This window comes from Colletes latitarsis, chromosome 6 (assembly GCF_051014445.1).
Source record: "Colletes latitarsis isolate SP2378_abdomen chromosome 6, iyColLati1, whole genome shotgun sequence".
In the NCBI taxonomy this organism is placed as follows: domain Eukaryota; kingdom Metazoa; phylum Arthropoda; class Insecta; order Hymenoptera; family Colletidae; genus Colletes; species Colletes latitarsis.
The window spans coordinates 19,786,311-19,846,753 of NC_135139.1; the positions used below are offsets into that span (position 1 = coordinate 19,786,311).

At 41.0% G+C, this 60,443-nt stretch overlaps 1 protein-coding gene and 1 pseudogene across 2 annotated transcripts; one reads left to right on the forward strand and one right to left on the reverse strand.

Annotated features, from left to right (window-relative positions):
* Positions 1-357: 357 nt before the first annotated feature.
* On the forward strand, positions 358-58,658 carry Twz (BTB/POZ domain-containing protein twz). 2 transcript variants are annotated; one of them, XM_076766688.1, is made up of 5 exons: positions 358-476; positions 33,800-33,883; positions 35,183-35,386; positions 52,981-53,186; positions 55,542-58,658. In XM_076766688.1, exons 2-5 carry the CDS (start codon positions 33,855-33,857, stop codon positions 56,039-56,041), a joined length of 939 nt encoding a protein of 312 aa, XP_076622803.1. In that variant the 5' UTR covers positions 358-476; positions 33,800-33,854; the 3' UTR covers positions 56,042-58,658. The 2 variants fall into 2 exon arrangements, with proteins under 2 accessions (XP_076622803.1, XP_076622804.1); XM_076766689.1 differs by lacking the exon at positions 358-476 and adding an exon at positions 11,621-11,664.
* Positions 46,513-46,632, reverse strand: LOC143343100 (5S ribosomal RNA; annotated as a pseudogene).
* Positions 58,659-60,443: the final 1,785 nt, after the last annotated feature.

Below are 60,443 nucleotides of genomic sequence, written 5' to 3' on the forward strand. Positions count from 1 at the left end.
ATTGACCGCGGGGCATCAAAAGGGGGTGGAAGAAGGGAGGTCGAAGCCAATTGACACAGAGCAGAGGGGTGACCTCTAGGCTGGGCGAAGAGGATTGCAAGCTCAGGGCGCTTACCGAAACGCCGCGAGCTGTCGGAGCGGACTGGAGGCGCTCACGGACGGGGAGAAGGACGACGTCGAGGTAACCTGACCTGTGGTGGGGGTAGACGGTCGGAGGGTGGGGGGTGGTGGAAGTAGCGCGAACGCTCTGACACCGGAGAAGACGCTTCAGTCCCATTAAGGCTGCGGAGGCGCGCGGCTCGCGCTCCTTTCACCCCTCGGAAGAAGACACGTGAACCGTGACCACGTGGATCTGTGCGCGATACACGGTGGCTCCAACAGTAGTGCGTTCTGGTTTTTCGACGAACGGGGGATTGTTAATCGACCACCGTGGACGCGAGAACAACCGTCAACCTGGAGCCCACGTGTCAAAAACGGTGAGCGCGTCGACGTACATTCTCGTTTATTTTTTTTATTTACCCGTTTGCCAACGACGCGGAGAGATCGTCGTCACGAAACTTAAAAGGTACTCGAATGCCCCGAATTACGTTATTAAAAGACGAAGAGCAGCAATATCTTCACGATAATGTGCACGAATTGGATCTGAATGTTGTGTTGTTAATTAACGTCAGAACGTATAAAAAAAAGTCTCATCGTTGGTCCTCGATCCGTTTGTAAAAGCAATCGTGTAACAGTATAATTAGAAGCAAAGTATCTAATGGCTGCGTTTTTTCCCCCTGGCGTATATTGTCGTATGCATATCTCCGGCGTGCGTCAGTGTGCCGTAAAAAACAGTGTCCTCCGTTCAACCTATAATTTCGAAATCATAAACTCGAATTAACCGGAGGAGACATAAAAAAACAGAGAATCTATAAATATCGGAGCGTAGGAAAGCGATTAGAGAAACCAGGGGAGCGTACGTTCGGTCACGATTTATCTAATCAGTCGTTTTACTTTCGCGCCGATTGCACGGTAATTAACTGGCTGGCGAACAATTTATCGTGGCTAGACATAGTTAGCAGATAACGTGCGGCATGCCTCTCTCCTAGCCAGCTTAATACCCGTTTTAACGAGGCTAAACGCGTCTTTAACTAAATTTTATGCAACGTTTGCTTTCACGGGGTCGCAAAATTCCACGGTTTCTACGCGATCCCGACGATCATGGTCAAAACTACTTCCGGATCGAACGAACCGCGGCGAACGTGGCTCCAAGCATCGATGTGAGGGGGGGAGTAAGAAAACTAAAAACATCGAGATCGTGTTGTTTCCCTTGAGCTCGCTGTCGAAACATCGCGTGACGGATCGATGCCCGTGCAATGGAAATGGAAACGAAATACTTTCTAATTTAGCTGCTGGGAAGCTGTCGAGATATAAAATGTCCAACATAATGACAGCCCCGGAATCGATCGCGATTTTTAAAGAGTTTTTTTAAATTTTGCATATTTGCTTACACGTATCTCAAGACACATGTATTTTTTTCAAGGGTTTCTTCTAAACATTTTAGGAGAACATCGATGGATCGACTGTGATTTTTTTTATATAAAACCTCGAACAAACATGAAATGTTTTTTGGTAAAAGAACAACAGTTTATTGTGGAAATGTATTTTTGAAAATACCCAGGTAGAAAAAAAAACCCCTACCGAACCGAAACAAGCAAATGGCTTAGTTCCGTGTTTACTGAGCCTATAACTACGACCGGGGCCACAAAGGGAACAAAAATTGAAAAACGACGCGGTATAGCTGTAACGAAAACTAGCAAAATTTCGCAGGGGAAGAAGCGAAACGTTTAAACAGAAATTTAACAATTTCAGATACGATACCGGTTACGAGGCAATAAAACCCATTTTATCTCTGCCAAGTCCTGGCACATTGTCAACTTTGAGGTTTTGCCATTCCTTCTACTTTGTACGAAAGCTACGATTTCTATTTTTGCTGAGCAATAAATATTTTTCTTGATAAAGAAGCTTAAATGTTCGGATTTTACGAAAACTATAAACGCGAGGGAATAGATTTTCACTGAAACTCGATGTACCATTCCAGGATTACGACTGCCGGACATTGAGTACACATCGAACAGTATGATCAAATACAGCCAATCGGTTCATTGAATTATATCTATGTACGCAATGTCCAGAAAATCATCGACCGGTGAAATGTGCACACGAATTTAGGGTTACAGTCGACGCGTTAACGTTTTAACCGCAGGCTGAAAATCGCATATGCGCCAGGCTTAATGCGTGACAAAGCATACGCGTCGATTAAACTATTAAATAAATCTACAGCACCGAAGTGTTCGATATACGTGGATCATTACAAAAATAATGGAATCTAATTTTTCTTTTGTTTAATATTGTGTATCCTGTATTAAGGGTTACTTTGGTCCTCTGTTTTTCATGCGGAGTTTCGTTCTCAAGAAAATCGAGTTCGAAGTGGACATCGATATAAGTAGAAACAGTGAGCAATGGACAGACACGCCAGGCAAATCGTGCTCGATCGCACGCGTATCCAAACGTTCAAACGCTACCATAATTTACACTAAAATAGTACTATCTCATAAATGAAGCATTATACATAAAAAGTCGATTCCACTTTTAAATCGTGCATTCTGTACACTTCAGGAAACGTGGCTTATACAGGGTGTTCGGCCACCCCTGGGAAAAATTTTAATGGGGGATTCTAGAGGCCAAAATAAGACGAAAATCAAGAATACCAATTTGTTGATAGAGGCTTCGTTAAAAAGTTATTGACGTTTAAAGTTCCGCCAGTACTGAATTTTTTTCTCGAAAATGCGCAGGATTTCGGGGGTATGTCTATTCACCAAAAATGATTGCAATTGACCCCCGCAACCGTAAATAATTTTTCCAAAACGATTTGAAATTTTTTTTCTCGTCGAAAAATTTCACACCTCGAATTTTTTTCTAGACAGTGGATAGGAATTCGGGGGTACGTGTAATGACCAATAATGATTGTAATTGCCCCCTGCAATCGTAAATAATTTTTCCAAAACAATTTGAAATTTTTTTTTCTCGTCGAAAAATTTCACATATTTCGAATTTTTTTCTAGAAAGTGGATAGAAATTCGGGGGTACGTGTAATGACCAATAATGATTGTAATTGACCTCCGCAAACGAAAATAATTTTTCCAGAACAATTTGAAATTTTTGAATTTAATTGTTAACATTTTGGCCTCTAAAATCCCCCATTAAAATTTTTCCCAGGAATGACTGAACTCCCTATATTTTGCAAATCTTAAATTTCCCCGATAAAACTCATGAGTTGTATTGAAATTGTATTGAAATTTTTTTCAATCGTTTTCACACACGCGTATTAATAAAAAAAGAAACATATACGAGATCGCTACGTACAGGTACGTTCTCGAGAAAGGACTGTCTGTCTTCGTAGATTACGAGCAATGAAGTCAGTGGATGCGCCATCGCTGACTTTTTTTCGAGGAAAGAATGCGTGGAAAACGCAGGAGCGTAAGAAACGCGTTTGTTCAGGCCGGATGACGTCCTCGCGATCCCCGCGCGAGAAAAAGCGTAATCGACTGGCAATATTTGCGCCCGCCTACCGAGACCTCGTAGAAATCCTGAAGACACAATGATATTGCTCAATCCCGGGCTGCATTCCGGCGTCATCGAACAATGCTTACGATCAATTATGCATCTCCTGTTGCACGCGGTGACATATAATGCCGCGCGGAATCCGCTTTCGAGAGCTAATGGAGTTCGAGTAACGCGATACGACGGACACTCGACGTGCATACGTCTACGAGGCTCGATGATTTTTAAACAATAATCGAAACGACAGCTCTCGAAGACACGCTTCGAAATATTCGCAGCCACCGCGAGCGTTTTACATAACGATTTTACTAACTATATTTACTTCTTCGTTCTTAAAATTCCTTTTGCCTAAAACCGCACGCGGTTGGCCTGATTCCTGATCTCTCCCGACGCGATAACGAGAATATTCGAATCTCGGGAAAGTTGCGTTCGAACGAGTTTCCGGAAAGAAAGAAAAAAAAACGACGTTTTCTTCTTTTCACCAACGCGTAGATCGGAACGCGATTACTCCGGGTGCGATCAATTTATGAAACGATGGAAAATCTGAATACCGGTCTTTGAAATGCCTTTGGAACTGGTTGGAAACGAAACAGGTGGCAGAAACACCGATCCCTCGGTGGGATGGTTTATGGACAGTAAATGTCACCAGCCAGTGCTTAATAATTCCATTTCTCCATTTGAGCGCGTCTTCGTCGTAACAAATATCGCGCGTCAATTTTCCGAGGAGACATCGTAATTCTTGAATCCTTCGACAGCGTTTCTGCCGACGCGTTACTCGTCGAATGTGACGAATAAATTACGCGATTCCGTCTGCTTTACTGCGAAAGCTCGATGGAAGATTTATAAATATGCGCCATAGTTAATCTTCTTCGTAATATCGTAGCAATGTCTGCTCTGATAGTCTGGGTATTCGAATATTTTATTCCTACAGTCTCGTAATAATTCTCAGACATCTGGTAGAGTTCTTGAATCTTCCAAACATTCCAGATATTTTCCAGATTCTTGAAGCTTTGTCACATACCGAGTATTCCAACTGGGAACTATATTCATAATGGACGTTCGATAAGCAAATGGTTTCGAGTGGCCCCAGAAATAAAAATCCAGAGGGATTCAGACGCGAGGAACGAGCTATTCATCCGTTCGAAAACTGTTTGCTCAAGAATCGCATAGTTGCTCGAAGAAGCGCATCGTCATGCATAAACCACACGTCTTCCAGTATTTCACACAATCGACTACCCAGGAAATTAACATAAGATTGACTTGTTAATCTGCCATTAAGGAAAACAAGAAGTTAACGAACACCGTGCAAAAACAGTTATGGCGAAGAAAACGCGAGAAAAGCAGCCAGAAATATCCCTACGATAATTATTTATTCGTTCCGTCGACCTGTTTTGGACGATATTTACAAGCTTAATTTCATAATTTTAGTTGAAATCAAATTAAAATAAAATTTTAGAGACTTAAATTTTCTCGCGCGAAGGGTTTCGAGAGTTTCGAGTTTCGAGGATCGAAGGATCGACTCTCGACACGCTTCTCGAACGGTGAACGGTTCCACTTGGTCTGTTAGACGTTTGAAAGAATTATTGTAATAAACGGGATATCTGAAATAATTATCGTCCTGTCGTCTCCGGGGCCCGCGTGACAAACCGAAGTAACGGTTCTCCAGTTCGCGATTTATCGTCTAAATAAACCGGGGATTCGTCAATAAAATTGCAATCTTTTCTCCAAACGGAACAAGGTGTCTCCTTCGTCCAAAGGGAAAAGATAATCGAACAAAAATCGAATTTTTTAGGCTTCTCGACGACGTCCACGCAGCGTCGCGTTCGCGTGCTCGTTTTTGACACCGCGATCTCTCAATCTCTAATTAGCAGAGCCAGGAACTGACGCGACAGAAAGGCATGCCCCGGCGCGTTCCGCTTTTCGTTTCTTATTTACGCGTTGCTGTATCCCGCGTCGATCCCCGTGATCGATGCGCCCGCGGATCCGTGGCACCGTTCGACGGGAGAATCGGAAAACACGTCGAGGGGCAAAAGAAAAAAAAAAGAAGGCGCGTGACGAACGACGGGAGCGCAGGTTTCTCATTGGGATATCCGGTCCATTTGAAATAACATCTGGAATTTCGCGACAGCCACGGCGGGCTCTCGAAATCGGGAAAACACCGGGTAGAGACGGGTGGAAACTTTTCAAACCGGTTACCGATGGCGACGGAGGAGGCGGTGGGCGGTCGACGTACACCGATAGCGAAGAAGGTAGGACGGAGGTGCGGGGGAGGCAGGGGGCGCGTACCACTGCTAGCATTTCAGAACGGATGTGGAAGGGATGTGGACTCTGTGGAAATTGTGCTGGGGCAGGAAAACGGGGGTTGGAAACTGACCCGGGGGATCGCCGCGGGCGCAGACGAGCTCTGCAGTTGCCGTAATTAGAACCGAGCGCCGGGGGCGTCTAGCCGACGGCTGACGAGTCTCCTGCGGACCGAAATTATTCATGAAGCCGCGCCACCCGCGGCGAAATTTTCCCGTAAATATTTTGCCTTGTCCGAGATATCGGGCCCCGCGATTCACGCGTGCATAGACGCTCGAACCCGCTTCCGCCCCGTAGCGTTCCTTTGAAATTCTCCAGCTAAGTGCAATCTGGAATTCCTCCGTTTCGTAGAACAGTCGGATTAATGCCTGCAAACGGGACTTTGACACATCGACGATGGAGGGATTAATAAATATTGCGAATTAAAAAATGTGTATCAAAGTTCAGTTTCATTTAAACATGTATTTTAAAAGCTGGGGTACTTTTAAAATAATTATTGGAATACTGTAGATTTATGTTTTGGGGGTAGTACACGATATGCTCGATTTTCAAGCCAGGTCATTAAAATAAATGTAATCTGTTGTTTGCAAATTATTTTCAATCTGGAATTCTTGAGTTTCGTAGAACAGTTGGATTAATGCCTGCAAACGGGACTTTGACACATCGACGATGGAGGGATTAATAAATATTGCGAATTAAAAAATGTGTATCAAAGTTCAGTTTCATTTAAACATGTATTTTAAAAGCTGGGGTACTTTTAAAATAATTATTGGAATACTGTAGATTTATGTTTTGGGGGTAGTACACGATATGCTCGATTTTCAAGCCAGGTCATTAAAATAAATGTAATCTGTTGTTTGCAAATTATTTTCAATCTGGAATTCTTGAGTTTCGTAGAACAGTTGGATTAATGCCTGCAAACGGGACTTTGACACATCGACGATGGAGGGATTAATAAATATTGCGAATTAAAAAATGTGTATCAAAGTTCAGTTTCATTTAAACATGTATTTTAAAAGCTGGGGTACTTTTAAAATAATTATTGGAATACTGTAGATTTATGTTTTGGGGGTAGTACACGATATGCTCGATTTTCAAGCCAGACCCCTTTACTGTATTAAATGTAATCTGTTGTTTGCAAATTATTTTCAATCTGAAATTCTTGCATTTCGTAGAACAGACGGATTAATGCCTGCAAACGGGACTTTGACACGTCAACGATGGAACGATTAATAAATATTACGAAGTAAAAAATATGTATCAAAGTTCAGTTTCATTTAAACATGTATTTTAAAAGCTGGGGTACTTTTAAAATAATCATTGGAATACTGTAGATTTATGTTTTGGGGGTAGTACACGATATGCTCGATTTTCAAGCCAGACCCCTTTACTGTATTAAATGTAATCTGTTGTTTGCAAATTATTTTCAATCTGAAATTCTTGCATTTCGTAGAACAGACGGATTAATGCCTGCAAACGGGACTTTGACACGTCAACGATGGAACGATTAATAAATATTACGAAGTAAAAAATATGTATCAAAGTTCAGTTTCATTTAAACATGTATTTTAAAAGCTGGGGTACTTTTAAAATAATCATTGGAATACTGTAGATTTATGTTTTGGGGGTAGTACACGATATGCTCCATTATCAAGCCAGGTCATTAAATGTAATCTGCTATTTAGAACTTGTTTTCAATCAGGAATTCCTGCGTTTCGAAGAACAGTCGGATTAATGCCTGCAAACGGGACTTTGACACATCAATGATGGAACGATTAATAAATATTGCGAATTAAAAAATATGTATCAAAGTTCAGTTTCACTTAAAAATATTTTTTAAAAGCTTGGATACTTTTAAAATAATCATTGGAATATTGTAGATTTATGTTTGATGGTAGTACACGATATGCTCCATTTTCAAGCCAGACCCCTTTACTGTATTAAATGTAATCTGTTGTTTGGAAATTATTTTCAATCTGGAATTCTTGCGTTTCGAAGAACAGTCGCATTAATGGTTGCAAACAGGACTATGACACATCAACGATGAATCGATTAATAAATATTGCGAATTAAGAAATATGTATCAAAGTTCAATTTCACTCAAGAATATACTTTAAAAACTTGGATACTTTTAAAATAATCATTGGAATACTGTAGATTTATGTTTGATGGTGGTACACGATATGCTCCATTTTCAAGCCAGGCTCCTTTACTGTATTAAATGTAATCTGTTGTTTGAAAATTATTTTCTTTCAACAGAGGCATAGAAATTTTCGAGAGAATCGTTTGTTTAAAAATGAATAAGCTTTGAGTGAATATCTTTGTGCAATATGCTTTGATAATTGTAAACGAAATCGATTACATTCGTTTAAAAATCTTGCAAATACAAGTTATTTCACTTTCTCTAAACATTATAAATCGTTTATGTTCCCAACTTCCAACGATTTAATAGTCATCCTTAACGAAGGAATTGGATAGAAATCAAAATGTTATTTTTCTTCTTCGCAAAGTATTTCTTCTCCGGATTCGTTTCTTGTCGCTTCTGCAAAAATTTGATCGCCAATTATGATTTCAAAACCGCGATCGTCTTCGTTGCTTCTGCGTCGTTTATCCGCGATATCATTATTTATACAACGTGAAATTGATGTTGCAACGTCACGTATTTCTGCAATTTCAACTTCTTCGCTCGCGGTATTTATACTACGTCACCTTCCTAAGTAATCCTTCATTTTCTTTTTATTTAAGGCCATTAAATCTGGCGAACGTATCAGACGCGAGTAGAATCTTTATTATGCATCATGAAATTTTTTATTTATTTTATATCTTAAGCAAATACATTTGCTTATTGTTCGATGATGAAATTGAAACGAAAGAAATCGTATTTCTTATTGACTCGAAAGATACTGTAATGGCCGATGACGACAATAATCGTGCATTTAATGATCATGACGAAATAGAAATTTTAATCAACGACAACGCGATAAACGGATTTCTTCTTGTACCTGCCAGTTTTTACTGCTGATGAAAATTGAATTGCAACGCACCATGACGTTAGTATGCTCCGTTTCAATATCGTTCGATGGAAATGCGACCGTTAAATCGATCAAAATGATGCAATTAATAATTTAATTACCGGTCCAACAACGATAACTGTACTTTCCGTTGAAAAATTGCAACGCATGAACGCGGACTGTGGCGCCCACGACACCTTTCCTCACCTAAGCGATCAAATAACGTCTAGCAACAAAACGACATCCTACACGCCTTATCTAAACGATTAATTATCGCGATTACAGACACTGCCCCTTAATATATTGCAAAATCTACCTCCCACCGTTGCAAAACTTCACTAGCACCACGAAGAAAGGAACTCCTACAATTTGTTCGAGACGAATCACCAGATTCGTTAGATTTTCTTTCTTTGAAAAGTGAAATATATCATTTAACGAAATTTTAAATCTCAAAGAAGCCTATAATATCAACCCTCAACGAGATCCAATGTCGCCATATACACGACACTTTCACTTATCAAGTCGAACGATTATTATTATATATTAGTTATCTTATTAGTCTGAAAATATACACGCAGAGAATTTTCTATTAAAAATTACCCCCGTTACATGAAAATCTGTTATTGGAATTTTTAGATTTCACTGCTGTACAAATTCTACCAAATAAAATTAGATTTTACAGTGTGCACGTGCTAATGAGTCCTCCACTGTGACGTGGTCCAAGTTTTCACCCCATTTTCCACTGAAATATTTACTTTGCTAAAAATTAAATATCTTTTATTCTCATCCTTGATACAAAAATATCTAATACATAAATTCTGTTCACTTTGAACATGCTAATAAGCACTCGACTGTGGGGTGGTCCCAGACTTGCTCGACTCGAGGCTAATTTCACCCCATTTTCCTTTAGAATATTTACTTCGTAACGTACCAACGAATCTTCACTAAAAATTAAATATTCTCTATTCTTATGCTCGACCCAAAAATATCTAATATCTAATTTCTGTTCACTTTGAATATGCTAATAAGCACTCGACTAAGAAGTGGTCCCAGACTTGCTCGACTCGAGACTAATTTCACCCCATTTTCTTCTAGAATATTTACTTCGTAACGTACCAACGAATCTTCGCTAAAAATTAACCCCTTAACGTTCATACCCGAGTCTGACTTCTTTAAAAAACGATATTTGTTTAATCCAACGGTTTAAGGGATGATAATATTTGTTTTCCTTCAAATTATACACTAGATACAACATTGTAATTAACAAAAACTGCATTTTTAGAAACAAATCCAATAAAGAAAACTGATCATTCTTGACTAACCCGAAAAATATGAGCGTTAAGGGGTTAACCCGAGTCTAACCGCTTTGAAAAACGATATTTGTTTAATCTAATTGTTTAAGGGATGATAATATTTGTTTTTCTTCAAATTATACATTAGATACAACATTGTAATTAACAAAGACTGCATTTTTAGAAACAAATCCAATAAAGAAAACTGATCATTCTTGATAAACCCAAAAAATATGAGCGTTAAGGGGTTAAATATCTTCTATTCTCATTCTTGACACAAAAATATCTAATACATAATTTCTGTCCAGTCTGAACATGCTAATGAGTCCTCCATTGTGACGTGGTCCAAGTTTTCACCCCATTTTCCACTGGAATATTTACTTCGCTAAAAATTAAGTATCTTCTATTCTCATCCTTGATACAAAAATATCTAATACATAATTTCTGTTCACTTTGAACATGCTAATAAGCACTCGACTGTGGGGTGGTCCCAGACTTGCTCGACTCGAGGCTAATTTCACCCCATTTTCCTCTAGAACACTTACTTCGTAACGTACCAACGAATCTTCGCTAAAAATTAACCCCTTAACGTTCATGCCCGAGTCTGACTGCTTTAAAAAACGATATTTGTTTAATCCAACGGTTTAAGGGATGATAATATTTGTTTTCCTTCAAATTATACACTAGATACAACATTGTAATTAACAAAAACTGCATTTTTAGAAACAAATCCAATAAAGAAAACTGATCATTCTTGACTAACCCGAAAAATATGAGCGTTAAGGGGTTAACCCGAGTCTAACCGCTTTGAAAAACGATATTTGTTTAATCTAATTGTTTAAGGGATGATAATATTCGTTTTCTTTCAAATTATACATTAGATGCAACATTGTAATTAACAAAAACTACATTTCTAGAAACAAATCCAATAAAGAAAACTGATCATTCTTGGTCAACCCAAAAAATATGACCATTAAGGGGTTAAATATCTTCTATTCTCCTCCTCAACACAAAAATATCTAATACCTAATTTCTGTCCAGTCTAAACATGCTAATAAGCACTCGACTATGCAATGATCCCAGATTTGCCCGACTCGAGGCTAATTTCACCCCCATTTTTCACCGCAATATTTGCTCGATAATGTTCTCGATGGGTCCTCGCTAAAACCCAAATACCGTGGTTGGCGTAAAACTATTTAGTTCGGTTTTCGTTCGTACGAAAAAAATAACTCGAACCCAAAAGGGGAGGGGGAAAAAAAAAGCGCGCGGTTATCCGCGCGAACGCATCGCGTCGGATCGATCGCGGCAGCGCGTAAAACGCGCACACCTGGTCGCGGCGGGGCCAGGATCGTTGGAAGTTTGTGTCGCAACGGAGCGTGTTTTGCGCCGCATGAAATTCCTATCGCGGCTGGGTCCGCTAACGCGCCACGTCTCGGTCAGAGTTTCCGTCTCGTAGGGTAAGTAGGTGAGAGTAAGTGGTGGGAATGGGCGAGGATGAAATGGAGCAAGACATGCATTGGCGCGTGTCGGGAGTGCCTCCTCGGTTCTCCGCGAGGCTGTTGCAGGCCAGGCCTCGCGTTACGTGGGCAGCCTGCGTACCTGAATACTTCACATCGGGTACGATGTAAGTAACGACGCGTGCAACCTCGTAGGTAGGTAGGTACACACAGCCCGGGCTCGCAGCGAGGACGTATTGCCACCAGGCACGACGGGCCCGAACGGAGATTTACAGAACGGACACTATCGCGACAACGAAAGAGAGAGAAAGACCGGTCACGTGCAACCATTCCGGGTTCCTGCGTGTATCGTGCGTGTCCTGGCCGCGGCCTTAAACGATCAGACGCGGAAAAATCGAACCGCCGGGATTTATTCGACGATAAAAGCGTCCCGCGTCTCCCACTGGACGCGACAAGCGTTTAGGAGGGCAAGCTTTTGTGGGAACCGTCCGTGAACGCACGCGAGGAACTCGACGGAATTATAACCGACGGGGACGATAAAGTTCAGCGGCGCTGGTAGCGATTCGTAAAATGAACCACAAATGTACGGTGATAACAGTTAAGAAACGAACCGCGATTTTTGGGAATTTTCGTATGATCTTGTGAGATGCGTAGGTTGGAACTTACCGGCAATGATTCTTAAAATGAACGCGTGATTCGTATATTGAACGTTTATATATCTGTATTGGGGAGCAGGATTGGAGTCAGCGAAGTGTGAAAGGTTGGTGTCGAATTTCGCCTCCGTTGTACGAAAGATGAATTTACCAATTCTGGAACGATGTTCATTTTACGAATCATTACTGTATAGCCTGTCTAAGAGGCGCAAAGTATCCCTTGGAACGTGGAGAGTACTCTAACTGTGCTACTTTGAACAATAGAATATATTTGTGATTGCAATCAACCTCCCATTGTAACATTATTCGGAAAGGTGAAAAGAACCACGAGGCTGAATTTATCGCTTGGCTTCCAATTTATTTTGTGTGTGTACCTACATATGAAGTGACAGAAATGAGAAGTTGGACCATTATTATGGGGTTGCTCTCACTTTACGAGGTTAAAGAACAACTTTTCGAGCATTCTTGGAATTTCTAAATATTCTTCATCAAAATACGCGTTGTTTACATTTTGAAACATTAAAATCCTCCACTCCGTTCAGAAACTATGTGAAATTTCAGGGAAACATTCCTGCCCTTGTCAGACATTAGATTTTCGGTAAGAAATTTTTTTTCTCGAAAGTGCGTAGGATTTCGGGGGTACATGTATTGACCAACAATGATTATAATTAACCCCCCTAGCTAAAAATATTTTTTTTAGAACGATTTAAAATGTTTTAATTTTGTCGAAATATTTATTCACTTCTCGAATTTTTTTCTCGAAACTGGTTAGGAATTCGAGGGTATATCTATTCACCAAAAATAATTATAATTAACCCCCCTAGCTAAAAATATTTTTTTTAGAACGATTTAAAATGTTTTAATTTTGTCGAAATATTTATTCACTTATCGAATTTTTTTCTCGAAACTGGTTAGGAATTCGAGGGTATATCTATTCACCAAAAATGATTATAATTAACCCCCCTAGCTAAAAATAATTTTTTTAGAACGATTTAAAATGTTTTAATTTTGTCGAAATATTTATTTACTTCTCGAATTTTTTTCTCGAAACTGGTTAGGAATTCGAGGGTATATCTATTCACCAAATATGATTATAATTAACCCCCCTAGATAAAAATATTTTTTTTAGAACGATTTAAAATGTTTTAATTTTGTCGAAATATTTATTCACTTCTCGAATTTTTTTCTCGAAACTGGTTAGGAATTCGAGGGTATATCTATTCACCAAAAATGATTATAATTAACCCCCCTAGCTAAAAATATTTTTTTTAGAACGATTTAAAATGTTTTAATTTTGTCGAAATATTTATTCACTTCTCGAATTTTTTTCTCGAAACTGGTTAGGAATTCGAGGGTATGTCTATTCTCCAAAAATGATTATAATTAACCCCCCTAGCTAAAAATAATTTTTTCAGAACGATTTAAAATGTTTTAATTTTGCCAAAAAAATTTCTGCACCCCCCGGTAGATTTTTCTTAAAAAATTGCTTTTGATTTTTAATAAACACAATCATGGGTAATATAGTAATACAAGCTATTAAAAAAAAGTAAAATACAAAAATTCCTACGCTTTATTCGTCAACTGACTGAACTTCTTTATGTGAAATATAATCCATAACATTTACCGAAGAATAGTAGGTGTAAATATGCCGGATAATCGGAACTCTACTGTACTAAGATTCTTTAAGAACAAAAAAAAACAATAACCTGCCAAATGAAAACTTCCTGACTGTAATTTAGGGATTCGACGATATCAATTTCAATGACCACGCGACCAGGAAATCTATAATCGAGTCTCCCAGATAGACAGTCGATTTGACGATAGTCTTTTAAACAAATACACGCGAGTTCAGGATCTCGGATAAGATTTCTTAGACCAGGGAACACCGGAGCCGCGGAAAGATTTACATCGCGGCTGGTTTACATGAGACGTCGCGGCGACTGCGTGGTCGATGAAAAATATGGAAGACCGGGAAGAATTTATTCGACGATAAAACGCATTTCCCGTAGGCGAAGCGGACAGTTAGGATCCTGGATTTCGAGTAAAAATGCCCCCGCCGCGACGGGAATAAATTTTCACTGACAAACCCGTTTGATTAACTAGACGCGATTAAATGTATCCGCGGAAACTCTCGTCGTTTCCAGCGAATCTGATAAACGTTCGGAACTTTCGTACTGAATTTGTACGTTTTAAAGTAATCGAGGAAAATCTCTAACACTTGTCTGTTATGGAATGCAAGCATCGAGAAAAAATCGTATTATCAAGAAGTAGTCGTCCCGGTTGTTATCTCGTGTAATGAGAACGTGGCACGCCGAGATTATCGAGCATAAGTAGAATCGATGGTGTTATGGAAACAAATCAAACGTTGAGTGTTCACCGTTAGTTAATCAGGCTATAAGGTATTATAAATCAGGATTGACGTACAAGAAAAACATTAGAGAGTAGTATGCGATAAAGTTAATTTACAAGACACGTAGATTTTCCGTGCATCGTACAAAATTAATAAAATATATCATTAATTATTGCTGAGGAAAATTCCGATTAATGCAGACATAAATTTTAAGTGAAATTTATTTACATAACACGTAAAAGATTTATAGAAAATAGTAGTTGGAGAATAGTCCTTATAGTTAGGTAAGAATAACTATATTCGTTAACGATAGAGATTCCAAACCCTTTGAAAACATTTCTTTTTTTATCCATTTATCCGGCAACGTGTTACTGGCAGATTCGAGCACTGTATTATCGATAGAATGTAATATTTCAGTACAGAATACAGGAGGAAAACTGAGAGCAAGTAAGTAATGGATTCTCTTCTATTAACGTAACTAAATATCCGTCCGCGAGCGCAGAACGATGGAAGCTCTCGTGCATGTAAAAAGTTTAATGAAATTCAAAAACGATGTTTCGGTGCAACGGTAGCCTTTAGAAAAGTAACGTTGAACTCGAGAGCGGCCATTTGCATTGTAAAGTCTGTTTTTACACGCGATATACATACCCTCAACCTGTAATAATTCGTCGGTGGCTCGTCCATTCGACTGTTGTAAATTACTTTATCGTGCTCAGCTATGCAAAACCATCGACCAACAGCTTCGCGGATAATTATCGTTAAGCCTTTTCGTGTACTTTGGCTGCTATCCTCGATCTTCGGACGAGAACCGATGCTTCGCGCGGAACATAGTTCCCGTACCACGAAAGAAACGTGTTCCCGGCGTTAATGGACGCCCAGAGCCACGGGCACAGAGGAACTTACGAGTCACCGGGGCTGGTTAATGATAAAGAAACAACAAGCGAAAACTTGGGGAACTTCTAACGACAAAAAATTAATAAAAGAAATTTAACTCCTGATTTAAGTAATTCGACCGGCCGAGCCAAGGAATTAAATTCCCGCTCGTCCTCTGTCGGCTCTCGTTAACCAGCTTCAAACAAAATTAGAATATTTTACATCCGCGTAATTAGCGGAGTGCGTAATTATTCGAATCGTTGGATTTTCGTAGGACACTGGTCGATTCTAATTAACGTGTTTGTGATCTTTTCTGTTCTAATGCTTTCTGCTCCTAGAAGCTAGTAGATACTTTTTTTGTCTGTAGTATTATTTATTTAAAGGCCTCTGGATCTATGACTTCTTTCGTAGCATAAAAAAACACTTGGTGACAATAAGGAGTAATAGCTCCTTTGCATATGCTCGATAAAGTGATTATGAATGATCGATTAAGAATGATCTGCTTCTTTCGTAGCACAAAAAGAACCACGTATCTAAGAAGAGATCGCACCTGTCGGGATCGTCGATTTTACTCTGCCAATTAGTGGGAGATTCTAGAGGCCAAAATAAGACGAAAATCAAGAATATCAATTTCTTGATTGAGGCCTCGTTAAAAAGTTATTAACAATTAAATTAAAAAATTTTAAATCGTTCTGGAAAAATTATTTTCGGTTGCGGGGGTCAATTACAATCATTTTTGGTGAATACACATACCTCCGAAATCCTACCCAATTTCTAGAAAAAAATTCAAGGTGTGAAATTTTTCGACGAAATTAAAATATTTCAAATCGTTCTGAAAAAAATATTGATAGCTGTGGAGGTCAATTGCAATCATTTTTGGTGAATAAACATACCCCCAAAATCCTATCCAATTTCTAGAAAAAAATTCGAGAAGGTGTGAAATTTTTCGACGAAATTAAAATATTTCAAATCGTTCTGAAAAAAATATTGATAGCTGTGGAGGTCAATTGCAATCATTTTTGGTGAATAGACATACCCCCGAAATCCTACCCGATTTCTAGAAAAAAATTCGAGAAGGTGTGAAATTTTTCGACGAAATTAAAATATTTCAAATCGTTCTGAAAAAAATATTGTTAGCTGTGAAGGTCAATTGCAATCATTTTTGGTGAATAAACATACCCCCGAAATCCTACCCGATTTCTAGAAAAAAATTTGAGGTGTGAAATTTTTCGACGAAATTAAAATGTTTCAAATCGTTCTGAAAAAAATATTGATAGCTGTGGAGGTCAATTGCAATCATTTTTGGTGAATAAACGTACCCCCGAAATCCTACCCAATTTCTAGAAAAAAATTCAAGAAGGTGTGAAATTTTTCGATGAAATTAAAATATTTTAAATGGTTCTAAAAAAAATATTGTTAGCTGTGGAGGTCAATTGCAATTATTTTTGGTGAATAGACATACCTCCGAAATCCTACCCAATTTCTAGAAAAAAATTCGAGGTGTGAAATTTTTCGACGAAATTAAAATATTTCAAATCGTTCTGAAAAAAATATTGATAGCTGTGGAGGTCAATTGCAATCATTTTTGGTGAATAGACATACCCCCGAAATCCTGTGCATTTTCGAGAAAAAAATTCAGTACGGGTGAAACTTTAAACGTTAATAACTTTTTAACGAAGCTTCAACCAAGAAATTGATATTCTTCATTTTCGTCTTATTTTGTCCTCTAGAATCCCCCATTAAAATTTTTCCCAGGTATGGCCGACATCCTGTATAAGATCGATTAAGAATGATCTACTTCTTTCGTGGCACAAAAAGAACCACGTGGGGTCGCCAATTTTCCCCTAATTTTGGTCATTCTGAAGCAAAACTAGGCAGACACGGCCCTTTCACAAACGCTCGATGTATATTTCTACGTAGCAATTAGAAAATGACAGGACAGAGATGGAGGTGTAATCATATTGCGTGCGTTTCTTTATAACAGAACGAACCGGTTGGGTAATCCGTTAAGTCCTGCAACAGGACTAACAGCCAGGTTCGTTTCACTTTGTGCGTGAAGGCTCGAAGCGACCAGTGTAAGAGGGAATTTTTCCATTTAATAGACGAACGTATTGCCCAACGAGGCGAAGTATCCGGACGTGATGGATCGTTGGTTAATTGAAGCTTCTCTAAACGAGAATTAAGCGACAAGCACTCTCCGGGTGCTCTGAAAGGATAAGCGGGACTACGTGCCAGGCCACGGCATCGATAAATTTCAGACTACCTACGTAAGCGTTCGTGGTAACTGCGAGCGCAAGCCAAACCGGTCGGCACGCGCTTCGGCCATCCACTATCGAAGCTCGTGCATGCACCAAAGAAAAGGAGCCCGCTTCTCCTCTGTCGCGTCCTCCGCTTCTCGTCCTCTTTTACTCTCGTGCCCCTTCTTCCTCCCCCCTGCCCCCCGCCGCCATCGGGCAACACGGACCTTTTTTTATTTGCGCAACCGTACAGGTAATCGCGCCGGGACAATGAACACGCGATCGTCTCTTGCTCCCTGACGTTCTTTGCCTCGTACCCGTACGGTGACATCGCGTTCCTCCGTCGTGTTACACCTCCTCGAAGCTTCTTCTTTCGCCCAGCGGGGCCGCCGTTCGCGTTTCGAACGTTTAATGAAGTCGCGCGTTGGAAATAGTCGTGAAGACTCTTTTACTCTTCGATGCTTCGCATAGTCCTGCGAAGACCCTCCCTTAGACGCTGGGGGCATTGGATAGTCGAGCGCTTGCGAGAGACGCAAGAGCGTGGCCCTCTGGCGGCGACTGTGGGAGGCGACGGACCCCCACAGTCCAAAGCCTTAATTCCATATTGGGTATCTTTGTAACTCGAAATTAGCGTTTCGAAACGCTATTTTTATCCTTCTGTGCGAGACACGAGCCCTCAAAGTTGAGTCTGCACGGACTTTCCGCACCGCGGTGACGCTAAAAAGACCGAATCGAGTACGCGTGCGTGCGCGTCGCATTTCTAAGGACCTTGCATCGGGAAACGCTGATGCCCGGCGGCGTGTCAACTCCGAGGGTTCGTGTCTCGAGATTCAAAGCAGATAGCGTTTCATAACGTTGGAATATGAATTTTAAAAAAATAGCTCGTTGCTTTCTTTAAGGATAAGTTAAATCCCGACCGTGTTAGCCGACGCGGCGACAACCGTACCCCGGTTTCTCTCCTCTCCTTTCCGCTTCTTCTTCTTCCTCCTCCTCATTACGCCGCGTCCTTCTGGCGTGCACGTCGCGCTAAGGTGAGCCAAGAAGGCTTCATCTATCTCTCGAAAGCACCGACGCTTATTAAACCTGGTAATAGCTACTGTGCCGTTCCTCGTCCGATCCTCAATCAGCGGATCTAACGAGTTACTCGCGGAGTGGCGGATGTGGGTCAGCGTGAAAGCTCGCCAGCGAAGGAAGTCCTCCAGCAGCCAAGGACGTTACACGTCGAACGTCCTCGGCGGATCCGGTCGCGAAAATTGCCGGGGATGGCCAGAAACGAAATTATGGTCGACCAGAGGGGTCGTGACCCGCGACTCTGCCTCGATCGCTGACCCAGTTCGCGTATCACCGCAACGTAAACGCGTCGGTTTATATCGCGTTTCGGCGCCGCGTATTTTACGTTGCAACGATTAATTATCGAACTGGATTGGCCAAACAACGGGAAACTTTTCGGTAATTAATCTTCTATCGTTCGATGAAATTAAATTGTTTTATCGTGGATGCTTTCTGGTTGTTTCGTTAACCCCTTAATGCTCGTTTTAACGTTTTTATCGTTCGCGTTGACGGGGGAAAAAATTGTAAAGTTTTGTGGCGTTACACTCTGAAATCCTTGTATAAAGGATCTTTTTATTAGTGGAGTAAGAAATAAATAATAAACGGATTTTAAGTCGTGCAACAGACTTTTACTATTGTAATTCCCTCGAAAATTATTGTAATAGCTAAATGTCGTCGGATACTAGAGCGGTCGCCGTTTCTAATCGCGTAAATCATAAGGAGAAATCCAGCCACGGTGAACGGAAATACTCGTTCCCTCCACGATCGTTTTAGTAGCCAAAGGTTGTCGATTATCATTGGCGGGAGAGTCTATTTAATCGACGATAAATCCGATCGATCGGTCGCGCGCATTCCAGAGACGACTACGAGACGGAGACGGAGAAGAAAGCCAGTTGAAAACGTTAGATCGCGGTCATTTTCACGCCTCGGTGAATACAAGCGGACGCATACGAAACACAAACAGTCCGATCGCGTTCCAGTTTCTACGACGGTTAGTCAGCAAACGACAAACGCGTGCAACTGTCGCCTAGACGGAAATGTTAGGTTGCCCCAAATGGTCGTTCCCTTTCGTTCTCGAAAGGAAATCTACGATCATCGATGTTTAATATAATATTATTAAAGTTTCTCTGGATCGCTAACGAAATGTTACACGAGGATCCTTTCATTTCAAGCGATGATGCTTGTTTCATATAATTTTTTATAAAAGTCTAAGTCTAATCTGGCATTGGTATATTTAAAATTGTTCTAAAAATTATTCCTCTCGGCTTCTAGAGGCCAAAATAAGGCGGAAATCAAGAATACTAATTTGTTGATGGAGGCTTCCTTAAACAGTTAACAAAATTAAATTTAAAAATTTCAAATCATTCTGAAAAAATTATTTTTGGTTGCGGGGCTCAATTACAATCATTTTTGGTGGATACACATACCCCTGAAATCCTACCCACTTTCGAGATAAAAATTCGAGTAGGTACTGAAATTTTTAGACGAAATTAAAAAATTTCAAATCATACTAAAAAAATTATATTTAGTTACAGGGGTCAATTATAATCATTTTTGGTTATTAGACATACCCGCGAAATCCTACGCATTTCCGAGAAAAAAATCGTTTACCGAAAATGTAATTTCAGGCCAGAAATGCTTCTTCGAAACTTCATGCAAATCTTTAAAACACCATAACTTCTGAACGAATTGAAGGATTTTAATGTTTAAAAAAGCAATCAACGCGTATTTTAGTAGAGAATATGTAGAAATTCTAAAAATATTGGAAAAGTTGCTCGTTGATCCCGTAAAATGTGAAAACCCCCATAAAAGTGGTCCAATTTTTAAACGGCCATAACTCCTACAATAGTAAAGATATCTCATTGAAATTTTTTTCTGAAACAGAGCCCATGTGCACCTATAAAAAAGTATTAGACAATTTTTCTGTAGGGTGTCAAACAAAATTATTAAAAACTAAAAACGAGTATTTAAGAAAAATCGACAGGGCGTAGGTACCTAAATTTTTCAGCGGAAAAAAAGATTTCAAATCATTCTGGAAAAATTATTTTCGGTTTAAAATTTAAAATTTAAGTTGAAAATTATATTGTATAATTTAGTGCAAGCCTACAGTGCTTCATAAAAATCATAGAACGACTACTAGCATAGTGGATGTACGCGCAAGATGTAAATCATAAAAATCTGCAAAACTGTAAGAGGCAATTTTAAAATGTTACATACCAATGGATTTGGAATAAAATGCTCGTCATTTTTTGTCATTATGAAAATTTCGATAAAATGAAAAATTAAGTTAATAAATTTTTTTTTATTATAAACAAATTGTATTTTGTTAAATTTATTAACACCATGTTATTGTTCATAAGAAACCATTAAAAGCTCGCCCATTAACAATTTTTTCGTATGTCTTTTTGTTTTCGAGATAACCGTTTCGAGCCAAAACTTCAAGGGGTGGTTTCACCCCTCAAACTCGAGTCACCGCAGCTAAAAAAAAATACGTGTCGATTATTTTTGGCTGCTTTATAAGTGTACGAAGTTTCATCAAAATCGAAACCGGACCGTTCGCGAAGGTTCCTTGTAAGTCTAATTTGGTGTTGGTATATTTGAAATTGTTAAAATGTTACCAGAAAGTTATTTTATCAACGAATCTAAAAATTATTCCTCATCGGGGAATAAAGTGTGCCGAATTTTTAGCGAACAGAGCTTTCGAACCGTCGACGAGGATTAAAGTCGCCGAAGTGGGTGGGAAGAAAGGGGGAAAACAAAGGGACAATTACAATAACTAGATTCCGATCGCAATCAGTAGAGTCGAACGTTTACCGCGTCGAAACGGCAAAATCATGCACAGCTGCGTATCGAGAGCAGACAGTCGGAACTGAAAATCAATGCAAACGTAATGCAAAGAGGAAGTTAACGAGCCACGAGTGTTTCGAACACCGTTCTCGCGTCCGCCACTAAGTGCGCGTTTATAGCCTCCTCATGATCGTCGAGCGCTAATGAAACGCGCTAATGATCGACATATGTACCTGTAATAAGGGGTGTTTCTTTTTGCAAGTATCCTCGAAACGAAACGAGGCACAAGCTGGCGTCGTAATTGCCCAGCCAACCGCGGACGTTTGTTTGTAACTCGACATCGAATTTGATTTTTATCAATTTTTGATCATTTGAAAATTCTGTAATTTTTCGATGGAACGATTTTACGACGCAAGTGTTTTAAGAATAAATAGAAAATATTGATATTTTTTTTAAGAAGAAATCGTTTTGAGAGATCGAAACAAGCTGAATTTGGTCGAACGAATCAAATATTGCGGAGCAATATTTGTTTCTCGATAAGAGATATTCCGTTACACGAATGCATTTCAATGGACAAGTATGATACCATCGAACGTCAAATATTCTCGGCGAATGGGATATCGGATTTGTTGGGAACGACGCGGATTAACAAAAAGGGACAACTCAAAGGAAACTCGAGTAAGAAAGAAATGAGATGACAGAACGTAAAATGTAAGGTCGGGGAGAATATCAAGGAGACAACAGAAAAATAACGTTAAGAGGCACAAATTCTATGAATGCAGAATGAAAAAATATCATCGTTGTAAAACTTAATTGACGATATATTGTTACAACAGGACCAGAACTCTTTGCGTAACAAATTCGAATTATTTCTTGAAGAAGCAAGGAAAACAAACGTGCAAATATCCATAAATTTTCAAACCCAAAAAGAGAAGACTATAATAATAAAATAAAATGACAGTCAAAGGCAAAACGTATACTTAACACTTTGACTGCCACGTCACCCATATATGGATGACAGAAATTTTAACAGTGGAACTAAAATAATTAATTCTCAAGTTGAAATGTTAAAAAAATTTAGAGAAGTTACGAAAGTAAGTACTACGACAAGTTTTAAGTTATACAAGGTGTTCAGCCATCCCTGGGAAAAATTTTAATGGGAGATTCTAGAGGCCAAAATAAGACGAAAATCAAGAATACCAATTTGTTGGTTGAAGCTTCGTTAAAAAGTTATTAACGTTTAAAGTTCCGCCAGTATGTCTATTGTATAATTTACAATTGCCTAAAATCAAAATTTTGATCTCGTAAACAATTTTACGGTTTCAGACTGGCAGTCATCGTGTTAATCAAAGTAGATAACGATACACGTCTAAAAGATAACATTCAGATCCGAGTATCAAAGAACAAGAAAGATTTTCAAGTCGAAAATAACAGACTCCCTTGATCGTAGCCGCGTGGAATGCAACGTGCAGCAATAAATTAAAATTACAGACAAAACGTACATTTAATCAAAGTACAGTAGATAACGATCTACGTCTTTTCCGTCGATCCAATTATCGAAGGCAAAGAACGATGTAAATATCCTTTAATTTTGCATGCCGAAAATACCGGAGACTGGTTCCTTAATTGCGTGGAATACGACATAGCCGTGGCGATAAACTAAAATTAGAGGCGAGGAGGAAACGAGGGAAGACGGGATAAGTATCCGTGGGTCTTCGTGTTCCTCGAGCACGACCTCTCGATCATCGTGATTTCCTCGTAGCGAAAGAAAAAAAAAAGAAACTTCGGTGGTCCCGGTAGCGAGGAGAGAAGTCTCGGACTCGTGGCATTAACGCGACCCCCGGCGTTCAAATAATACTACCCGCGGAGGGAAATGAGGCATTTTCGAATTTGCATTCGCTGAGGCCGCGGGCCACCGTTGTCCTCAGCCACGTAGCTCTCTCGACTCGGTTTCTTGTACAATTCCGACGCAACGAGTTCAGGTGGGCTGCACGTACCGCGTACCAGGCGAGCCTGGTTTCGAGTTTCCTGAATTTATAAGCTTGTGTATGCTCAGCGTGTGCGTGTGACGTTGACCCTGAAGCGTTGGCCAAGTCCTCGGGTAGGGTGGACCTGCAACTCCTCGAGGGCTCGGAAACCGCACAACGCGCGCGTACGAATGCCTTTGTTCGTACGAATATTATCGTCTGAATATTTTAACGGTTCCTGCAACCGCCATTTCGAATCCGAGTTCTTTACGAACTCCACGAAATCGTACATTGGGCATTTTCTTTTTGATTTCACCCCTGGACGCGGCGAAATTAATTTCCATCGAATCGTACGTTTCATCGTACTACGAGAAAATTTTTTTAATTTTCATTCCCTCGCGACCGCGGTGCAGACGCGTCCTCGACGCGTTGCCAATCGTTTCAGCTATTGTGCAGGTTGAGGAAACCTGTTTGAACGTTCATCAAAGTTTATGGAAATGCAGATGGTAAACTTCTTGAAAGCGGGATCCAGAAATGTTACGATCGATGGATGTCTGAGGCTACTTTGAATTTAACAAATCGCGAGGTTCTAATTTCGTCGATGTTAGAAAATCGACGTACACGAATACGTTTCGTTTCTGTCTAATTTAAGAGGAGATTCGTGTTGAAATTGAACGCGAAAACAATGCAACGTTTAAAACGAAAATCGCCCCGGATTGTACGCAAGCCGCGTCACGGTTTAATTCAATATTTCACCGTTCCGCCAGTTATACGCACCAATAATTTCCCTGATTACGTTGCGGCCCGGAACACACGCACACGTTCGAAAATACCGTTGCATTACAAATATTATTCAGGGAACTGGCGGTTTGCTGGCGGTCGTAACGAAATCGCAAGAGCGGAGCCCACTGATCGAGCCAAATTATGTTTTCCATCTTTTTATCAATTTACGTCGGAGTTGGTAACGGCGTTATTTCAAAAGGGGCGTACAGTCAACCGTGTGTTAAATAACGAATTTTAATTAACCCCCACCCACGTTGCCACGCGAAAATATCGAACGTTACAACCGAATCGAGGCAGTCAAGTCTGATATAAGGGCTCCTTCGATGTAAAGAAATTTCACATTCTCCGTTCTGTTCCTTTTTTAAATTTTATTTAGGTTCACTATTCGTCTGGGACAACAGAAATTTTATAATATATTCTCGTAATGTATCCATTCTTTCGCTGTTTTAAGAAAGACAAGGTTAAGTTTGTGGCGTCATCTCGCGTACTCGCCACCAGAGGGCTACGCTCTTGTCTCTCTCGCAAGTGCTCGACTGAATCTTCCGTTCGTTGCTTGTCTACTTACCTACGATCTTTCTCATTTCCTCGACAAGCGAAACATCGTCCGCAAATTCAGAATATCAAAACGGCGGGCAGATAGCAAGATCGCTAAATGTTCTACATCCCCAGAATACTGCCTTAAGTTTGAATATCGTAAAGAATATCCAAACTGACGCGTCTGTTTATGAAATATTGCATCGCGTCGAGTCGTAGGTAATGTATCCATTCTTTCGCTATTTTAAGAAAGGCAAGGTTAAGTTTGTGGCGTCACCTCGCGTACTCGCCACCAGAGGGCTACGCTCTTGTCTCTCTCGCAAGCGCTCAACTGAACCTTCCGTTCTCTTGTCTACTTGTCTACAATCTTTCTCGTTTCTTCGACAAGCGAAACATTGTCCGCAAATTCAGAATATCAAAACGGCGGGCAGATAGCAAGATCGCTAAATGTTTTACATCCCCTTATAATACTGCCTTAAGTTTGAATATCGTAAAGAATATCCAAACTGACGCGTCTGTTTATGGAATATTGCATCGCGTCGAGTCGTAGGTAACCTTAAACCGTTTCTTCGCGAAGGAAACGTTGTTTTCACGAAGGATTCCCCTCCCCTGGTGGAGGTGTCGATGGGATCGGTGGGATATTCACGTCGCGGCGACACGTTTTCCGGAAACGCGTGGTTGCACGCTCGACAACAGGCGGAATTTGCATACGCGGACGGCCCGGGGCGGTCGGTCGGGCGTCCACGCAAACTTACTAGCAGACTTCTAGCCTGCGACGTCGTACACGCGCTGAGGACACGCGCGTGTCCTCAGAACGTGTTAGACGCCTCCTCGTCGCGGCCCCGGGCGACGCTCATCTTGAAGGCGCACGTGCAACGCAGCTGGTCACTTGGAACACGATGACTGCTCCTCGCTGTGCACACAACTGTCGCGGGGAACGCGACAAACCGACCACGACGATCGCAATAAGAATGCGCGTTCTTCTTCTGCGCGCTACCAACGCAGTGGTTTTCAAACGATTCGAAAGGCAACGCGAAAAAGATCTAGAAAATTGTAGACAAATCAGCTCCATTTATAGCACAGGGGGAGCACATGTCAAAATATTTAAAAATTGTATGGTTAAATACACATCAGCGACAAGATTTTTGCAAATTTTTTCACAAGGGATTCTTATTTGTGCACACTTGTAAAGAAATGATACAAATCACTCGATGTTTTTAAAAATATTATTTTTATGCATCGACGAATGTTTTTTTCTTTAACGACTGTGATATACAAGGTGTTCGGTCACCCCTGGGAAAGATTTTAATGGGAGATTCTAGAGGCAAAAATAAGACAAAAATCAAGAGTATCAATTTCTTGACTGAGGCTTCATTGAAAAGTTATTAAAAAATTTCAAATCATTCTGAAAAAATTATTTTCGGTTGCGGGGGTCAATTACAATCAGTTTTTGTCATTAGATATACCCTCGAAATCCTACCCACTTTCGAGAAAAAAATTCGAGGAGTGAAATTTTTCGACAAAATTAAAAAATTTCAAATCGTTCTGGAAAAATTATTTTCGGTTGCGGGGGTCAATTACAATCAATTTTGGTCATTAGACATACCCTCGAAATCCTACTCATTTTCGAAAAAAAAATTCGAGGAGTGAAATTTTTCGACAAAATTAAAAAATTTCAAATCGTTCTGAAAAAAATATTGTTAGCTGTGGAGGTCAATTGTAATCATTTTTGGTGAATAGACATACCCCCGAAATCCTGTGCATTTTCGAGAAAAAAAATTCAGTACGAGCGAAACTTTAAACGTTAATAACTTTTTAACGAAGCCTCCGTCAACAAATTGGTATTCTTGATTTTCGTCTTATTTTGGCCTCTAGAATCTCCCATTAAAATTTTTCCCAGGAGTGACCGAACGCCCTGTATAAGATCGGTTAAGAATGATCTACTTCTTTCGTGGCACAAAAAGAACCACGTGGGGTCGCCAATTTTACTCTAATTTTGGTAATTCTGTAGCAAAACTAGGCAGACACAGCCTGTATAATGGAATATATGGTACATTCGAAACGAAACTCTGATGATCGGTTCTTTAATAAGAATAGTTGCTTGATCGTCCACATTGAAAATAGTCCTCTCGCCCTTTAATTCGAAACCCACTGTACAACGCGCCTGGGCTGCTCAGTATCGTCCCATTCTACTTCCGCTGTTGCAGTCACGCTCGCCATAGAGAACAGAAATAGCAAAAAATTCCCATCTGAATAAATATTTCAAATCAAGAACAAACAATTGTTTATCTCTGAATGAAAATTAAAATTGAAATTGTAGAAAAATAAAATAAAGCAGTTTGATTTTCGATCGCAAAGCAAAACTGGATGAATGGACAAACTATCGAAATTAAATTAAAAAATAAAATGTTCCCTCCAAGCTTGCCAAGAAAAATATGAAAAGAATTTACTTTTTCAAACCCATCAAAATAAAAGACCCCTTTTAAGTAGGAGTTATAACATCGATATAATCGTAAATCGAAGATGGACGCTTCAAATGCGCAGCAGATGTTTCCCGTTGGTTACCATTTTCTAAATTTAACATCAAGGAAACCACGGTATCGTGGAAATTCATTTTTCTTATTTACCTCCGCGACACTTTAAAGATGTGACCCGCGCGCGTTAAGGTGTCGTTTGGTAAACACCCTCCGGGCGTCGCGTTCATTATCGTAATGTACGACTGTGTCTTTGTGATCGCGTTGATCATCCGCGCGTACGTCGTTCGTAAATTTTACACGCTAACGCGGTTCCTTTTCTGCGTTGCAACGCGTCGACACACGATAGACCAGCTGTTACACCGTCGCGATACTCCTCTACTTTCTCCGGCTAGTCCCCGTTCGTTAGTAATTTATTACGAGCTGACCAATAACGTTAACTATCCCGATGGAATACAAATGGTTGCGTTTCTACAGGATGGTACGCTTGGAAACGAAATACCTCAAATGGAAAACTCTTGTCGAGCAACCGAAACGTATCGAGCGTATTCGGTGATCCGAATCGTCGCTCCGGGACAGCGAATTTATACAAAAATTAGAAAAATGTAAATGCAATTATTAACGTGTACGTAATATTTCTGTTCTTCCATATCGAAAGAGAAAATGCTGGTTCTGTTACTGATGGACCACCCTGTGTATCTACGAGATCTTCGAATACACTTTCCAACTAACCAGGTCGGGAACTAAAATCGAACGAAATCCAGAATACCGAGTTTGGATAATTAACCTCTTTTAGATCACTCTCGGAGGCGATTTACGGCGCGATCATGATACAGGTTAATTAGCTGGCACATTCGTACGCTGCATCTTTATTAATGGTGCTCGCATACGCGGCGATCGATCGCCCGGGGGCACTCGAATCCGCGATGATCGTTACCGGGACGTTGTTATAAACAGTTCTGAATTCAAATCAATCTCGAGAACAATACGTGAAACGGCATCTTCGCGGTTCGACTATTTATCAAACGTTCGATCGCGTGTAAACTTTCTCGCGGTCTCTAATATCGCGTCGCGTACGAGATGGAGATTAAGATGTGGGTCAATTAGATAGATCATTAGTGTTTCGTTACCCGATGGATGAAAGCGGTACACGCGAACAATGGGTCGCAGACATTCGTGCGTTTAGAGGGAAACGAATTAGAAATTGTTCGAATGAAAAATGGTAAACCGAGGGAAATTAGAAACCGAAAGAGACATCGTTGATCAACGTGACAGATCTCATTCCACTTACAATGTCAGCAAATAAAGCAGGCATATTGGATATTATTAGTCATCATCGTACGAGTAATCAACGTCCATGTCGATCGTAAGATACGGTGATCTAAAAATGTACATAAATGTGCATCATCGACAATGAGTCAGATTATCTACTTTTTAATATTTGAAACGGAGCTTCTGATGACTGGTGCGAATCTAAATGCATGAGTTTCCTCGGAAATTGTGTCCCGATGCTTATAAATATTCACGAGAGTAAAAGAGGGTGGTCTGCGTATGGAGGCCACGTCGGCGAGGGGCTGAAATATATGGGCCAACCGTCCAAATAAACAACCATGCTCGTATTCGTCAGTTATTCTACATTCATAACCGTCCACGTGAGGTCGTCGATCGGCCCCGGGCGACAAGCATGGCCGTTGTTGCCCTCCTCCGCCATCGACTTCTTCTTAAGGGTATATTCTCATTGACAAGCTTCGAGAATCTCTTCCAAGGAAACGAAATTAGCTTAAAAATTTATTCCAAACCGACCGTGTTCGTTATATCTTTCTGATCTATCTCAAACGGTTTAACTACCCTACTTTCTGTTACACGTTGCCTTTTTGCCATGTTTGTTTACGATACGTACTCAATTTATTGGAAGAAATCTTCGTATTTCTTAAGTTCCATTATTAAGTTTTAAATCACAGTCTTTGTACAATTATATTCGAAAAAAAACTTGTCTATGGATATGTAAGATGTTATCCCTTTACACTGATGATTCTTAAAATGAACATTTCGAAGGAGATAAAAATATTCAGCCTACGAATCACGTGTTCATTTTAAGAATCTTTAGAGGACGAAACCCATACGATAATTCCCAAATTGCTTCGTTTCTTAACTTTTATCGCCGTATATCTGTGGTTCATTTTAAGAATCATTGTCGTATAAACTCGTATCGTGTTTTAAACGTCTTCAACGCTTTACTGGCTTCAAAAGGGGATGCTCCCTAGTTGCGAGGGATGGAAATATTCAATTTACGAATCGCGCCTAGGGGTTCATTTTACGAATCATCGCTGTAACTTCTAATCTACGCGTCCGAGAAGGTGGAGACCGCGCAGTAACGGCTTTGTTTCTTAACTTTTATCAGCAAGCGTGTATCTATCCGTCTGTTCGTGGTCTGGGGTTAACCGACGACGACGAGTCTCTCGCAACGACCAAGAAAAGACGGTGCATCGCGTTTCGCGTGGTCCCCGCGGCGATGCGCCACGGCGCATGCTGGCGCATCGCGGACCAGGACGAGAAGAAAAAGGGAAGCAGGGGGAGGGGAAAAGAGAAACCAGTCCCCCTTGACTTCCCCCTCGTCGACGTCGTCGCAGGAACTCCGGCTTGAAAATAAATATCGCGGCCGCGAAGAAGGGAACCTTTTTCCATCTCGAGTTTCGTGGTCGATGGTACTTTGGCTCGGTTCTTTAATACCCCCACGATACACACTGCCTCGTATTTATCGATGTTTATACGGCGAAGACTAACGTTACCGCGTCGGGGGAATGATTTATACCCACTGAACGCCAACCCCGCCGCGGCGGGCCGATTTTACGCAGTCAGAATGATCCGGACGTTTGGGGTGAAGTTAATTGATTTACCGTTCAAACGCGTTCGACACGCTCCGCTGAATTCTCTTTGTTATTTATTCACTTCGCCTTCTCGAGGCTCGGGAATCCCCTAAAATTCCATATGAAAACTCAGGCTTCCGTCCTTGCGAGATCCACGATTCGAAACTGGTGTATTTTTGCCTAAAAATCAATTTTGGAACGACGGGTACGTCGATAAGTAAAATCGTCGAATTTGGGCAGATGATAATTCTTACTATACAGAGTATTCGGCCACCGCTGGGAAAAATTTTAATGGGGGATTCTAGAAGCCAAAATAAGACGAAAATCAAGAATATCAATTTGTTGATTGAGGCTTCGTTAAAAAGTTATTAACGTTTAAATTTCCGACAGTACTGAATTTTTTTCTCGAAAGTGGGTAGGATTTCGAGGGTATGTCTATTGACCAAAAATGATTATAATTGATCCCTGCAATCAAAAATAATTTTTCCAGAACGATTTGAAATTGTTTAATTTTGTCGAAAAATTTCACACCTTCTCGAATTTTTTTCTAGGAAATGGGTAGGATTTCGGGGATATGACTCTTCACCAAAAATGATTATAATTGACCCCCGCAGCTGAAAATAATTTTTCCAGAACGATTTGAAACTTTTCAATTTCGCGGCAAAATTTAGGCACCTATCCCCTGTCGATTTTTCTTAAAAATTCGTTTTTGATTTTTCGTAATTTCGTTTGACGTCCTACAGAAAAGTTGTTTAATACTTTTCTGTGGGTACCTATGGGCTCTACTTCAGAAAAAAGTTTCATTGAAATATATTCACTATTGTAGGAGTTATGGTTGTTTGAAAATTGGACCATTTTTATGCGGTTTTTCTAACATTACGGGGTTAAGGAACAACTTTTCGACTATTTTTATAATTTCTACACTAAAATACGCGGCGTTTGGCTTTTTGAACATTAAAATCCTCCAATCCGTTCAGAAGTTATGATGTTTTAAAGATTCGCATGAAACGGCGAAATTGGAAAGTTTCAAATCGTTCTGGAAAAATTATTTTCAGTTACGGTGGTCAGTTAGAATCATTTTTGGTGAATAGACATACCCCCGAAATCCTATCCACTTTCGAGAAAAAAATTCAGTACTGTCGGAAATTTAAACGTTAATAACTTTTCAACGAAGCCTCCATCAACAAATTGGTATTCTTGATTTTCGTCTTATTTTAGCCTCTAGAATCCCTCATTAAAATTTTTCCTAGCGGTGACCGAACACCCTGTATAGTGTGGTCTTTAGGCTAGCAGAGTCGTTGAAACCTCCTGTTATCAAAACGAAAGCGTGGAAATGATGCACACGTCGCATAAAAGGAACTCTGTGCAAAAAGATCCCTGTTTGAAAATTAAAAGGAGTCGTGATCCAAAGCTACGGCTAATAAATTCATATCCCAGTTGAAGGAAATGCGACGTTGTGTAACTCTGGATAACAAGCAGATGCGCGTATAGAGTACGTATAATATACAGGCAATTCTTGTGTAACGCGGTGCTCCTACAACGTAATTTCGCTCTAACACGGTTTGCACACCGTAATATTGACATTCGCTGCTATCCACTTACGCGAACGAATGTTTCCATTAGCGGTAATCGTACGAAGTGAATCGTGCTCGAAAGCTTTCGATCACGAACGTTTCTTGAAATATAAAATGACCTTAGCCTCTGGGGGACTATCTTCCAGGCCAGCAGCGTCTTCGTGGAGGCTCTGCCGAAAGAGAACAGTCAACAAACGAAAATTCGTACGAGCCTCGAATTCATCCTTACAACTCCCTGTGTCAACCGACACAAATCAATTTCCTTTGCCTAATTCTCTCTCTCTCGAAGGGGTCGCGTGATCTCGACCGAAAGAATTCGGGGCTACCGTGGCGAGAGAGGCCGTGGAACAAAGCGTAGGAGTTTCGTGTGTACACAGGCTGGAAATGAGTCCAGGATCTCTTTAAACCGTCGCGTCGACCGAGGCGACCCAGCCTTTCCAATTTTCTCGTTCCTCGGACCCGGTCGGGGTTTGGTTTTCCCCCGAGCGGTCAGACTGTCGTTAAATATTGTTTCGCCCGTTAATTGCCTTATTAATACGTATGAAAATTACTAATTAACGGCCCGATTAAACCAGTGACGTGCTGGGAACCGGTCTGGCCGGACCGCTCGACCGAAAACAATGCTCCGTTAAATCAGCCTTATCATCGCCCGACGACCAAACCGTGAGCGTCGATAAATTAAATCAAGCTCTGGGCGATTGAAATCGGCGCGAACGCGACCTCGTTAGGAGGGGAAAGTTCCGCGCTAATGTCAGCGGCGACCAGAGCACCGTTTTGACTTCTAAATGGCAGCTGCAAAGCGTTTGAACCGGACAATTGCACAATAAAGTCCCCGAGTGAGAATTACCGGGATAGATCGAGGCGTCGAGAAACTTAAAAATGAAGGAGTATTTGGGAAGAACGCTTCTCGATTCATGCAATTTTTTCTGTGTACGTTGCAAGAAAAAATTTAGAATCTCCGTTTTGAAGCGTATTTTATATTCTGTGTACGCGTGTGTGTAGACCATGTGTGAAGGAATGAATTATTATATGGCTGAAATATGTACAGAGTGTTCGGCCACCCATGGGAAAAATTTTAATGGGGGATTCTAGAGGCCAAAATAAGATGAAAATCAAGAATACTAATTTGTTAATGGAGGCTTCGTTAAAAAGTTATTAACGTTTAAATTCAAAAACTTCAAATCATTCTGAAAAAATTATATGTAGCTAGGGGGGTCAATTACAATCATTTTTTGTGAATACACATACCATCGAAATCCTATCCACTTTCTAGAAAAAAATTCGAGAATATGTGAAATTTCTCGACGGAAAAAAAAATTTCAAATCGTTTTGAAAAAATTATTTTCGGTTGCGGGGGTTAATTACAATCATTTTTAGTGAATAGACATACCTCCGAAATCCTACCCACTTTCTAGAAAAAAATTCGAGAATATGTGAAATTTTTCGACGGAAAAAAAAAATTTCAAATCGTTTTGAAAAAATTATTTTCGGTCGCGGGGGTCACTTACAATCATTTTTGGTCATTATACATACCACCGAAATCTTATCCACTTTCTAGAAAAAAATTCGAGAATATGTGAAATTTTTCGACGGAAAAAAAAAATTTCAAATCGTTTTAAAAAAATTATTTTCGGTTGCAGGGGTCAATTACAATCATTTTTGGTGAATAGACATACCCCCGAAATCTTGCGCATTTTCCAGAAAAAAATTCAGTACGGTCGGAACTTTAAACGTTAATAACTTTTTAACAAAGCCTCCATCAACAAATTTTGGTGTTTTGCAACTAACAATCTCCTCTCAGTCTTATTAGAAATTAACTATGTATTTGTAACCGAATCGTAGTGGCTGATGAAATTGAATATTTGAAGGACAACTTTATTATCGATAAAAATTTATTCGCGTGCAATTTAGTGGAATGTTTATTTTTTAGTGATATCGTTCTGTGAGATAACATTGTCCGTGCATAATGTAGATTTTTAATTACAGACGGAAATGTGAGGCCGACGGAAAGGAGGCGAAGGCGGAACTGCCACAACGCAATATGTTCCCTAGCGCTCAAATTAAAATGAGGTAAATATAGCCTTATTGAGATTACGTACCTGAAAAGCAACGCATATTGCAAAACGCAGCCCCGAACGAAGCTTGCATGTTAGAAACCGTCGTCGATGAGAAGAAATTAACGTTAAAATGTGAATGAAATAATTGGAATAATCGAATATAGTAATACGCATTTGCAATGATTGATACCACAAACGAAGAACGATGGGGATTACGACAAGAAATCGTTAATAACACGTCTTTTATAAAGTGACCATTAAAAAAAAAACTATTATTAACAAGTTTTCCTTTTTCACAAAAATCTCATTTCGAGAACTATTTCCTTTCGAAGGGGGCCAAGGTTAGCGGTCGAAACGACGAAGGACAAATATTACGAAGCTTAATTTCAATATACCCATAGCGCGTACGACCATTTAAGGAAGAACGAGGTAACGACGGTCGCTTTGAGTGAAATTATTAATATCTTCGCTTAAAATTATTTTTCGTTCAAATTGTTGGCTTACGGGTAAAATACAAGAGTTTACCTTCGAGTAAAATCGTTACTCGCTATGTTCGTTTAACGAAAATTTAACATAAAAATCGAAATGAATATGAAAAATTTCTGTAATTATCGTAATCGTGGCGACCTACTGACCACGGTGGCCCCGTTCTCCCTTTTACGCTTTCACGATTCGTTACGTTTCTATATTGTTGCTTGTTTACGGTATTTAATCGAACGAAACATACAAGGTATCCCGTAACTGGTGGTGCAAGCAAGTAGGGGGTGATTCTACGTGAAAAATTGAATCGAAAATATAGAATAAAAATTCTTCACATGATTCTTTATTTTCGAAGAATATAAATTCGAAAATTTGTCGAGCACACGTGTACTTGATGTAACTTCAGTGATTATGTACAGTGTTGACATGACGAGCATTGAACAATTAAAACGAAAAATTAGAAAAGTTATGTTTGCAACAACATAGACATCACTTCCAACAGTTCATAAATTAGACGAATTTTATTACGAAATTAGACGAGGTGATCTACAATGAGATCCAATCGAGCTGAAGCTGGTCCAAGTGCACGCGTACTCGAAAAATTTTCAAACTCATTCAATGAAGAGTCATAAAAAATTTTTATTCTACATTTGAGATTCAATTTTTCATGCAGAATCGCCCCCTATTCGCCTGTGCCGCCAGTTACGGGACACCCTGTATATTTCTCGCGGAAATTAATTCACCCCCGTCGTTCTTCCTGCATACGCTTACGTACGCCTCGCGGAAGGAACGGGTGGCTGACGGTGGCTAATGTCGAAAGTATATCTGTCAGATTGCTGTCGCCAAGCAGTTCGCCGGCCACGTCGCCCACAATGTCGAATTCCTCGTCGCCGACGCCCCCGACGCCGGCTGCACCGGCCTACAACCAAAAGATGACCGGGATACCATGCGTGGCGGCCGCTTCCAGGTACACGGCACCGGTCCACATCGACGTAGGCGGCACAATATACACCTCCTCGCTCGAAACGCTGACGAAGTAAGCACGCACACGCGCGATCGCGTACCTCAGAGTTTCACCTGAATATTTATAACACGCGAAAAAACCGGCGCCGCGGCCGCTTAATAACACGCGGGACACGCTGGTTAAGCGGTTTCGCGGACTCGTGGAAAGCTCGTCCGGACACCGCGGCCGCCATTCAACACGACCACGCGTCTGTCATTCTAATTTATTACGCGCACGAAAAGTGAAATCTGCGATAATGAATGCGCGATAGAGCGTTTTTAGCGTCACCTCAAAACACCCGTCGAGACGCTCGTCGACGTATTTCGACGGGGAACGCGTACTGAAAATAGTAAAACTTCAGACGCGTGCAGTTCCGAAATTATTAATGCTTTTTGCAAAATTGAACCACTTTTAGAAGCGGTGAACCTTCCTCTTTGAAATGGCTTTTGGTTTTTGTCGATCCGACTTTCCGTTTCGGAGATATCGTAATTTAAATGAAAAGGGAATTTTTAAAACTCTACAAATGCCTATTAATGCGTATTAAAAATAGTAAAAATTGAAACACCTGCAGCTCCGAAATTATTAATGCTTTTTGCAAAATTGAACCACTATTAGAAGCGGTGAACCTTCCTCTTTGAAATGGCTTTTGGTTTTTGTCGATCCGACTTTCCGTTTTTGAGATATTGTAATTTAAATGAAAGGGAAATTTTTAAAACTCCACAAAAGCCTATTAATACGTATTAAAAATAGTAAAAATTGAAACACCTGCAGTTCCGAAATTATTAATACTTTTTGGATAATTGAACCACTATTAGAAGCAGTGAACCTTCCTCTTTGAAATGGCTTTTGGTTTTTGTCGATCCGACTTTCCGTTTTTGAGATATCGTAATTTATGTGAAGGAGTAATTTTCTTAAAAAACTGCTATGGCTCTTCCCATGCTAAAACAGGCTACTAACACGTATTGAAATTACTAAAACTTTAATTACTTGCAGTTTCGAAATTATTAGTATTTTCTCCATTATTGCGCCATTATTAGCGGCGGCAAAGCTTCCTCTTTGAAATGGCTTTTGGTTTTTGACGATCCGACTTTTCGTTTTCGAGATATCGTAATTTATGTAAAAGGGTATTTTTCTTAATTCGACTGTCTCTGTCTCCGTCTGACGCGTCGCGTCGTACCTCCTTGTCGCGCGTGAGTCGAGACAGTCACGTGACCAGGAAGACGTAGTATTTCCAAGAATTTACTACGCACTGTCTACTATCTACGCGCGCGGGGGATGAATGAACTCGCGCGAGCGCAACAAAAACGTAAACAAACCCTATCTCCGAAACTAGCCACCGCATCGACTTGAAACTAAAATCGCGATATCTCCGGAACTAATAAAGCTATCGACTCTCACAAACGCTCATTTTAAAGGGCATTTTATCCTCTATCCAATGACTATACCAACTACTATAATTTTTGCTGTCTTCTATGTTTATTTTGGCATTTACTTTGACGCTACATACCCAATGAAGTTTCAGCTATTCCTATTGATTATACGACTGTTGCGCGATAAAACTAGATTATAAATTGTTCATTTAATTGAAAATTAATTTAAATTTGTATACAGGACATTTGCGTAATTATTATCCCAGCATTTTTTCGTAAACTATTGTTTCCTCTGGTATCGATTGCAAACAAAATTCGTTTCCAAGGGTATTTTATTTTTTATCCGATAAAAATTTTCTGTACGAAGTTAATTTTGAGTAAAAGTATTGGATATTTTTAAAATATCCGATATAAAAGAGGATATCTTACGAATGAACTTCAAAACACAACTTTCTATACGTATAATGCAAAAATTAGAAGTTTTCTCGTAAAAGAGAAAAATTAAAATTGGTCACTTGACCGGTCATGGTAGAAATGGAGATACACGAAGTGTCGCTAGATTTAGTGTTAATAATTTAATATTGGGCCAGAAATTTCACTGACACTGAATCGATCACGATGCAAATATTATTACTATTATTAAGATTAAATTGCACAGATTTTTAGTAAAAATACACGGGGAATCGCCTATTTGTTTTGACAATTGCTAATGGAATTCAGACCAAACGCTTTGAAACAGTGTTGTCGAGGGAAAGAGCAATTTTTCCATCGTCCCGGGCAATTTATTTATTCGAAAGAATCCGAGTAATTCAGATTGTTGTCTCTCCGGAGAAGACGTATAGTAGTCTTGGAAAATTTGCCCAGAGACTCGTAGCACGAAAGCGTTCGGGTGACAGTACATGGTTCGATGATCGAGCGCTGCGCTTCTTGCAGGCATAAATTCACATTCCCAGCAGGTAGAAAGACGACGGTTGGTCAAGATTGATGACTACGTTTCGTCGTATATAAATAAATACTTTCTTGCGACGTCCAATCCTGTACGCAATATATCAACAGATCCAGGTACGCGTTTTAAAATCACCAGTCGACAAATTCTGCGACTAATTTTACAGCGAGAAGTACTCGAACTCTCTAAGTGTCCGCGTGATTAAATCGTCTCGAAGCCTTCCTCGTAAATTACACCGTATAAATACGATGTAACGCATTAGTCCCTAATAAGTATTACTTAAAAAGAAACTCTTTGCTCCACGAACGGGTACACGAGGCGTGACTCGAAACCGCGCAACTCGCGAGGCATTCCTGCACGTTTTCCATCAGAAAAGAGTCCATTTTTAACGCCGCGGTCGCGTTTCCGCGAAAACGGTCCTCTACGTACGAAGAATTCCAACGTTAGAGAGTAGAAAGGGAGCGTGATGTCCGGATCGCGGAAACGTGACCATCGACAACGCTCCAGGATGTTCGTAGTAGGCCATATCTCACAGAACATATCGCTCGCAATCAGGCACACCGTTACTATGCCCGACAGTGTCCAAAGGCTATTTGCGATATACCCGTGCACTTTATGCATAAAAGAGACGTAACGTGAAAGCACAACTGCGCTTTGCGCCGTGCCGGGACTCTAATCTCCTCGAACGATCCCCCCGGCTATCTAAACGTCGATCGATCGCAAAAATCTACCTCGACTCTTAACGATAACGCGGATGCACCTCTAATTGGCGCCTCGATAACGCGAACCAACACGTCTTAGCGACGTAACAAATTTATTTCCATCGTTTAACTTGTGAATTAATTATTCTCGAAGCGATGATACGTCGGTTATACAGGGTGTTCGGCCATCGCTGGGAAACATTTTAATGGGAGGTTCTAGAGGCCAAAATAAGACGAAAATCAAGAACATCAATTTCTAGACTGAGGCTTCGTTAAAAAGTTATTAACAATTAAATTCAACAATTTCCAATCGTTCTGGAAAAATTATTTTCGGTTGTGGGGATCAATTACAATTATTTTTGGTGAATACATATATCTCCAAAATCCTACCCACTTTCGAGAAAAAAAATCGGGTAGGTGCCTAAATTTTTCAGCGGAAAAAAAAGATTTCAAATCGTTCTGAAAAAATTATTTTCGGTTGCAGGGGTCAATTACAACAATTTTTTGTCATTAGACATATCCCTGAAATCCTACCCACTTTCGAGAAAAAAATTCGAGTAGGTACTGAAATTTTTAGACGAAATTAAAAAATTTCAAATCATACTAAAAAAATTGTATTTAGTTACAGAGGTCAATTACAATCATTTTTGGTCATTATACATACCCCCGAAATCCTACGCATTTTCAGGAAAAAAATTGTTTACCGAAAATCTAATGTGAGGCCCCAGAAATGCTTCTCTGAAATTTCATGCATATCTTTAAAACGTCATAACTTCTGAACGGATTGGACGATTTTAATGTTTAAAAAAGCAATCAACGCGTATTTTAGTAGAGAATATATAGAAATTCTAAAAATATTGGAAAAGTTGCTCCTTGACCCCGTAAAATGCAAAAAACCCTATAAAAGTGGTCCAATTTTCAAACAGCCATAACTTCTACAATAGTGAATGTATCTCATTGAAATTTTTTTTTGAAGTGGAGCTCACAGATAACTACAAAAAAGTATTAAGCAACTTTTCTGTAGAGCGTGAAACAAATTTATTAAAAGTGAAAAATGAATTTTTAAGAGAAATCGACAAGGGGGTAGGGTGTCTAAATTTTTTGACGGAAATAAAAATTTCAAATCGTTCTGGAAAAATTATTTTCAGTTGCAGGGGTCTATTACAACCATTTTTTGTCATTAGACATACCCTCGAAATCGTACCCATTTTCGAGAAAAAAATTCTGGAAGATGTGAAATTTTTCGACAAAATTAAAAAATTTCAAATCGTTCTAAAAAAATTATTTTCAGTTTCAGGGGTCAATTGCAATCATTTTTGATAAATAGACATATCCCCGAAATCCTGCGCATTTTCGAGAAAAAAATTAAAAACGAGCGAAACTTTAAACGTTAATAACTTTTTAACGAAGCCTCCATCAACAAATTGATATTCTTGATTTTCGTCTTATTTTGGCCTCTAGAATCCCCCATTAAAATTTTTCCGAACACCCTGTATACAGGTGACAGGACAATCTTCTTGCTATCGAAAGAATTTTCATAAAAATTTCGAGACGCTATTCTTTAGAGTTTTGATAAATCGATCCAAAAAATATAGTATCTATCCGTTTAAAATATCATTCAAATGTTTGAAATTGCTTCTGGACCAGGGAAAAAAGCACAATAATAAAGGGTCGACAACGCATTTTCGAGCACTGTTTGTTCAACCTTAATATTCAGATGTTTTAACTACAAATCCCTAGGATTTTACGGAACGAGAACTATTCCATAAATAGAAGTGACACACAGGCGTAATAAAAACATTCTTACGAAAATTCTTTGCATTTATATTTTGCCAAATGTTTTCATTTCCTACGAAATATTGAGCATCGACCGCTGCTTACAACTGCAAGACTGTCTCGGGACGTTGGAAAACAACTAGTTATGCAACGAGAACACCAAGATTTTTGTACCCGCGTAACACGGTGCGCAGAACGTCGCGTCGATACAGTTAGGCGGGCGTCTCGCGACGTCCATGTCGATGCTCGTTACGATCGGACCGGTACGCTAACTAACCGCGACGTGGATGGATATCTGGTGCCCCTGTCGGCTAAGAGAATCGTTAGTTGCACGAGATCGCGGGAGGATCGGACGGGACCGCGTGCGTCCGTGGGAAAGCTAATTCTAATTGACAACCGGCGGGCCCGTTATCGTTCGCGTCGTTAACGAAATCGCTAACCGAGTCACTGGGGCTCTGGTTCGTTTCCCGGTACGATGAGCCCCGCTAAGATTTACGAGCCGGTCCCGTTACATAGACGAACGGATTGCTCGAAACAATAGATCCTGTCTGGCCGCAAAATTATCGCTCGCCAACGGATCTGCCTACGCGAACACGCACGCGATAGTTCGATTCCGTTGAAAGCTTTCGACGAAGATCCTGGCAATTTCCTAGTCGACGAGAAACGAATCCTTTGGTCCAATCGATGGAGAAAACACTGTCTCGAAAAACTGGTATTTTATTAATTTTATTAAATATATTCGTCAGTGTTGAATTCGTTGGAAATAATTAACTGGATGTCTTTCGATGTTGCTTGTTCGTTTCCACGCGGAGCTGTTTGATGAGAATTAGACCCATCGCTGGGGAAAAAACTGATCGACGCCAGGACTCGTTTTTCATTCGAGGTGCATAGTAATTATGGATATTCGACTCGCGCCTCGGAACGAATTAGCTGCGCGAATCGAGGATTTACCCGTACTTGTGTAACCCACGGTTGCGCAAGATCGTCGCGAGCGAGGTACGAGCATTCTTCGTCGAGCAAGAATCTCGAGAAGCGCGATAACAAACTCTATAGGTGTTCCGAACCGACACGATAGCGACGTTAGAATCAATTAAGAGGCTCCGTGCATCGCCAGGCATCGATTGCTCGTCCACCAATTGGTATCAATTACGCTGTAATGCGACTAATAAAGTGTAGAGATAAACCTAGCAGTCGTAGAGAAATAGCGAGATGGGAACGGATAAACTGGCGTCTGTTCGCTGGCGTGCGAGCACCCGCCGAGTTTAGAACAATCGTGTTGCAAGTATTATTCACTGGGAACAATGATCTCTTATTAATTCAATACGTCGATGATAGTTCTTCGACTTTAAATGAATTATCACCTCGTAGAAACGCTATGAAAAACTTTCGAACAAAATCGGACTGTTTCTGGAGGGCAGTAAATTGGAATTAATATCTGTTTCAAACGCTAAATTTACAAATTTTTAAGTCGATGCATCGAACACGAAATCCTCTCCTTAAGTGATATTTGGGGTTGCAATTCGATTACAGAAACCAAGTCAATGTTTCTGTATTTAGGACGTTTCATCAAAAACTATTTCTGGAGTAAAAAAAAAAAAATAATCGAGAACTTTTGAAACATTTTTAAGTCGATACTACGAATATGAAATTAACATCTCTGTAGTTGGGATGTTCTTCCAAGAACTGTTTCGAGAAAACATTAGATCGTTTCTGGAAGCCAATAAGTTATCAAAAAAAAAGAATAATCGAAATTAATGTACGTTTCGAGAACTTTTAAAATATTTTTAGATCGATACGACGTTAAATTCTCTTTTTAGATGAAATCTGGGGTTGCAATTCGATTGCAAAAACTGAGTCGATGTCTCTGTTCTTAAGACGTTTCATCAAAAACTATTTATGGAGGCTACTGAATCATCAAAAAAAAAAAAAAATAGAGAACTTTTGAAACATTTTTAAGTCGATTAAACTAGATCGTTTCTGGAAGTCAATAAATTATCAAAACAAAAAAATAATCGAAATTAATGTACGTTTCGAGAACTTTTGAAACATTTTTAAGTCGATACAACGAATATGAAATTAGCATCTCTGTAGTTGGGATGTTCTTCCAAAAACTGTTTCGAGATAAGACTAGATTGTTTCTGGAAGCCAATAAATTATCAAAAAAATAAATAATCGAAATTATTGTACGTTTCGTGAACTTTTGAAATATTTTTAGATCGATGCAACGTGAAATCCTCTTTTTAGATGAAATCTGGGATTGCAAAAAGCGAGTCTGCGACTTTGAACGACAAGCTCGGATAAGTGTCGCGAAGAGCGAAGAGAAAAGAGGAGAACGGAACACGGGCGTTCGTTGGTGGATATCGTAGAAAACCGCCTGGGCAACCTCTCCGTCTCGTTCGTCACGCTCGATTGCGCCTTCCTCCCTCATTACACGCCGTCGACCTTATTGTTTTGTCGAAAGTATCGCGAGATTGCTGCCCCGCTCTCGATCGAGCCGCGCAGAACGCGAGGAAATCGCGAGACGTGGACTGTGTCGAAAGGCTTTCGGTCCAGGCCACGTGTCGTACCCGCCACCACGTTACACGTAACACTTTGCGTTCAATCAAGTCCGCATTAATTTTCTCCTGTCCTCCGCGGTCATTTCCGTAGCTTCGCGGATCGATGGGATTCGTTCCGTTCGACGAGTCCCGAGAATTACGGTCTCGATCGTCGATAGTTCGAACGAACAGCGAACTTTCAGCAGAAACTCCGCGATTTTGCTTGGAGTCGGAGAAAGGCGGTAAAAGTACGAGTAATCGTTAGAATACGTTACGTATTGTACGATAAGTTGCACCTTTCACCCATTGGGTTGCTAAACAATGAGCACCCGAAACGAGTTCGAGTCTAATTCGACGTCGAAATCGATTTTAAACGCTTCTTTTTACGTTGAAACTCTTTGTCGATGAACTTAAAACGTTCGTGTAAAGTGAATTGATAAGACTTTGTTTGCAAAGGGTATAAATTCACGAATTACCAACTGACGTGCATCGATACTAAGTTTGAGGCTACGTGTGCGAGTTATACGAAAGGAAATGTTTCATTGGCATGGAATAAGAGTAGCGAAAAGATTGATACTCCTTTGCACTTCTGGAAGAATAAATTGCCGATTGAACGTCGAAATGACCAAGTCGATTACAAGCTCCGGAGCTCGCCTCGAGTGGATTCAGCGCGCGGTAAATATCAATTTTCGCAGGTGGGATAAGAATCAGCGATTCAATTAGAGGTGGAGATGCGCGTATCAATGGCGATCTAACGATACCGATATCGGGGACGGCGCAAAGCGGAGCCCCACCCTCGTACACCCGTGTTACTCGCGATATTGATTTACGCCGGCTAAATCAATCGTCGACGCGTAACGACATCGAAGATCGCGTCGTAGATAGCCGTCGTTCGAGTCGAGACACCTACGAGAATTTATAACTCCGGTCGAGAAACGGACGACAATGGACAAGCAATAATAATGATGATCGAGCGCCGCGATCTCGAACGGATAAGGCTGCGTGACGCGAATCGTGAAGCAATCGAGGAAATATTGTTCGATATCTGCTGGAAAGCGGGGAACAATCGTTAAAACGAGAATATAGAAAGCGAAGCGGTGAAATATAATATAAACGACGAAGAGAAGTGGATTTGGCATCGGTAACGATCGTTGTTTACTTTGTAACGTTCGAGTTAAATGCTCTTGATCGATTTCTTATAACGCAATTTTTTCAAAGGGTGACTCTCTAACTCTATTCTGGTTTGAGAAATGAAACGATAGTATTTTAAATCAAAATGGTCGGAGCTCAAAGCGAGTACAGTGTGGGCACAATGCTTTCCACAGCTGAAAAACCTGTAGAAATCAATATAAATCAGTAGTCGTCTCAAGAATCTCGACAACGCCTGTTTGAATCAATCCATGGAATTTTTAACCGAAAGAAGTCATTGACCCAAACCCAATTGTAATTGTATCGAATTCCATATATGTGAATTTGCTTATATCGAATCCCTCTGTTTAGAGTCTTAAAAATCTACATGTGATTATATTAATCCAGATCCAATCCAAATCCAATAGTAATTATATCAAATTCCATATGTGTAAATTCGCTTATATCGAAGACCTCTGTTTTGAGACCCAAAAATCGACATGTAATTCTATTAATTCAGATCCAATCCAAATCCAACAGTAATTATAACGAATTCCATATAAGTAAATTCGCTTATATGGATTCACTCTGTTTAGAAGGGAATGGCTTCCGTTTTGGAGTAAATGGTTTGTTGGAAATATTGCACAACACGCTACTCGCCCGTAACATAACTCCTTTCCATTTTAATTCCATCAAATGTGTCCAATTAGTATTTGCATCTGGTCAGTTAGAATTGATGTCTTCTCGTTATCCGCTCGTCTCTTTCTTTTGTTCTTTTACCCCATTTTAGAATGCTCGTGACGCGAGTTCGCTATTATCTTTACTACGATCTCGCCGTACATCCACACGCGCGCCCACTTCTGCCTCTAACCTTCTCGTAATTCACCTGAATGATGCCCGAAGGTAGTCGGTCCGTAACATCCGTTGCAACACAAATGAAAGTGAAATAATTAATTATCAACGTTCCGCCTTAGAGATTATGCGGTAAATGTCATCTAAGCCAGAGCAGTTCCACGCACCAAACACACGGTACGTTATTGCGCGTGTCGGAGCTTTAATACGCTCAAGTACAATAACGCGCAAAACACTGGAGATTTATAAATATTGCGAAAATTCACTCGAAACCCGAAAATAATTTGCACCGGTGGCGCCCAGAGGCTGCTTCTCCGGCTTAATCTCAAAGTTATTACGCAAACAGATTAAAACACGACCGGCAAGACAACGCAGGGAAACAGATCGAGCAGTATGGAAACCTGAGAAGGGAAAGTTGTACGGAACCGTGGACGTTCCGATAAACAGATTCTAATTTTTCGCTTTCTTCCGCGCGGATCGCGAGATTCGTTCCGCCAAAAACGAGCAACCGGAATCTAGAAAATGGCTAATCGGAATATACTGTTCTACAGAAGTAACCGTCCGCTTCCATCGTTTAATATATCATACGACCCGTAACATAAATCTCCGTTACGACGTACCTGTCTCAAATTACTGTATTACAATATTCAGCGTTCAGTGATTCGTTTCAGCAAAAGAACACCACTAAATGCGAAGGTACGGATTCCGCGTCCATTCGTTTCTCCATATTTCACCGTGAAAACGTCCGGCTCGGACGTTCCAACGTCTGGCTACCATTAATAAAACCCAACGAAGTCAAATCATCGTATTAGCCAGCTTTTCAAGCGATCCGTTGCGTAAAATTAATCTTGCCCGGTCGGGGGACGTCGTTTTCCCCCGGACATTTTCAGAAATTACGTAACCGGCGATCATTAGTTTGCGCTTCCGGTATCACGTAATCCCTAAAACATCGTCGATCATCCTGACCGGGCCGCTCGAGTCCTGGACCCGAAGACTTTACAACGCCCTCCGGGTATCCCATGGAGATCCAACGGAGTCCTCGTTTCCTCGCCCTTCAGTCCGGCGCGTGCAATTTGCCCGACTCTGACAAAGCGATTTTGTATTGGTCGAGGCGCCTCGTTTCTCACACACGCGCCAACGCGGTGCATCCATTGTTGCGAGCACGGACGCGACCAACGGCATACATTTTATGCACCGCTTGCACCAACCGTGTATACGACGACTTTGGATCGCGTGGAATTACCAAACTCACCCTGTTAACGTTTCTGGAGGGAAATATTTCGAAACCAGGACCGAGAAATAATATCGATCAACGCTAGAACTACCGACAATTATAGAGAAATTAAAACGATGGATACGTGGAGTACAATGCAATGGAAACAAGTGTTCATTCATTCTCTTGTAGAAAATTATGGTAGATTTCCAGAAATTCGTTAAATTTTGTACAAGTTTTATTAGTAATTACGAATTGGACTGCTTTGGTGGTTCTAGTGTTGAAGGAGTGAAACTTTGAGATATGTTGAAGTAATACTTGGATAAGGATAATTTTAAACCCTTAAACGCAGTGGATCCTATTTGTATCAGGCTTTTCATCAGGTAGTTACTCCCACTCCTATTCGTACTGTATGACTAGTGAGACTATTTCATATTTCAGTCAGTGAGGAAACTGTTTCATAAATAAAAATAACACACGAGTGTAATAGAAATATTTGATAAAAATAAATGGTAAAAATTCTGTTTCTTATGAAAATTCTTTCCGTTACTTTTACCAAATGTTTATATCACATCTGCAACGTTTAATTACAAAACCGACATAAAGGTATCATACGAACAGTGTAAAACAATATAATGCCAACAATACGCGGTGTTCCCAAGCGTTCAGCCATCTTGGTACTGTCCGCGCCCAACGTTGCTTAACTTCGGTGATCGGGACGAGAACCGGTGTTTCCAACGTGGCAGGATCGTTGGCAAATTTTGTTTTTAATTTATTTATAAACCGTTAAATATCTCAATGCACGAAAAAGTGGACCAGTCGCAAATACTCAATTCATAACAACCTCTTCTTTCATTTATATCACCATTATAGCACATGAATACGAATAGGAGCAGCCATGCATTCTCGTCTCCAACAAAATTTTTATGATTTTTAAGAATGGCCCAAGTAAAAAGATCGCTCGATAACTACAACGGAACTTTCTGCACGCACCTTGTAATTATCGATAAATTGCAAGAACGCGATCGAAGCTTGAAATCATTTTCAAAGTTTCTGTAACGTGTACAATAACCAGTAACAGATTAGTCGAGAAAGGAACTGTGCAAGGGAGTTTAGGGCAAGGAATTGGGCGAACGTATTCACCTATCTACATAATCACGGTCGTATAAAGGCAGTCCTGTGCCACACACACACACACACACACACACGCAGCCGCGTGCATGTGTACGAAAAGCAGAGCAGGAATCTGAGTGATGTGAGCCGATCGTTTAGCGTTTTCCCATAGCGAGCGGATCTGACCCGGGATCGGACCTCGGTCGGTCGGTGGGCCCAAGAAATAGCCCGGGGTAATCACGGCGCTCGTCCTCCGCCCCTGGTACCGTTTCCTCCCCCGTACACCCACCCTTTCCGCGCCAGGATACCCACAAACAACGCGTTCCTCACCTGCGAGCACCATACATCCTGCTCTTGCTTCCCTTTTGTTGTTCCCTTCGTGCTTTCTCGCTTTTTTCCCACCTCTCGACGCCCTGCACCGCATCTATCCAACGATATCGTTCCTCGATCCTCTTTCTTCCTTTCTCTCGGAGATGAAATTCTTAGATATTAAATTTCTAGATAATCCTTTGGAGTCACTCCAACAGAGACACAAGTTTCGATCGTCGAAACACTTTCGAGCCAGTGAGTCAACTATTTCATGAACAGAATAAAAATGGTGGTTGTTATAAAGTTTTGGAGGTTGCTGAAAGCAAAAGAGAGGCAACAGGGTAAATTACTACCGTTCCGACTCGATATTAATTGCGTTACATCGTCAGGATATAACCAGAAAATATTACACGCGTTTAGAAATCATAATTTATCGAACGACGAGTAACTGTGATTTACCGAGCTGCTCCGGAGGAAGATCCAACGGCATCTTTCCGTTCCTGCCTGTCTCTGTTATTCTTAGACGCTGGTCGTGGCTCCGTCTTCTATTTTCCATATTATTTCTGCGGCACGAACGGGTCGAGGAAATCGGCGACGTGGTACCAAAGTTCCAGGACGACTAATATTTGATGCCGTGTTTTCGTAGCGGCGGTGTTTTCGAAACGAGATCTCGCGCAATTTTCATTTTCCCCGTCGACCGTTGGTGGTTGCCTCGCTCATCGCGCGCTCTCGACGTTCGCGTCGTCGTCGAAAAGAGCGAAAGATAAAGAGGGACCCCGAGATATACCCTCTTCGTCTGTGTACACGTATAGCGTCGTACCTACCCCGCGGTGTCTTCCCGTTCTCTCTCCTCCCCGTTGAAGTCAGATCGCCCACGGGCTCCACGAGGCCGTCGTTATTATATGTTATCGCCGTGGAAGGTATGGGAACCGGCCCGAGGGGGTACCGGATACCTACGTCGGTATTTCCCCCTCGTTGTGCCATAACGCACCGTCGAGGTACACGAAGAGAACCGAGAGAGTCTCCGGGGCTCTTGTTCTCTCCTTCTCCGCGCTCTCCCGGCGGCCTTCCTCTTTAGCGCCCCCCTCCTCCCGCCCCGTACCCTTTCCTCGTCCTTTTTCCAGGCCACTCGTCTATTATATGCTAAATTACGACGACCTTCGGCCACGCGCGCAAAACGTGCCGCGGACGCTATCGAAAAACGCATCGAGATCCTCCTCGTTACCATTGACACGACCTGCCCAAGGCCCATTCGTAACCCTTCGAGTCGAACCCTTCCATCCAAACGATCCAAAAGCAAGGAAAAAACAAAGTTTATCCGGGTGCTTTGCGAATTTCTCGCTTATTCTTTTGCTCTACGATTTAATTGCTATTAACCCCATACTAGGCCCGCCATTTTGACGAATACTTAAATACGCGATTTATAATCGATGCAGAATCATTCTCAAAATTTTATACGACCGATTCGAAGGTGGCTGATAACAAATCTGAACGTAGGATCTTCGAAAACAATATGGCGTTCTAAAAGGATCGCGGTTCCACGTTTAACCCCATACTAGGCCCTCCATTTTAACGAATACTTAAATACGCGATTTATAATCGATGCAGAATCATTCTCAAAGTTTTATACGACCGATTCGAAAGTGACTGATAATAAATCTGAACGTAGGATCTTCGAAAACAATATGGCTGACCCAATATGGCTTCTTAAAAGAATCGCGGTTCCACGGTTCAAGTTTAACCCCATACTAGGCCCTCCATTTTAACAAATATTTAGATACGTGATTTATAATCGATGCAGAATCATTCTCAAAATTTTATACAACCGATTCGAAGGTGGCTGATAACAAATCTGAACGTAGAATCTTCGAAAACAATATGGCCGACCTAATATAGCTTCTTCGATAATGATTACTTTACATACTAGGCCCCTCAATTTTGACAAATATTTAAATCATTTTCAAAGTTTTATGGGGCCTACCCAATATGGCGTTCTCGATAATGTTTACTTTTCACTTTAACATCATCGAGATAAAAGTAATTGAATATTTTGAGTCTCGACTTGTACACGTCCTCCTAACATTGAAAAGTTTACAACGACGTCAGCCTCTACCCATCTCTTCCATATTGGGAGCTTGAAAAGCTTGTAATTTCTTAGGTACAGAACACAATGGCGTCTCGAGGTTATTAATACCATATTTATAAGAAGTTCCAATTAACTCCCTACTTCGTATCGCGGTAGATTCTTTAAAAAATAAATTAACCGTGTTTCGAAGAAAACGATGGCGTCGAAATCCGGTGAAACAGTCGCTGAACTTCCTAGAAAACTGCCATTTTGCCGTTCCGGACGGGCGCCAGGCAGAGGGAATCGCATCTTTCATTCCGGCAACGCGACGAGGATTAATTCCTAGCGTGTTGGCGTCAATTTATTGCGAGATTAATCTCATGACGAAACTCATCGTAACAACTATGCATCGCGGTTGCAACGCTCGCGGTCCGTCTGTCATTATATCGAGAGATGCGATTCTCAGATACGACGTATCGAGTGCGAGGAGAGACTAGCCAAGCACGATCGACGATGCAACGCGACGCGAAACGTGCTCGAAAATGTCACGGAAACTTTCTAAAGGAGCCGGAAAAGGTGGCACGGTTCGACGTCGGCCATTTACGTATCCGTATCCGCTGCAATTAACCCAGACCTTTTTAAACCCCATTATAGTCTCCGCTGATCCTAGCAATTAGACACTTAATTATACGTTTATAAACAAGCCTAGGAATTATCATTGCGAATTGAATTTACAAACGTAGAACCTGAGGAAACGATGTCATAGTACATACGTATCTACGGAAAAAACGAAACGTTTAAGAGTGATCGCGTTGGGCAGACGCTCGTCGATTAACTTCCTGTCACGAGTCGCGTTATGTACGACGGAACTCGATTTAATTATTTTCTTTTTCGAGGAGTTCCTCTCCTCGTTCCTCGTAGCTCGTCCTTTCTTCGTCTCTGATCCTCCAGAAGGCATCCGTTCCGCCGACTTTCACGAAAATGATGGCAGCGTCTCTCCTCCGGCGTGGTAGCCGCAATAAAGAGATGAAATTCGAAGCCGGGCGATGACGATAATCGATCGTTGCCACGGGATTGAGCGATCGAAATCGCGCGCCTAATAATCGACGCCGCGAAAGGTATTTTAATGTAATATTAGGGTGTCCCGGGAAATACCGAGCATTTCGAAACGTCAATTTATTAAATCACGACTGCGAACAGAAGTAATTTCGAGCGTAATAACCTGTGGTCTTTCGACGTCGAAAGATCGTCCCCGAAGTGGATGATCGAAGATAAAAATTGACAAACTTTTCTTCGACTAATAGATAACAAATACAACCAAATTAATAGCGATTCGTTCGCCGTTGAAATACTCAAATCTGTGACTCTCTAATTTTCATTCGGGTTAAATGTTTTTGGCGAAACAAAATGGCCCGTAGGTACAAATCCCTGAGAGAACGTATCCGTAAAACTCGCGAGCACCGGTTTTAAATCGTAACGAGAGTGTAACGGTTAATCAGGGGAGAATTATTAAAAAGGCAAAATGTGGGAGCAGGTGGGAAGCATCTCCTACTTGGAATATTACTCGTTATATTACCACAGACGAGGTATACGAGTAGACCTTACACCTTATTCATTTTAAAATGGGTGTCAAATTAAAAATAATTGAATCTACTATGACATTTGTCATCAAAAGATACTAAGATAAAACAATATACATGTGTTACTACTCACGGGTATGATTCATACCCGCGGTCAACACACTTGCCAAATTAACCACGTATACAACCAGTCACCCATGTCGATTAGGACCTTTCGTCCTACGACATGGGGACTGGACGAATAAAAATCACATGCAACTCACCGATTCCTACCGTTGGTCATCAGTGTCCAGCACTGGTCAGTAGTGGTCAGCAGCAGTTAGTAGTGGCCACTCGTGGTCATCAGTGGTCAGTCCAGTTCGCTAATGGTCAGAGATAGAAGCCCGCTTGGAAGTCCCAGTAGTACTGAAAGAGTGTGTTATCAGTGCCTCTCCATATACCTCTTCCTAAGGTGGAAGAGTGGGGAGACGCAAAGACAAAGTTGACAGTCAAAGACAATCTGGCCTACGGAAGAACTATTTCGGTTGGTCCTACCTCTTGGCCATTCCTGGACCTTTGATCTTGATGTCAGCGTCACTGTTGACCATCGATGACCATTACCTAACCATTGTTGACGAGCGAATAACCGACGGCCCATTAAAACCACCACAAAGTCGAAGATTAAAGCCTTCTTACAAGGATCCCCTTAAAATTTAATGCACGATCTTTTTAACATTTTGTTCCACTTCGAAGGAGTGTATCTTGTAAGGAAATAAGAGAAGCCACGTTGTTACCTGAAACCGCCACTTTCGTTTTGCGCACAATGAACCGTTCCCTGAAAAAATTTCCATTACATTTTCATTAATCCAATAAAATAATAAGCCGACGGGGCCCTGGTCGCGTCGATACCCTTTATTTAGCGGCGCATCGGTCCATGACAAAATATGCGTTTACGACGTGACGTTAATCGATCCGGAGCGGCCGGTGATCGTCAATTAAAGCGAACCGAGGGAGTTTGTTAAAAAATTTCTGGCCCCGTAACAGCTGCGGCGCCCTTGTGCCGCTACATTGCATGTTGTAACTTGGAGCGATTTTGGCAGGTGACCGGTGAATATCGGCACCTGCTCGTCTCAACGAGACCTCGTCAATGCGGAAAGCGTAATTTATATGTCGCTGCTTCGAGTATCCTCTCTGGAAATAACTCCTTAAGGATTCATCGTACGAATCGATCGACGAGATTTAAGACGCATGGAGCCACGTTCACCAACCACTCGCGAACGTCGTTTGCTCAAATGAAAAATGATCATTTTAAAATTCATACGAATTATAAAATGAAACTATACAGGGTGTTCGGCCACCCCTGGGAAAAATTTTAGTGGGAGATTCTAGAGGCCAAAATAAGACGTAAATCAAGAATATCAATTCCTTGACTGGGGCTTCGTTAAAAAGTTATTAACAATTAAATTAAAATATTTCAAATCGTTCTGGAAAAATTATTTTCAATTGTGGGGATCAATTATAATCATTTTTGGTCATTACACATACCCCCGAATTCCTACGCATTTTCGAGAAAAAAATTTATTACTGAAAATATAATGTCTGACCATAACTGTCTGTTACCCTGAAAATTGAAAAGTTTCAAATCGTTCTAGGAAAATTATTTTCAGCTGCGGGGGTCAATTAAAATCATTTTTGGTGAACAGACATTCCCCCGAAATCCTGCGCATTTTTGAGAAAAAAATTCAGAACGAGCGGAACTTTAAACGTTAATAACTTTTTAACGAAGCCTCCATCAACAAATTGATATTCTTGATTTTCGTCTTATTTTGGCCTCTAGAATCTCCCATTAAAATTTCCCCCAGGGGTGGCCGAACACCCTGTATTTCAAGTCGAACGAACGAACAAATTGTTCGAATAGTTCGATAGATTAGGGTGTTTGATGCAATCTAATAAATAAAATCGGTTAATATTTACGTCTAGATATAAAGGAGGCCCGACCATACTCGATAAGAAACTCACGCAAATGGTAAAGTGTTTCTCCCCATTGTTTCACCGTAGATATCCGGAATCGAGGCTAGCAAAATTATTTAACGGCAGCATCCCCATCGTTCTGGACTCCCTGAAGCAGCACTATTTCATCGACAGGGACGGCGGAATGTTCAGACACATACTAAACTTCATGAGGAACTCCCGTCTGCTCATACCGGACAACTTCGCCGATTTGGATTTATTGCTGGAGGAAGCGCGGTACTTCGACATTGCACGTAAGAAGGATTCGTCGTTACTTTTTATTATCCGATAATAATAAAACCTTGGCTCGAAACACCCTGATCGTGTTTCGATCATTAAAACGACTGCAACCAAGTTGCTTCTGAAAATTCGCCGTCGAAATATTCTTTAAGGACGCTCTAAATGCCCCGAGACCCGTTTCTGATCGGTATTAAAAGTACCCGGTTTCGTTTTCGTCTTCCCGTGTTCCGTGCGTTTAAGATTTTTTTTTTTTAATGGCGCGTGATTAATATTACGGGAGCGGACGTACCGTTAAATCGAACAAAACGAAGGCATACAAATTCGCGAGAGCCGGTATTAATTTAATCTCGTATGAAAATCTGAACGGTTGCTGGACACTGTGCGCCAGACGGACAACTTCCTTGGGTTCTGTGGCGAGGCGAAAGATCACGGTACAACGTCGATAAATCGTGTTATCTGAACGTCAGCATCTCTCCTCGGATCATTTTTCCTGCCATTAACCGGCAATACCGGCAGCACGGAAAGTTCATATTATACCGTATTAAACGGCTGTAGTCTTGATAACGAGGAATCACGACAAATGTGCAGGGCTCGCGAAATTCCGATACCTCTTGTATCGCTCGATCGACACGGTCCGAAAATGAGCCAAAAATCAGCTGACGATCTTTCTCAATTGATTTTCAACGGGCCACTCGAGCGTTTTAAAAATTTTTATATCCACATTGGAGGCCACGGGTTCAGGATCACCGTGCTAAATGGTTCTTTCGCGAACGATCTGTGGGATCCATCGTCTTCCGTACTGGCAACCAGAGGAATACAGGGTGTTCGGCCACCCTTGGGAAAAATTTTAATGGGGGATTCCAGAAGCCAAAATAAGACGAAAATCAAGAATACCAGTTCATTGATGGACACTTTGTTAAAAAGTTATTAACAATTAAATTCTAAAGTTTCAAATCGTTCTGGAAAAATTATTTTCGGTTGCGGGGGTCAATTACAATCATTTTTTATGAATATACATATCCCCAAAATACTACCCTCCTTTGAGAAAAAATTCGGGTAGGTGGGGAAATTTTTCGGCGAAAAAAAAATTTATCAAATCGTTCTAAAAAAATTATTTTCGATTACAAGGGTCGATTATAATCATTTTTGATGACTAGACATACCTCCGAAATCCTACCCACTTACGAGAAAAAAATTCGAGATGTGAAATTTTTCAACAAAATTAAAAAATTTCAAATCGTTTTAAAAAAATTATTTTCGATTGCAGGGATCAATTATAATCATTTTTGGTCAATAGACATACCCCCGAAATCCTACCCACTTTCGAGAACAAAATTCCTTACCGAAAATATAATTTCTGGCCAGAAATGTCTGCCCGAATTTTCATACGAATTTTTAAAACGTCATAATTTCTAAACGGATCGGTCGATTTTAATGTTTAAAAAAGTAAACTACGCGCATTTTAGTGTAGAATATGTACAAATCGTGAAAATATTCAAAAAGTTGGTCCTCGACCCCACAAAATGACAAAACCCCCTAAAACTGGTCCAATTTTCAAACAGCCATAACTCCTACAATTGTGAATATATTTCAATGAAACTTTTTTCTGAAGTAGAGCTCATGGGTACCTACAAAAAAGTATTAGACAACTTTTCTGTAGGATGTCAAACAAAATTACTAAAAATGAAAAAGGAATTTTTAAGAAACATCGACAGGTGCCCAAATTTTTCGACGAAAAAAAAAATTTTTAATTAATTCTGAAAAAATTATTTTCGGTTCCGGGGATCAATTACTATCATTTTTTGTCAATAGACATACCTCCGAAATCTTCGCATTTTCGAGAAAAAAATTCAGTACGGTCGGAACTTTAAACGTTAATAACTTCTTAATGAAGCCTTCATCAAGAAATTAGTATTCTTGATTCTCGTCTTATTTTGGCCTCTAGAATCTCCCATAAAAATTTTTCCCTAGTGTGACTGAACATCCTCTATATACACTCCTCAACCAACTAATCCAATGTCCTCCAGCGTCTAAGGATGCCTTACCGGTCCTTTTCCATCTGTCGTCAACAGGAGCCCCACAAATCTGTAAAAAAAAGAACACAAAACTGTTGAATATTTATTTGTTAAATAAATACAACAGAGTTTCGACCTAAGATATATTTAATTAAGGTAGAATAGTTTAACAAGATCGAAATGCTGTTCTCAGTTTAACGATTTTCGGTTTACGGGGTACCATAAATGAGTGTCCTCCTCAGGTAGTACTGACCTTAGCAAAGGAGGGGCCACCCCACCGGATACAAATTTCCATTAAAAATATACGGATGCGATGCTTATGCTCAATAAAAACTATATTGCGTCCTGTTGCAGCGATGTGCAGGCAGCTGGAGCAAATGAAGAAGGAACGAATCAAGAACGGTACGACGACGACGATGTCCTCCTCGTCGCCGAGCCCGCCGCCGTCCAATCAGCTGGGTAGCCGTGGCACAGGGTGCACGACGGTGCCCTGCAACCGGGACACGGACAAGATTCGCAACAGCGACGGGAACTGTAGCTACGAGTGCGTCGCCCTTCACGTGAATCCGGATTTAGGCGAACGCGTGATGCTGTCCGGCGGACGGGCGTTGCTCGACGAGGTGTTCCCGGAAACGACCCAGGTGGTGATCGACGCTCGATCGGGCGTCGTCTGGCACCAACAGGACGACCGTCACGTGATCAGGTTCCCGTTGAACGGCTACTGCAAGCTGAGCTCCGTGCAGGCCATCACCAGGCTCCTGAACGCTGGATTCCGCGTGGTCGCCAGCCACGGGGGCGGCGTCGAGGAACGGTTCTCGGAGTACCTGTTCGTCCGACAGTCCGTCAACACTTGACGGAGCACCGCGCACCAGCGCAAAACGAGCTCGAGGACGGTTCGTTGCATCCAACGCGACCGGGATCCCGAGTGAGTTGTCCAGGAGAAGACTCATCAAGACTGCGTCACGGACGACGATCCGATCGTTCTGACGGGCCACCACGGTGCAGACGCTCTCGAGGATCGTTCGCGAGATGTAACTGCACGCGTTCTGTTCCCCGGGTTGGAAGGATCGGTATTAACGCTAGATTTACGGGCATTGATCGTACATATATTTATTGATACCTTTCATGTTGACGATTACCTTAAAATACGATTTTTCTTTCAATTAGAATATACATTCATGCCATTGCATCGATCAAATTCAACGTAAGTTGTTAAAAAATAATATTTACGCGTTCTGCAATTTTTAATATGGAATCTGACATCCGTCAAATTGACGGCTTCCGTAAATCTAGTGTTAAGGGGTAACCAGTGTAAAAGCCTGAAATAAAGCGTTTCTTTGCGATTTTTTTTTGGATAGATGGAAAAGTAGGAGGATAATAATAGTCAAGAATGTTATTAACCACGTCGTTAAGTGTTGAAAAAAAAATATTTATTCAAAGATGGCGCAAAATGACGACGCTGGAGCCACTCTCGCGAGGCGTGTTTTGAATTTGAGGTGCTCTGATGCAAATTTGTATATGGAAAAAAACAAAAAATGTTCTCTTAATCTACACGGGTATAGCTAGAGAAATACGTAGGAGATCTTCGATAAGTTAATTTTAACATTTATCGACAAATGATTGCCCCATTTTTGTACAAAATTGAACATTCTTCTTCAAATGCTCACCAATCACACAAAAATTAATGTTTCAAAAATCCCCCTATAAAACGCCTCGCGAGAATGGTTCCAGCGTCGTCATTTTGCGCTACTTTTGAATAAATATTTTTTTTGTAACATTTAACGACGTGGTTAATAACATTCTTGAATATTCATCGCAAAAAAACGCTTCATTTCAGGTTTTTACAGTGGTCTTACCCCTTAAGCGCCGTCGAAAACAAATTAGCAAAGGAATCGTTACGCGATGGCTGACTAATTTTACGTTTCGTTTGGACATAGGAGTAACCCGTCCTCTCTGTGCCTCCTATTATAGAGAAGTCTTTGTTTGTTTTATTATTTCGACGAACCCGTACCGGATAGATTATAATTTTGCAATTTTTCGGAGCGCAATTGTGATAGCGGCTGAACGAAATCGTACGTTCGGATTGTACAGTAAGTTACGCGCGAATGACGAACGCAAACAGGCTGTTAGGAAGCGTTCAAGATCGACGGGAACCTAATTTATAAACGATGCACGTAACACGGTCAAACTTCCCTCGATCGAAGTTTACGTCGCGATCGAATACCTAAACGCCCCGCGTACGGTGAACATCGCGGCGCTGGAAATGGTTCCGAAGTCTGTAATTTGAAATGAAAATTACCGTTAAAATTGATTCGGTATTTCCGGGAACGTTGGTTTCGGGTAACACAATCGTCGCAGTTACATATCGTCGAACGGTATCATTACGCACGCACGTGACCCACTTATGCTTAAGAACCTCGGGTGCGCCGGTCCTTACATTGCTCTTATTTAATAAGGTGTACCTATATGTATTTAAATGCCATACTAATTACAGTAAATACCGCGAATCAACGTGTATCTATATCTATATATATATTATATATACAGGGTGTTCGGCCACCCCTGGGAAAAATTTTAATGGGGGATTCTAGAGGCCAAAATAAGACGAAAATCAAGAATACCGATTTGTTGATGGAGGCTTCGTTAAAAAGTTATTAACAATTAAATTAAAAAATTTCAAATCGTTCTGGAAAAATTATTTTCGGTTGCGGGGGTCAATTACAATCATTTTTTATGAATACACATATGCCCGAAATCCTACCCAGTTACGAGAAATAAATTCGAGAAAGTGCCTAAATTTTTCGGCGAAATTGAAAAGTTTCAAATCGTTCTGGAAAAATTATTTTCGGTTGCGGGGGTCAATTATAATCATTTTTGGTGAATAGACATACTCCCGAAATCCTACCCAGTGTCGAGAAAAAAATTCAGTACTGGCGGAACTTTAATCGTTAATAACTTCTTAAAGAAGCCACCATCAACAAATTGGTATTCTTGATTTTCTTCTTATTTTGGCCTTTAGAATCTCCCATAAAAATTTTTCCCAGGGGTGGCCGAACACCCTGTATAAATATAAATATTCTATGTACTTAAATTGCCGACGCTCGGACGCGGAAACGCTCGACAACGAAACAATTCGCGTTGATCTCATCGGCTGTCGACACGATCTCTTCAGGGACGGAATTTATCAAAAAAATATAATTTTGCCCTCGATCATACTTATTCGAATAATCGTGGATCGATTTTCAGTTTCACAAAATTTCGTTTTCGATCGTTGACGGAAAAGCGAGCGTTTAATCGTCGTAAATTTGAAAAGAGCGTCCCTGAAGAGATTAAACGCGCGTCTCCCGAGTCATCGAGACTGTTCCGGATTATATTATGAATTAAAGAGAAGAATAGTTTCCGATCGACAGAACTCTTACTGCGATAAGTATCGTTTCGATTGATTTAATAAAATGTTTATTACTGGAAACCGTATCCCTCGTCGTCATTTACTTTCACAATAATATATATATATATCGTCGTTTACAAGAAGATGGACGATTTCCACGGTATCGCCGCTTGGCTCGGAGAGCGAAAAATTTCTATTATTCGGTCCTTCTCCGTGAAAGTTTGTCGACCGCCGCCCGCGGCCGATTAACATTCAATTTTCTTTATTAACGGGCAAAGCGACGACGAATAAAGGCCACGGTCGAATATTGTTCCGGAAACGTGCAAACCGACTCGCGATACGAGAGGGAAAAAAGACGGAGAAGAGTGTTTCCCGCGGGGCAGCCGCGGTTCGGGTTAGGTCCGCGGAACAAAAAATAAAATCTGCCACGAAATGAAATCATTAGTCGGGACAATGCGGTTTCCGCGGCTTTCCGGCATAAAAATTCGATAGGCTCTAAACGGGTTACGCGGTATCTGCTTTCGACTCTTCCCAACGGCCGCGTCCAATCCATTCGGTGCAACGAGTTTCGTAATCGTATATTTCCGGCCGTATAATTGCGGAGTGTTCGTTATCTCACGGAACAAATAGAGAAATCGTTGAGAAAAGTATCGTATCAGATGAGACGACGTTTCAGCGAACCTTTGTACGGCCTGTGTCTGAGCAGAGACTGTCCGCATTCTACTTCCTAAGTTTCTGTTTCCGACGCGCCCCAACGAGTGTACGGAACGAAACGTAAATTCTAAAGCGTTTTTAAATTTTCCAAGGGAAAAGAACCAACGAAACTCCCGCTAGTCGTATGGAAAACAATTCTCGCAGCGCAAAGGGTTAATAAATCTGTTGTGAAAGCTGCGACGAGCTCAAAGTGCCTCTGTTTCGTCGCTCTCAAGATGGCGTAAAAACCTTCAGCCGACAATGGACCGTGGCATTAGATAAAAAGATAAACTAGCGTGCCGCGACGGAGAAGAAGAGGAACAGGAGGAAAGGGTAGAATGGCGGTCAGAGAAGGCGAAGCAGCAGGCGGAGGAGCAAGGAGAGAGCAAAAGAGCTCGGAACCGCGTTGATCACGTAACCGCGGGAATAAGGGATAAAGCGCACAAACGTCATTGCCTCGGGCCCCGTTTCCATGGTTACCGTGAACTCAATATCCGCGACGCCCGGGGGTAGTATGGGCCGCGGGCTGTCATCCCTCGAACCTGCCGAGCGGAGCGCCCGACGTTCCGTTTCGACCCTCTCCCTCCCCATACCCCACGCTATATACATACATCTATCTCTCTCTCTCTCTCACTCTCGGTCCGTGTACTTTTCTACTTTTCCACCTTATTGTTTCCCGTCATATTCCTCGCGACGGCCTCATGACCGTCTCATTCTTTCCGCGACCTCCCCCTGGTTTCTCCGCCCGATAATTCTCTCCTCTTCTCTTTCGTAAGAGGGATCCTCCAAAACCTCTTCCTCTCCCGCGTCGTCCCTCGTTCCCGGTGGTTCCTTCGTGGCTCTTCGCGCGACCACCCCCTCCCTCTCCCGAGTTCTCGCGCTCACCACCCGATTCCCCATCTTCGTCCACCCTTTTTCTGTCTGTTTCTCTTCGTCGCCCGAGCCCTCCATCCTCCCCCTCCGGCTCGCTATTGGACATTTTACCCGCCGCCACTCGACGCGTTCTCCGTCTCTGTCGGAGCGCCGGGCTTGATTATATTCCATTTCTGGATCGCCCCGGGGCCGCCTCGGTCCCAGGTCCTTCAATACACGACACCGGGCGAAGTAGCCTTTGGCGTCAAGGAAGACGGGCTTGAAATTTCGAGGATACCCCGGTTACGGCGGCGCTGCTATTG

What these genes read in the sequence shown, in the direction of transcription:
- Twz (XM_076766688.1), top strand. Translation starts at nt 33,855, where the DNA reads ATGTTCCCTAGCGCTCAAATTAAAATGAG. An exon ending in AGCGCTCAAATTAAAATGAG is followed by an intron (nt 33,884 to 35,182) that starts GTAAATATAGCC and finishes TATATCTGTCAG; the next exon opens with ATTGCTGTCGCCAAGCAGTT. An exon ending in TCGCTCGAAACGCTGACGAA is followed by an intron (nt 35,387 to 52,980) that starts GTAAGCACGCAC and finishes GTTTCACCGTAG; the next exon opens with ATATCCGGAATCGAGGCTAG.